The sequence below is a fragment of the Bidens hawaiensis genome, unplaced genomic scaffold (assembly GCF_021521415.1).
Source record: "Bidens hawaiensis isolate Kalapana, Puna unplaced genomic scaffold, B.hawaiensis_p1.1 tig00002935_1, whole genome shotgun sequence".
Lineage (NCBI taxonomy): Eukaryota > Viridiplantae > Streptophyta > Magnoliopsida > Asterales > Asteraceae > Bidens > Bidens hawaiensis.
In genome coordinates, this window is record NW_027491158.1 from 137,087 (window position 1) to 209,175 (window position 72,089).

The 72,089-nt window shown below is 35.9% G+C and overlaps 2 protein-coding genes and 2 pseudogenes across 2 annotated transcripts; 3 read left to right on the forward strand and 1 right to left on the reverse strand.

The window, feature by feature from the left end:
• Positions 1-22,526: 22,526 nt before the first annotated feature.
• Positions 22,527-24,978, forward strand: LOC143621708 (SNF2 domain-containing protein CLASSY 3-like; annotated as a pseudogene).
• Positions 24,979-36,571: 11,593 nt separating this feature from the next.
• On the forward strand, positions 36,572-41,194 carry LOC143621676 (SNF2 domain-containing protein CLASSY 3-like; annotated as a pseudogene).
• Positions 41,195-42,331: 1,137 nt separating this feature from the next.
• On the reverse strand, positions 42,332-51,293 carry LOC143621677 (uncharacterized). Its single transcript, XM_077093025.1, has 12 exons — positions 51,279-51,293; positions 51,122-51,165; positions 50,255-50,341; positions 50,024-50,169; positions 49,266-49,412; positions 49,076-49,149; positions 48,907-48,963; positions 46,971-46,981; positions 45,564-46,910; positions 43,016-44,368; positions 42,759-42,953; positions 42,332-42,669 (listed from the first exon to the last, which is right to left on the reverse strand). The coding sequence occupies exons 1-12, from the start codon at positions 51,291-51,293 to the stop codon at positions 42,348-42,350; spliced, it is 3,798 nt and encodes a 1,265-aa protein (XP_076949140.1). The 3' UTR covers positions 42,332-42,347.
• Positions 51,294-60,992: 9,699 nt separating this feature from the next.
• On the forward strand, positions 60,993-67,276 carry LOC143621750 (eukaryotic translation initiation factor 4G-like). Its single transcript, XM_077093080.1, has 9 exons — positions 60,993-61,321; positions 61,415-61,470; positions 61,554-61,771; positions 62,103-62,159; positions 62,441-63,181; positions 63,261-63,644; positions 63,732-66,436; positions 66,505-66,699; positions 66,791-67,276. Exons 1-9 carry the CDS (start codon positions 61,155-61,157, stop codon positions 67,110-67,112), a joined length of 4,845 nt encoding a protein of 1,614 aa, XP_076949195.1. The 5' UTR covers positions 60,993-61,154; the 3' UTR covers positions 67,113-67,276.
• The last annotated feature ends 4,813 nt before the right edge of the window (positions 67,277-72,089 follow it).

Genomic DNA, 72,089 nt, shown 5'->3' on the forward strand with positions numbered 1-72,089 from the left:
CGACTAAGAGCATCGGCTACAACGTTTGCCTTCCCCGGATGATACTGTATGATAGCGTCGTAATCTTTTAGAAGTTCTAACCAACGTCTCTGTCTCATGTTCAGTTCCTTCTGAGTGAAGATATATTTCAAGCTCTTATGATCAGTGAAAATATCGCAAGTCTCTCCATAAAGATAATGACGCCAGATTTTCAACGCGAAAATAACTGCAGCGAGTTCGAGGTCATGCGTCGGATAGTTAACCTCGTAAGGTTTCAACTGTCGTGAGGCGTATGCAATGACTTTACCATGCTGCATTAAAACGCAGCCGAGACCTTTCTTAGAAGCATCACTATAAATTTGGTATCCACCCGAGCCTGAAGGAAGTGTAAGAATCGGATTAGAAACCAATCGCTTCTTTAGTTCTTCAAAACTTTTCTCTCGATCATCATTCCAGGAGAACTTAACCCCTTTCCTTAACAGTTGCGTGAGGGGTAGGGCGATGGCGGAAAAACCTTCAACAAATCGGCGATAATAACCGGCAAGGCCGAGAAAACTACGGACTTCTGAGACTGAGGTAGGTCTAGGCCAATTAGTGACTGCCTCGATTTTAGCCGGGTCCATTGAAATGCCTTCGGCCGACACAACGTGACCCAAAAATGCTACCTTGCTTAGCCAGAACTCGCATTTTGAGAATTTTGCATACAGCTTCTTTTTACGTAAAATCTCGAGTACGATACGAAGATGATCCTCATGTTCCGCTTTACTTTTAGAATAAATTAGAATATCGTCGATGAAGACTATCACGAACTTATCAAGAAATTCTCGAAAAACTCGGTTCATCAAGTCCATGAAAACGGCGGGGGCATTGGTTAACCCAAACGGCATCACCAAGAATTCATAATGGCCATAACGAGTACGAAAGGCTGACTTAGAAACATCTGAATCTTTGATCTTAAGCTGATGGTAACCAGATCTCAAATCAATCTTAGAAAAACATTTGGCGCCTTGAAGCTGGTCGAATAGATCATCGATACGAGGCAAGGGATAACGATTTCGAATGGTGATTTTATTCAACTCCCGATAGTCAATACAGAGTCTTAATGAACCGTCCTTCTTCTTCACAAATAAGACCGGTGCGCCCCAAGGAGAGACACTCGGTCTAATAAAACCCAGTTCCAATAATTCTTGTAGCTGCTCTTTGAGCTCCTTAAGCTCCAAAGGTGCCATACGATAGGGTGCCTTAGAAATCGGCTCGGCACCAGGGACAAGATCAATAGTAAATTCTACCTCGCGATCTGGTGGAAGTCCAGGCAATTCTTTAGGAAAAACGTCCGGAAAATCACAAACAGTCAGATAATCAGAGATTTTGGGTTCGTTAGAAGATGTAGCTTTAACTGAAGCAAGAAATCCCGCACAACCGTGCGATAGAAACTTATGAGCCTTAAGCGCAGAAATAATTTTTAAAGATTTTCGAGGCTGGGTCCCCTGATAGATAATTTCGGGACACTGAGGATTTCCAAATAAAACACGACGAGTCTGACATTCGATCGTAACATTATGTTGCGATAACCAGTCCATACCCAGAATAACGTCAAAGTCGCTCATATGCATAGGATACAAGTCTGCGGCACGGATAACTGAATTGATTCGGATTGGACACTCGTTATAAACGTGAGAGATAACAGTGGTGTCTCTCAGAGGAGTAGATATCACTAAAGGGTACTCTAAGGCAGTAGGCATAGTCATTAAATGTTTAGCAAATAAGAGTGATACCACAGAATGTGTCGCACCAGTATCAAATAAAACATACGTATCACGATCACCAATTTGTAAATTACCGGAAACCATACCTGGGGCATTAGCTGCATCTTTAGCTGTAAGTGTAAAAACTCGTCCTCCTGCAGCAGATCTAGCATCTTCCCTAGTATTAGCCCTAGGGTCCCGCTGAGGGCAGTCTCTGATCATGTGTCCTGCATCTCCGCATCTAAAACAACGACCTTCAGCTCGACGACAAGCACCTCCGTGACGTTTCCCACACGTGCCACAGAGAGGAGTATTTCGGTTTTGTTGATTTAATGGTTGAGCTCTGGTGGGGTTATGATGTTGTTGCATATTATTCTGTGCGGGCCTATGATTCTGATTTCGATTTCCCCCATTTCGTGGCTGATTGTTGAAATTCCTATCAGTACGCTGTCTACGGTCTCGGGGTACAAGGGACTGTTTGGTTCCAACTGGAGAAGAAGATTGACCCTGATTATTTTCTCTAGGCCGCTTACGACTTTCATCAACAGATTTCTGGCGGTGTTTCTTATCATTATCAAGGTTCTTAACCGCATCAACTATCTCATTTATGTCATTAAAACGGAGGTTCAAGATAAACTTCCTATCTCGGTCACAAATGGCCCACTTGAAATGGTTGGTCTGTTGTTCTTGCGTGCCTACAGTTGTGCCAAGAAAACTAACCAATCGACTGAAACGATTTTTAAACTCAACGATGGGCTCATCATTAGCCTGAATAATTGAAGAATATTCTCTCAAATATTCACTGCGATCAGCATCAGTGAAGTACTGTTGGTAAAACAAAGTACGGAATTCATTCCAAGGAAGTGTAGCAGCATAATTGTCTCCACCACGTGCAGCTTTCAGTGTCTTCCACCATCTGTGAGCGTCATCTTCGAGCTTGTAAGTAGCTAACCGAACCTTAAACACATCTTCAACACCCAGCACTTCAAACAGTTTCTCGATGTGCGCGATCCAGTTTTCAGCTTCTACTGGAGAACTAGCAGTACTAAAGGATTTTGGCTTTTGCTTTTGAAAACGCTCAAGCCAGACATGAATACCAACAGGATGATTGTTGCCTCCAGCGTTGTTTCCACTGGCGTTGTTGCCACCGGCGTTGTTACCACCGACATTGTTGCCACCGGCGTTGTTCTGCTGCAACTGTTGTATGATGTTAGGGACTGCCGCAGCAATAGCCGCATTGACGGCATTAGCGACAAGGGTCGCAAGAGGTGGGTCGTTTCCAGCATCATTCCCGTTTTGGCGGTTAACACGTCTTCTAGGAGGCATCTGAAAGTAAGATAACGTATGAATTGAACGATAAAGATTTACGGAATACGCGAAAGACGAAAAGGAAAATCCTAACCCGACGTCTACCCATTAACTCACATTATTAATTATTTATTGTATAAGTTTTCTACAGGAAAGAGCCTGGGCTTTGATACCATAACTGTAACACCCCAACCCGGAGCAGGCTGACGTGTTACTATTACAGATATCATAGACCAAACAAAAACCATTTAAAAGAAATGAAAAGAATCCCACAGCAACCAAAAGTGTTAAAAACACTGAAAGAAATTCTAAGTCCAGTTTATTAAATGCTTAAAGAAAATTAAATCAAGTCCTTATTCTTGAGCTTCATTTTACTCTCATCACTGATCTCCCCGATTTCCCGAATTACCTGTTAGCAAATAAGACAGACACAAACAAGAAAATACGGCTGAGCCAAAAATTGCCCAGTAACGGAAAGAACAATAGTATAGGTAAAGGCACACATAAGACAAAACACATACTGAAGTAAAACTGAAACTATTGCGGATATAAAACCACGTTTTAGACCGAACTATAATTAGATGCGAAACATAATCCGATACACTATCGGAACGTAATCTGAATACACTCAAATTTAACCAAATGCATATACACATATCAAAACGGACCAGAAATATAGCGAAACAAAATATAATTACTAAAATACACGACGATGATGTTAAAATAAATAGGTCGTGAAATACGGAAGCACCCAGAGCCTAAACAGAGGGGTACACAGCTAGCTAGTCCATGCACCAAAGAGACGGTGTGGGTGGCGTGCACACATTGTTCCATCTCAAACAGAAGTCAGGAGTCAGGAGTCAGGAGTCGGAGCTAAGATCGATCTATACGCCTCTAAGTGGCCAAGGTACTACATGAGTACTTTCAGAGACGCCGTGAACTTTGATTACGCACTGTCACGATAAGTGCCATGTCAGGAGTCAGGAGTCAGGAGTCGGAGCTAAGATCGATCTATACGCCTCTAGGGGCCAGAGTGCTTATACAAGCACAAGCTAGAGACGCCGTGAACTTTGATTACGCACTGTCACGATAAGTGCCATGTCGTTGACGCCCCAACGACAAGTCAGAAATGCTCGGGTAACAGAGTACTGAAGCTAAATTCATATAACTAAATTCGAACAGGAACATGCAACAATGAATACAAAATATATATAACCTATTGCATGTTAAAAACTTAATATTAAACATATCATACGGATAAACTGAACTCAATCTGAAACTGAAAAATAACAAAAATCCGCACTACGAAGTGACGGACATAGAATATAATATAGAACCAGTACTATGAGTGAAGAAAACTAAAATCCGTACTACAAAGTAACGGAATATAAATAATACTAAGAGGAAACAAAGACGGAAACCGTACTACCAAGTAACAGAATATAATTGATACTAAGAGTAACAAAAACAGAAACCGTACTACGAAGTAACAAGAAACAGAATCCGTAATGAAGTAACGGAATATAATTTATACTATGAGTGACAGAAACCAGAAACCGTACCTTAATAGTCGATGAGTAAGCAAATAAAGCCGAGCCGCGTTACGTTGTACTAATACCTACATTTTATTTATTTCAAAAGATTTGCTTAGATGTGTTAACTTGTTTAGTTCACTAGTTGACCTGTGTTCTGGCGATAGAGACTTTTATATTTTTACATCTCTCTTTTCGTTCAGTTAGAATTCTCAAAATACCATTTATTTTGTTTACATGAAATTATTTGTGGTTTAACATATGTTCCTTCAACAAAACAGATTTCCCGGTTTTTAATTAGTTTGAAAGCTACTCATAACTTTATTATTATTATTATTATTATTATTATTATTATTATAAACACATGCATATCACTTACGTATACAAGAAACATGACTATCTTTTGATTCTTTAATTACACATTCTAAATCATGTAAATACAGTAAACGAACCAGATTATCGATGTTATTAGTTTGTGTATTTTCTTTATAACAAAGTTTTGAAATTCGCTTTAGTCGCCGGAACAAACAAACGGTTATAGACACTATTACCGTACAAGTATTTGTAATCAGATTGTTAACAGTTACCTCAAAAGCCAGACCAAAACGAACGTATCAGAAAGCGAGGGCGGAGGAAGTAACCGGACGCGTGACGGTGGTAAATTGGGGAGATCGATGGCAGCGGCGGTGTATTCCCGGAAGTTTGCAGAACGGTGGTGGTGCACGGTACTTGACGGTGGTGACGAAGTGAACTTGTCTCGCGACACGGAAGCAATGAAATTTGCAAGGATAGCAGCGATGAACTATTACAGGTCCGTGACGGTCCGTCGGCAGTGGAGTCACCGGCGACCGCTTGAATCAGAAACAAGGTAGGGTCACGTAGAGAGAGAGAGGCCAGTGGTGGTGGTTTAAAACAGTTGCGGCGGCATTGGTTTTCAAGTAACGGCAGAACCGAATATGATGGCGGTAGGGTTTTGTGAGATTTATGTTGGAGTCTTATCGCGTTTGTGTATATATATATCAAACGAGTTATAAGCGTGATCAAATTCCTAAATAAGTTAGTTGTTTGTTGCTCAAGTTTTCGTTGGAATGTTACAAGTTGTAAACTTGCTCAAACTCAAATTCTTAAATTTCATATTTTATTCAAAACACTCATCCGTTGATGTTATTATTATTATTATTAATTATACCATTTACAGTTTAAAATAATATTTATATTAAAATTATGGTTATTCGTTTGTTATCTAATACAAAAGTTTGGGTTATTATAACACTGATGCTGTGTTATCTTTAGATATGTGTACAACAAGCTCTAGATGAATATTAATTGTAAGAGGGAGCAAAGATAACACTGTAAGCTCTCTTTTTGTCTATATTTTTCGTGTTTTCATATATTAGTTTTTTTAGGTGATTTCATCAATTTACATACCAAATTTATTTTATTTGGGAGGAAAGTTACGGGTTTCATAGTCAATTTGCATTGGTAAACGATTCAAATTTAGCATTTTTGTCTGAACATGTCAAAATTATACTTTAGTAAATAGGTTAAAATTGTTGTTTTTTAAGCATGTTTAACTTATCATTATAAGTAAAAAGGTCACAAACTTGTCATTTCTAATAAACAAGTCAAATACAACATTTACTGTGAATCAATATTAGTAAACGAGTCTATCAATTATTGTTTTTTTTTTTTTTGGGGGGGGGGGGGGGGGCGCAGGTTAAAATTAAGATTTCACATTTTTAGGTCTTAACTAAAGATTTTAATTAACGGGTCAACATACATTTTTTATTAACGGGTCTAAATAATTATTATAAAAAATAGGTCAAAGGAAGTTTTTATTAACGGGTTTTCTGTAAGTGTTTTATAAGTTTAATAGGTTTTTTATAAGTGTTTTCTAAATTTAACGGGTCAAATGAGCAAGCCCGAAGTTCAGTACACGTAATGAATTGTAGAAAACTTAAAGAAACCCGATGATTTGTTGGTACCCTAGCGCTCAGTATTTACCAAAGACTTATGTTATTTGATTAATCTAAAAGTTCCCCCTTAAATTTTAATAATCGCAACGGTTATGTTACATGTGTGTTATTTTGTTTATAGGAAGTTCATCCAACATGGTGGATGAAAACCTAGGTGTGATGAGAGCAAGAATGAAACTGGTGAAGAATGAGAAGTTGGATGCAGTGGGAGTTCTAAACTATCTGAAAAAGAAAAATCAAACCACAAATTCACACCATTTTCTCACCGCCTCAAAAACAATTAAAAAAGTCAATAGCCGGGAGTACACCTGATTAGAACCCGGTTTGGACTGAAACATTTTCTGATGCATTCCTTATTGCTGAAAATCATTCAGTAGGTGATAAAAATCTTGATAGAGATCAAGAAATATTGGTGTGTATGATTCTTAAGATGTATTTTTTATATGTGCAATAAGATCAAGAACTTATGGCGTGAACTTGGGAGTCGACTAAACTTAGCGATTACTATCTTTGTTGTACTTTGTTTTGTTATTTGAAATATAAAATAGTGCATATATACCGTGAACTATTTGCTTGGAATATGGTAAGCTGGGTATGACAAAAGAGCCATTATATAAGTAGAATTTTTTGCTTAGTGGTTGGGAAGTATTTACTTTGAAGTATAACAAAAAAAAACAATATTATGTGGTTTAAATTGTTTAGTAAAATGGTTCGTAGTTTATAAATATGTAATTAATTAATCATTGTATATTCAAAATAATATGTAAAAAAACCTAAATAAACCCGCGTAACACGCGGGCTAAAAATTAGTTGTATATATATGAATAGGATATTGAACTGGTTAGCATGGAAAACAAATATGATGATCCGAATTATAAAACAGAATAGGCTAACATCACTGAATGTCATTGGACCATCCGTACTCATGTCAAATTGTGGCGTTGTGGCTCCAAAACGCCGGGGGTACCCCCCCCCCCCCCCCCCGATTTTTCTTTAGGCGTTTTCGACGGAACGTTTTGTACAAAACTCGAGTTCAGCGCGATTTTTAATAAAATTGTGTGTGAGGAGGGGAGATAGAGGGAAATATGAATATATGTAATTATTGTATGAGAGTTGTGGCATCTTGCCCACTACACCACTTTTAATAAAATTCTTCATTGCTGACGGAGATGCTACATGGCGCAAAATGCCAAGTGTAGGGCATTTTGACTACACATGGTCTTATTATGAGTTTGATAATTTCAATACGATGTTAGATATGCTAATCCAAAAAACTTGAAAACCGCTTTCACATATGCTAATCCAAAAAACTTGAAAACCGCTTTCTCGAGGTAACCACCATATTGCTAATGTGTATTGGTTCTTTGAAGTTCCAAAATACTAGAGTCGGTTGGTATGTATCTGCATGATGTTAATTACAAAAGAGAAAGAAGATATGATGTATGAGCTCAACAACTATATTTTTAACTTGAGAGGAGATGAAATGTTTGCGAACGGCGAATCTAAACGGATACTTTTTTTAAAGGCCAAATGTATTAAAAAAACCACTGAAAAGGAAACTTTTAGCAAGAAGCCCAACATACAAGAAAAGAAAAAATACAAAACAAGAAAAAACAAATTGGTAAAGTTAAACCGACACCATTTTTCAGACTCAAAGTTCACCCTTTTGCTCCGATTCTTTACCCAAAGGAAAGATCGATGTAGTCATCACTAACCACTAGAGTTGGCAAACTTGATGGGTTGGGTTTGTTGCTAAGTCAAAATAGGCTTGACTCGGGATAATTATTTAAAAAAAGTTTGGATGAATATCGCTCAAAGGGGGTTAACTTAATTTTTTTATAATGCCATTTTAATTTATTTATTTATAAATACAGCACAATCAGAAGTTCAGAACTAATAATAAAGAAAAAGTTATAAAATCAATTAATAGTATGCTAATAAACAAATAATAAAAATTAGAATTTTTGCGTTTTCTATCACTAAAATTTAAAACTAATACTTTTGATTAACTTAATAATCATTTGTGTTTTATACTGCGATTATCGTTACAGCATTATGAAATAAATATTCATGCAGAAGAAAAGAAATTTGGCAATCTTTGAAGGTACAAGGATATCGATTAATCAATTAAAAAAGGACATTAAAAGACATGATTTTCTTTAAGTAAAAAATAGGGGGAAATGATTGAGTAAGGGGAAATGATTGAGTTAGATTGAGAGAAACGGTGTTCATTTTCTTTATGAGAAATGTAATATAATAATGTAAACGTTGTGGATATGTATATTATATCTTGTCAAGCTTTATGCTAGCCTTGTTAATAATTCTTATAATAAAATTTAGCCGTTCAAAAAAACAAATGTAATTAAAATTAATAATAATAAAAAGAAAAAAAAACATAAAAGATCACGTTGAGCATTTATGATACAACCAAAGTACCTGAAATATCCAAATATACTTATTTCTAAATCTTTTTAACAAACATGATCTTGAGAGATAATTGTTTATTAGCATGTTTCATTCAATATAACTATAATGAAAATTAACAATAATAATAATAATAATAAAGGATCTTTTATCTACTTTAAACTTTGTCCCATTGGCTGGTGCCAAGCTAAATATTAAAAATGTACCACATTAGTTCAAAGTTTCAGCATATTGGTCGCCAACGAGCTTTTTCGTAACAGTGTTAGATTACGTTAGTTTTTTAGTTTTTTATGACGTGCATGATGATGTTGCTAAATCTTCTACAAGACCTTCCTCTGTCTCATGCCGTATTCATCTTGATATATAAAAAATGTATAAGATAAATTAACATTATATATAAAGTTAAGTGGCCAAGATAATGAGCTTATTACCTTCTAAACCAAGCTACCAATCAATCACGTGCGCAAAGCAAAGTCTTATATTTGATGATAGTAGTGAAGTTCGATGCTTAGATTACAAAGTTGAGAAATCATTAAAGGACTTACAAAATTTTGTAATTGTTTCCACCCTTACACATTCCTCATTTGATGGATAAGTCTTAACTGGAATCAACTGGTGGTAACAAGGCATAAACCTTACGATAAGCCTTTACACTCTCAATAATAAGATATGAAGAATTCCAACTAGTTACGACATCCTGTCGCACATGCTTCCGTATTTTAAAGAAAGATGGTGTATACATTATTCAAATTTATACTTCCTAGCTGCACTTCCTTTAACATACTTTACCGACTCTTGAACCTTTTCAATGGCTTCTTCAATTACCTTCAACTCGCCAATAAAATTTAAAGCGTGTGCACAACAATGCACGTGATTATAATCTCCTTCACAAACTAAAACAATATTCAAATGCCAATGACTGCTTAAATAGTCTATTAAAACATCATTATTTTTATCATTGTCTAATGTGATCGTATCCCATTACACTACAAATTTAATCATGTACTCTGCTAGAAGTTTACCACTATGTGGAGGTGGTATAACTCTAAAGTTTAACACGTTATTTCTGATAACCCAATTTTCATCGATATAATGAATTGCCAACGTTATATATTAGTTTGTCGTTGTGGAACTCCATAGATCAGAAGTTAAGCATATTCTGCTACTTATTTTTTTCTAACTTTTCTTTTAAGATTTGTCTTCTCTCTATCATATATTTTTAAAACATCCATCTTCACAGTGTTTCTTGTTATAGTAGTCGCATCTTCATGTAAAAATTTACATAGATATCTTGTCCCCTCATGTTCAACATAGCTAAAAGGATAGTTATGTTTAATGATATAATATGTTACTCTTTCCCGATACATTGCTTGATCTAATGGGGCACGTCTTTTTGTTAGGATAGTTTCCTCAATGTTGAAACATTTACGTAAACGTCATTTCATGTTGGCTGTTCTTTGTCAACCTTATACACCTTTCCACAAGCATTACATTTCCCCTTCTTAATTCGATCTTGTCCAGCCAATAATTTATCAAAATAATTCCAACTATTAAATGGTCTTTACTCGAACTAAATGAACTAACTTCATCCTCTAACTTAGTGTTTTTACGGGGAAAATCGTACCTATGTTACGTCAAATGGTTTCGACTCTTGTGGCGGCGCAACTGGTGTCAAGTGGCATCAGGGGAGAAAGTTTCTCTGAGGGCGCAGGAAGGACCCGGAAGCAGGGTTTATGCCTTTCCTAAGAAACTCTCTGGTGTTCCAAACCGGGTCGCCCACAAGCCGACTTGTCGTTTTAAAAAAGCGAACACAATTTGTGTTTCCTACAAATAAATTAACACATATGGTCTATTATAAGGATAAAAAGATATGCATCACAATCACAAGGAAAAAGTTAAAACGTAAAGGAAGACAAACATAAAAACTGTAAAATGAATTTGTGGTCATGAAAAAAAACCCTTAAAAAATGCACAAAAAAAAATAAATAAATAAATAATCGTAACTTAAAATATAATTAAAAAATTAAAAAATTAAAAAAACAAAAATGTTTCTTCCATCATTCCCGTTCCAAAAAAAACGACGAAAGACACAATGACAAATATAAAAAACCACAATGATAAATAAAAATAAAAGAGAAAAAATATTGCAAATATAGAACAATGTCAAACAAAATATAACACAATATTAAGAAAATAGACACAATATCAAGAAAAATAGACACAATATCAAATAAAAATTTGTCGCTTTTTATAGGTAGTAGAAAGATAATAATGAAGAAGATGCTAGCAAAGAAAGATTTGTGGGTTAAAATTTTATAAGCTATCTTTAGCCGCATAGAGTTTCTAAAAAGCTAGTAAGAACACGCTATAATATATTGACATTAAAGCTATCTTTCTTGCTTGAAAAAATTACAATTTTTGTCCTTTTAAATATGTACAATTATGGAGTGGGTTCTTTTTAAAAATGAGTTTCACTCTTTATCCTTTATATGCATAATTTGCTCGGTTTTTGTCCTTTAAACTAACGACCATCCATAAACCTAGTTAAGTGTTGGCATGTGCCAAACATGTAAGGGCAAAAAGGTAATTTCAATCTATATTATAATAAAAAGAATAAATAATATATTTTAGGGGGTGTGAGGCCATCAGATCATTATTTTTATACAGAAACTAGAAAGATCTAAAAAAAAGATGAAGCGTTAAACTTAAAGATCTACCTATACTAATAAACAAAAATAATGATGATGATTTGTCCTAACCACATTCAATCTTTTCTAATCTTCATTCTCCTTAATCCAAGTTATCCATGGGTTATGTGTTTAATTGATATGACCCATTAGTTGTAACCCATTTGAAAAAATGTATTTAATGTAATTTAAATCACAATAACTTTTACTAACTCATTAAATCTAATTTTACTAATAGATATATAAAATTATACCATAATTTTTAAAAAAGCATATAAATTATAAACCATTGAATATATATAATAAGTTTAAAATCAAACAGTGAATTATTAAATTAGTTAAATAATGATTTACTAACCATTATCGTATAATAGATATTTAGTTACGTGTGTATATCAAATTTCGTTGAATAAATACAATATTTATAATCTTACAATTTGTAAAACACTATTTAATTTACATTTTTATTGATCATATAAAATATCTTGAATATATTTAGGTACCAATAATTGATTTTATGTCACACTGAAACATTATTTCAATATTAAGAAAATGTATAACTTAAATATGTAACATTTAAAGTGTGTGATAATATTAAAACTAATCTATAGATTCAAAAGAAAACCCCTAAATTACGTATGATTAAATACCTAAATTTCGGTCATTTGACAAATCCCGTGTAATACACGGGTTCAAAAGCTAGTTTAATGATATACAAATTGTTACCAAGCATATAAAATGAATCAATTGTATAAGATCATAGAATTGTTAGCCTATCCTTGGGTTTCGGGTTACTGCATCCTCCACCTCAATCACCAAACCGCTCCATCAAACCATCCTCCACTCCGGCCACCGCCGCGGCGCCGCCAGTCCTCACTGTAACACCCCGACCAAAGGCGGATTATACATCGGGGCGCCACATATTGCTTCATTACTCGCGACACTATTGGTGTCAATATTTATTAATACACATTTTATCGCGCACGCGCAGCGGGGAAAATAAAGAACATAAATCAAACATAAATCAATATATTATAAATTATAACATTCAAACAACATTAACTTGTCTTGATACATTTTAATTCTAGGTCCAAAAGTGAAAACGTCCTACGTGTCCACAAGCTCCAAAACAGCTACTGCAAACCTGAACATGTGTTAAAATAAACGTCAAACACTTGCGTGTTGGTGAGAAATCAAGTTTAATACAATACATAGATAACAATAAATCTGCGCGCAACATGTGTATGTCTGGTTTTCAACAAGGGTGTAATCTGATCGGGACCAACTCTAAGAGACAAGACTGCCAGTGCTCACAATTGAGCTCACAAACAAGACTAACTGTGCAAGTGTAACAAAAGAGAAAATCATAAACGATAGTTCTCCCGTGTTCATCTAATGGTACCATGAAAACTGCGGAATAGACCGACAAGACGGTTAATGATCCACACATACAAATAAACAGCCAAGTCTACGTCCTCAACACATGGGACACTGCGCGACTAAAGTTCATAAACAGTTTAAGACTCTAAGTTTGTATGAACACATGAACATCCCAAAACATTAAAAGCAAAAAGGGATTAGATACGAGATTACTCACTTGATAAACGATGCGGTGTAAGATAAAGCAAGAACCAACTTTAAACAAGCACAAGTTAACCTATAAATAAGATTATTGTTTTAATGATTGGTTTTAAGTCTTGATTATGAGTTAGCATAATTAATAAGTAAATTATTATATATAATATATATATTACCGAAAAAGCAGGGCAGAACAGGGAGGAAGACGGAGGCAGAGAGGAAGACGGCAGAGAGAGCAAGGGGCAAGAGAACAGGAGAGAGTAAGTGTTTTGTGTGTGTAGTGTTAGGAAAAATAATACTATTATTTATAGAGAAACCCTAGGAGACATAAATCCAGAAAAAAAGGGAAAAGATTCCAAGACAAACAGAACAAAACAAAACAAAAGATAACAAAAGATATCAAAAGATATGGCAGCTGCAGGGGGCAAGATAAAGCTGTCAGGGAACAGTAAAAAGGCATGGGCGGTTCAGATAAAGGTACGGTCAAGCATGGCAAAAGCAGATCTCAAAAGATTATGTCAGTCACTTTTTCTATCAACCAATGGGGTTGGTACGCATGCTGCGCCGAAAGTAACTATTCAGACATTAGATAGGTTAGGTCAACAGCTCAGAAGAAAAGGCAACACAAAAGCATACAGGCTGGATAAAACAGGACTAGACTAAAGGGTCAAGCGCGAGAAGGCTGAGTGCGCGAGCGCGAAGGCTGGCACAACAATCCTTAGCGCACTGCGGGAAGAATCACATCCTTAGCGCGCTGCGTGAAGAACCTGGAATTCTAAGCGCATCGCGGGAAGAACATACATTCTTAGCGCATTGCGGGAAGAACATGCATTCTTAGCGCGCTGCGAGAAGAGTTCTCTTCACGCATCGCAGGAACAAGATGTCTTCACGCAGGCTTCCATGTAAGGAGTCTGGCGCGTGGAGCTGCAGACATCCTTAGGCGGGAAGAACCAAAGGATAAGCAAAGAGTTAGAAGAAAAAGAGGGAAACAAGGCGTAAGGGCGGGACGGCGACAAGAGGGAAAAGAAGGCGGAAAGAGAGAAGGAAGAGGGAGGGGACGGCGGAAAGAAAGAGAGAGAGAGAGAGAGAGAGGCGGGAAGGAAAAGTATATTATTATTATTAAAAGTAAAATATAAGTATAAATATTAAATAATAAAAGAAAGAGATCGGGTAAGAGAAACGGGTACCTGGGTCGGGTCGGATCGGGCAGATGTCACACTCACCACCGCCACCCTGACCACTGTTCACTCTACCAGATCTTGATTGCACAAATCTTGAACCATTTTGGAATCTGACGAAAACAACATAAAAGGCTATCTGTTTTCTTTATTATTATTGTTATCTTCTTTTCCCTCGGATTCCCAGCTTGTATTCTATGATCTTATCTGGGTCTGCTTAAGTTCCTCTTCTTCCTTCGGTACTATCCAATTTTATGTATGTGTGTTACCGGCGGCTGCCACTGGTGGCTGTTAATGGCAACTAGTAGTGATGGTGGTGGGTTAGGGTTAAATGGTGAAAGAAGAAGAGGGGTTTTTGATGAATATGAAGATGAAGATCGCTATTGGAGTGGTGTAAGAGGCAGCTGCAGGTTGTGTCAATGGTGGTTGGAGTGGTGGCGGCGATGGATTAGGGTTGAAGATGGTTTGATGAAAGATGAAGATTTATTAAAGATATGAGAGAAGATCTGGGCCACAAGTTCACAACCCCTAAAATATATTATTTATTCTCTTAATTATAATATAGATTGAAAATTATCTTTTTTCCCTCACATGTTTGGCACATGCCAACACTTAACTGAGTTTTTGAATGGTCGTTAATTCAAAGGACTAAAACCGAGTGAAATATGCAAATAAAGGATAAAGAGTGAATCTTATTTTTAAAAAGGATCCAATCCATAATTTTGCATATTATAAAAGGACAAAAATTATAATTTTTTCTTCTTGTGTTATATAAAAAGAATGGCATTTTAATATAAATCATTCAGGAAATAAAATAATGTTTTCCTTGTATTCATTGAAATGTCTTTTAACGAAATTATTTTATTTCTATCTTACTCAACTAGTAAAAGGTTAAATACAAAGAAGATAAAATTGAGAAGTGTGAGAATATTTGTGGTTTAAAAAAAACTTATAAAAATATTCAAGAAAAATAATAAAAAAAAATCATAACTTAAAATATACATTAAAAAGGTAAAAAAAAAACCTAAAATTACCCCCCCCCCCTTTTCCTTTTTGTTCATAAAAAAAATGAAAAAGACGCAATGTCGAGAAAAAAAGACAAAATGACGAAAATAAACAAAAAAACAATGATAACTAAAAAAAGACACATTAGATCGCAAAATATACCATAATATTAAGTAATATAACACAATATTAATGGAAAAAAAAACACATTCAATAACGAAAATAAACAAAAAAACACAACGATAAATAAAAAAGACAATGATTTTTTTTCAACATTTTGTCTTTTTTTAAGAACAAGGAAGACAGTGACAACATTATTGTTTATTTTATTTATATATATATTTTTAATTTTGAGATATGACCTTTTTATTATTTTTTTAAAATGTTTTTTCTTGCAACAAATATTTCTGGTCCTTTTTATTTTTGTCCCGGTAAATTTTAAAACTGTTTCTATAAAATCCCATACGTCCAAAATTATAGTTCAAATATAACTATAGAAACCGTTTGGTTTTTTGGTATTGAACTCACATTTCTCTTTCTAAAGCTCAGAAATGGATGATGGTGAAAGTGAAGCCATTTTTCTTTGACAGAGATGTCTTCACAAAAATTACAAAATAACTATATCAAATAAGTTTAAAAAAAGTAATAAAAAAATTATCAAGAACAATGTATACCAGCTTGTGCTTGAAAACGTTAGGAGTGCAGTTCTTGAAATCACAGTATCCAACCAACTCCGGCAAGATAAGAGAGGCTTTGTGACGGAGACGGCAGCAAGAAGAAAGAAATGAATTATGGTTTGCCGTTTAAGGGTAAGATTGTAGGAAGGATTTGAGTTTAAATGGGGTAAGTTAACCATGGTTAATTGAGATATGAACCACAGTTAGAATATGATGTACAGGAAATCAAAATGCAAAAGGTTATTTTTTTTTTGTTTCTAGTGGCATGTGTATATCTGTACATTCAAGGTTATATAAAGGTCTTCTTTATCCATTATCCAGACACCCAATATTTTATTAAGACACACATCTATACTACTCGTATAGGTTATACAAGTAGTATAGATGTCAGCTTTATGTCAGAACCCGTTGATCATACAATACGAGAAAGTCTATACGAGTAACCCCCCATACGAGTAGTATGGGCCATACGAGATAATTTAAATTTCATATGACATGACAGCTTCCTACTTTCTGCCATGACACGTTTTTTGAGAATGTCTATACGACCATGTCTCATACGAGTTACAAGAACTATACGAGATAAATTTGTAGATATGTGGTATTAATTTGTACGAGATAAATACCCGACCTTGTTTAGCGTTTGTTGTATTGGCATCATATTGTACCTCTATTTATTTTATGTTATCCAAAATTAGTTGTAAGTTGTGTCATTTGATTGTGTTACTTGTAATATTAATTTTCAATATATATTATGCTATCATGTTTAACTATATTATTTTAAATCTTTACACATACAAATCACATACTAATAGAAGTAACAATACCACATAACATAGCATACCACATAAATACAAAATAAGAGTTCATCCTACGAACATCCATAATCAAGTACATCACAACCATAAAAACATAACAGAGAACACAAAAACAAGTCCACATAAACAAACAAGTTGCCCAATGAAAACTCTATGCTGGTGGAGGTGGGTGCCCAGCGGGATGGTGCTGCTGACCCGAAGACTGAGATGGCTAGTGCTGATGACCCGAAGACTAAGATGGATGGTACTGTTGACTCAGGTGTTGAGGAGTAGGAGGGGGGTTAAAACCCTGTGATCTGACCCATTCAACCATCCATTCTTGAAACCAAACCTGACTCGCCTGAATATGTTGGATATCCTGAATAAGTTGGTGTGGCACTGTCGGACCTCTAACAACATGCCACTGGTGATATTGATGATGTTGTTGAGCGGGGTCATTGTGTTGGTCCTGAACGTGATGGTCATGGGGGGGGGGGGGGCTGGTCCTGAACATGCTCATGCTGCTGAGACTGCCAAACAACTCCAGGCACCACAGAGAAACGTAAACCCAAGTGTGGGAACTCCGTAGCAATTTTCATACGTTTCACTGTATTTTATCTAAACTCCTCGCCTTTTTTACATGCATGCCACGAACATAATCCGGATTGAGCAAACCTAAATTGCGCCCGATTGATGTAATAAAAGATCCACACATAATCTCACCATCTTGCCTTTTGCTATGAATAGTAGCAAAGTAAGAAGGCATACACCATGCAAGGTTACAATTAACCGGTGTCAACAAACAATATAAATAAAATAGATCAGGTGAGGTGCACCACTCCCTACTATTCCCACGACCAGTAATAGAACACGCGATGACCTCGTGTAGGTATCGATGAATCCTCTGGAAGTTTCAGATATTTACACAAATGATTTGTACAAACAGCATGTTGTATACATTTGTATTATATGTCGTGTCTATCACCAACACATGCGGGAATGCACGATATATCATATACGACGTTGGATGAACGAAGAATAAGTCCTCCAGGGCATTTGTGGAAGGATTTGTGCGATGGTTGTGTATATAAGTCGTGTATTGCAACAAATTAAAAAGAACCTCCATCGGGCTTCTTCCTCGGCGGTCCTCTTTACGGATCTTTTGCCCTTCATTGTACATGGTTTTGATGCAGGTCACATTTCTTTCATCCTTAGACTTTAAATTACATAGAATGTCACGTGGCGGCGCTCGGTTTCGATACATATCATGTACCATAGCCTTTTGAACAGGAGTAAGTCTGCCTGTGTACGCGTGACCCTCGAAATATTGAACGATTTCATGGTTGTGTGTATCATCAACCACCCGCAACCTCCAACCATTGTATTGTCGCAAATAGTTGCCAATTAAGCTAAAATTGTAACCGATTTTAATTGTACCAGAACGTCTAACTGTCGCAATACAATTGTATGACCCGCCATGATCACACTTTAGCCAAACTTTAACGACTTCTCTATCAACGTTTGTCTTCGACCGTTGGGTTACTACGACAACACCAACTTCACGACCTATCGTTTTCGCCCAGTCCTTAAGTTCGTCGATAGATGAAAACAACTGAAAACAAAATTAACATTCTGTTAAAAACAATATCGTCAAATATTAAATAATAGAAACATACTTTATAAAATTATTTTATACCTCGTTGGTTGAAAATGGTGAGACATTGTTGGAAGTTTCACCAACACAATCGTCTTGATTGTCATCATCAGAAAATGACATATCTAACTCGTTTTTATTATTATTAAATTTTTTGATATGTTAGAATACTACGCAGTGAAACTATATAAGCTCTATATATATTTGATTGGTTAGATATTATGTCGTGTCATATAATTAACGGTGGAATCTTGTTTCGCGTCAAATAATTTACCGAATATTATATCGTGTCAAATAATTACCCTGCCTGTACAAGTCATATAAACGATACTACTCGTATAAAACTGGTCATTCACGGGTCTTCCTATACATGGTACACTGAACTAACGAGTCATATAGACTATACTACTCGTATAAGTCTTAAGTCTAGTCAAACATTATCTAAAAAGTTGTGAAAAGCTGGTATGTACGGTCTGAGAAGGGTGTGTGGTGATCCAAAACGACTCGTATAGGCTATACTAGTCGTAAAGAGGGTGTATGAGGATTATACGAGTAGTATAGGCTATACTACTCGTATGGATACCAACAATGTCTCGTATAAGCCATACGACTCGTATAATAATTTGGTCAAACACCTTTTTCAAAAAGCTGGTTGTTGTCAGTGTACGAATATCTATATGACTCGTATAAGATATACGAGTCGTATAGAGGGTGTATAAATTTGAAGCAGGGTGTCTTATTAGCAGGCCCCTATATAAATGTTGTTGGTGTTAATGTGTTTGAGTGGCATGTGTATATGTGTGTCTAATACAACTATGTGCTATGATTTATTTAGTTAAAGCGATATATATAGACGTTATGCTAGTGTCATGTCGTATAGTGAGCTTTAACTTTTTTGAACAGCAAATTTATTTTTAACAAAGTTCTTCTAACTTTGTACTTATAAGGATTTGAACTCAACACCTCTATTTTAAAAGAGTATATACCATACCATTAAATCATTAGGTTACGGGTAAATAATGAGCTTTAACTAATTAACTTAAAAAACAAGTGCAATTAATGGAGTTAGTTAACAAAAATATTTAAAAAATATATATTATTGGCTAAAATGGAGTGGTCCGTATTTTTCTACCCTTGGGTGTTAACCTGCTAGCGAGAGGGAGAGGATGAGAGTTGAGAGTGGCGCCTTTTATGTGTTATGGAGGAAGATGCATTGTTGTGTTGATGTGAAAAGTGGGTGGCTTTCCTATAAGTCTACCACCTCCATAACACATAGTCTTATAATGACACATGGTCTTATAATGACCATTCACATGAATTTTGATGTCCATAGAAAAATGGTTAAATCAATGTATAAACTATAAAGTAGTAGAAATTTGTTGGTTCGATCTTCACGTTAGAAACTTTTGTATCTAAGGTTATATTTTATGGAATGTGTCATGTGAAATACACTTTAAAATATTATCAAGTGTAGAGAACTTGATATGCAAAAAAAATTTTATCGACAAAGATGCAAATTTTTTTTTATCGACAAACTAATATACTCTTATAAATTACCTATACATGCATTTTGATATGGATATTTTATTATTAGAATAGGGATAATACATGTTACCATCATATCATACAAATAAAAGCTCCACAAGTGTAAAAATGATTTAAAACATAAAACCACTATTCTCATCAAATTGTAATTTTTACCTTTTAAATTTCCAATACATAAAAGAGTATTCAATACTTTTCTCATTTTTAACATAACTTTTGCGTTTCTCTAACTTATAATATTTTTCCCAATCATTTTGTTTTTGAACTTTTATATTAATAAAAGTTATTCAGTTTTTGAGACCGATAGCACAAACACAACACGATGATTGGAGGTCCGGGTTTAGCATAAATGAATTCATATTGATTTAAAGTTGAACTCGTGAACAAGTTTAACTTAATATGTTATGCTCACAGTGACATACATGGGGTTCAGTATTGACCAGCTTATCTTTAGAAATTTTAAAAATGTATCTATTTTATGTGCATTATAACTTTAGCGTATTAGTTACAATATAACGTTATTTAGACGATACTATATGTCCGGTATGATTCGTCAGGTTCCTTTTAAATTTTCAGGTTCCTTTTAAATTTTTAGTATCGATCGGTATGACTTGTTAGGTTCCTTTTAAATATGACCCATTTAAAAAATTAAAATTCATCAATATCATATGTTATATTAAATATGTAAAATTTGCATTGACTTAAACATGTAGATATATCACATTTTGGGAAACTGCAACTTTCCATGGCAAATTTTGTTCCATGCTTATAAATAGAATAAGATCAGAAACAATGTATTTTACTTTACCTGCCACTCAGCCATAACATCTCTATCATTCATTCTTCAAATACCTTTACATTTACATACTTCATTGATCTTCATCAACTCAAAATATTAAGAAAATGCTACATCTCTTCAAAAGAAGTATGTTTCAAACACAAGGTATATATGTACTTCTTGTTCTTGATAGCTTGCTCAAAATCATATGTTCTTGAATCTAGACTACTTATATACCATTTGCATTCTTGGAATCTTGGATGACTGTTGGCTAATAATATGTTTGATGATCTAGCGTCTTCTGGTTATGCAAGTTTGAAATCTAGGAAGAGAAACAGGAAAACAGTAATGGTTCATGAAGTTATTGATGTTGATGATTACAATAGCAACAAAGAAAGAGGGAGTCATGAAGTTATTGATATAGTTGTTGATGATGATGATGAAATGACTACTCAATATGGTAATAATGTCTCCTATCAACTTTTTAAGACCATGTGCTTTAGTTAGAAAGTTAAAAAAAACACTACATCACGTCTCTGTCACATAGACATTAGGGCTTTTCTTAACTTTCCTATATATACCGTCGAATGATTTAAATAGCATCATAATTGTTATTTAATCTTTTTTATTTATAAAAATATATATATGGATGATTCTTATTAGTTGGAAATTCTTTACGCCTTATTCTTGAGTTTTTTAATCAAGGAAAGGAGAGGAAAGGGAAGGGAAGGAAATTTTTTTTAATTAAGTGTGTTCTTGAGTTGTAAGAAAATTAGAGAAAAGGAAAGGATAACTATGTTAAAAAATAGTTATCCTTAGTAATCATCTCATTTTTTGGAGGATAACTTATTGGGAAAATGCATTAATTTAATCCTTCATAACTCCTCCTACTCCTTTCCTTTCCATCCTAAAAAAAACTCAAGAACACCCATTTTTTAACTATCCTTAATTTTCCTTTCTTTTTCCTCCTTTAAAAAAACTCAAGAACAAGACGTTAACGTCTCTTTTTAAAATGTGTGATGATGTGTGACGCCTCACTGATGTGACGTGGGGGCGGTAACCCACAACACATGGCCTAAGATCCAGAAGATCTTGTAGATCAACCGAAGAACAACGTAAATAAAATGTTTTTTATTTAATTTACAACATCTTAAAATTAAATGCAGACTCGTCTCCTTTATCACCAAAAGAGACTGATGGCTCAGATTCAGACGATACAGTTCTCATTGTTGAAGCACAAAAAGGTGATGGATGGTTAATTAATATTTTATGATGTTTATCTTTGACTAGTCAAACTAGTTTGAAAAATACTATAGTAGGAAAGTTTAGTTTAGCATATATATAAAATTTTAGGATTTTATAGAAATGTAGGAATTACACTTTTTGTCGTTTAGCATATATATAAAATTTTAGGATTCTTTTCTTTAGACTAAAAGAATATTATATCATTCCTTATGTTTTAATGTTTTGTCTTTACCACTAACGAATGTCTATCTTAGGCGTTAAGTTCAGTCATGTGCACCTAACGTGAGGACAAACCGGTCCTTTTAGGTGTATTATGTTTTACACCAAAACATATATAAATTTGAACTTCTGGGTGATAGTGTTGCGGATCTACACGTACCACATATTACTAGTTCTAGTTGACCCATTACTCAACTACCTCGACCAGTTCATGTTTCTAAATGTTAAATTCAAGCAGAGGCTGAGGAAGATGTGTCGTTAAGTTCTAGTGAAAGCGAGAAGGATGACTTTGTAGAACAAAATATGGAAACGAAGAAAATTGAAGAGAACTCAATGGATGAGTTGGGTGGTAATTATGCTCATGAAGAAATGGTTGCAAAAGATGATTGTCTTCCTTTATACTTCAGATTTGATGACAGTGAGGATGAGACATCGAGTCAAAAAACCGATGAATCAAATGGGGAGGACTTGTTTCAAGAGATGGAATTTGTACAAACATGTGAGGATATAGATTCCTGTAAAATCCCCAAGGTTGGTTTTTTTGATCATTTGTTGTGTATTTTAAGTCTACTATAACTTTTAACCACATATCTTCGGTTTATGAAGGTCGATAGTAGAGATCAAGACGATCGTAATAAAAATAGCCACCCTTGCGAAAGAGACACGCATGATGAAACTTACTATGAAGAGCAAACAGGCTTAAGATGTTGTTTATGTGGAGCTATAGTTCTTGAAAGCAAATATGTCATACCAAAGCTAGTGAGTAACTAACTAACTGCAACAAAAAAATTACTTATTTAATCTACAAAAGGTAAAATCACATATAAACACTATTATTTTTTTACTGCAGGCAAACTATGCACCCGGGAAGTCGAAAAACAGTTTTCATAGTTTTGATGTATACAAGTATCATAGTCTTGAGAGCACGTATTCAATGGATATATATTCGAACCGTTATGACATTTGCAAGCAGAATAAAGGAACTGTGTGGGAACTTATACCAACGAGCATTCGGATACATATGTATCCCCATCAACAAGAAGGGTTTGAGTTTTTATGGAAAAATTTGGCGGGAAGTATTGAGCTCTCGAGATTACAAGAACTCGGTCCACGTGGTGAAGGTGATGTTAGTGGTGGTGGCTGCATCATGTCACATGCTCCGGGCACTGGTAAAACCTTCTTGACCATTGTATTTGTGGAGTCTTTTCTTAAGAGCTTTCCGAAATGTTGCCCGCTCATAGTTGCTCCATCTAGCATGCTTCTAACATGGGAAGCCGAGTTCAAGAAATGGAAAGTCGGGTTCTCGTTTATTAACCTTAACAAATCTGAGTATTTGAGAAAGAAGATGATGAATAATAGTTCCCGGTCTAGTAAAGATTTGATGCGTGCGATGAAGATAAGTTCTTGGAGTAAAGGTGGAAGTGTTCTTGGAGTCAGCTACCGTTTATATGAAACGTTAGCGTGGAACAAAGACGAGAAAAACAATCTTGAAAAGATAGGGAATGTTTTGCTTGATATACCGGGACTAGTAGTTCTTGATGAAGGGCATACGCCTCGTAATCAAAACAGTAAGATTTGGAAAACACTTTTGAATCTCAAAACCAAAAACCGAGTGATATTATCAGGAACCCCCTTCCAAAACAACTTCAGGGAGTTGTTTAACACTTTGCGGTTAGTACGACCAGAAGTCGCCAATAGTATTATGAAAGAAAAGTCTTTTGCAGATATGATTCAGCCGAGAGGCGAATCTAGTTCTGAAGATATTGAGAGGCTCAAAGAGATCATTTCGCCTTTTGTTCATGTTCACAAAGGACATATTTTAGAAAGCAAGCTTCCGGTTTGAAACAAAGTGTGGTTCTTCTAAAACCTTCACCATTTCAACATGGTTTTATAGAGAATTTGGGAAATTCGGGTAATACGTTTGAGTATGAACATAAAGTCGCTTTGGTGTCGGTTCATCCATCGTTAATACTCCACTGCTAGTTATCTAAAAAAGAAGAAAACTCGATAAACAAACAACAACTTGAAGATGTGAGGCTGCAGCCAGAAGTTGGTGTGAAAACAAGGTTTGTTATGAAGCTGATTCGCCTCAGTCTTTCGTTAAACGAAAAGGTTTTGATCTTTAGTCAGTATATCCAGCCGTCTGAGCTGCTAAAAGACCAAATCGCCCTTGCTTTCGGTTGGGGTGTTGAAAAGGAGGTCATGATCATAAAAGGAATGATACAGCAGACGCGCAGGCAAAATATCATAAACGCTTTCAACGATCCTAATAGCGATCTAAAAGTGCTATTGGCATCTACAAAATGTTGTTCTGAAGGGATTCATCTTTATGGTGCTTCTCGGGTGGTTCTTTTGGATGTCGTTTGGAACCCGTCTGTTGAAAGATAAGCTATTAGCCGGGCTTATCGGCTTGGTCAGAAGAAAGTGGTGTACACATACCACTTAATGACAGCTGGCACGACCGAGGAGGAGAAGTATGATAGACAGGTCGAGAAAGGACGGTTGGCGGAGATGGTGTTTTCTTCGGCTTCCGTGGATGACGGAGTACCTAAGGACAAGGTGATTGTGGATGATGAGATCTTGCAACAAATGATGGATCATAAAGAATTGAAACATTTATTCAAGAAGATCAGGTATCTTAATGTATGAAGTTAGTTTATATTTTTGTTTAAATCAACAGCTTATTGTTTATTGACATTAGTTCATTTGGCTACTTTTGCTCAAGTAATTTGTTAACTGAGGGTGATGCATCATGCATGATACTTCTTTTTGTTCTTGTTTTCACAATTAAGCAACTAATTCCCATGATCAATCAAGAGTTGATAATTCAAAAATCACTAGAAGTTATATAATTGCAACATTTAACTGTTAAAAAATATTAAAACTTATATAAGTACAGGATTATGTCTTAAAAAGGATATTAAAGAAAGTATATAAATATGGCTATGATGGACAAGTTTTGAATCGGTCGGTATCGATTAAATTCGTTATGCTAATTGCGAAAAACTCAAAAAGGAAATCAGTAAACGCTCAACGTATAGTTTATGATGAAAAAAAGTATATATATTAAAACGACGTGTAGCAGTTGGTAAAACCCACGCGGTGTGAAAGCAAGTTGAACGAATTCGATCGGTATCATGACACAACACCATAACTAAACAAAAATGTAAATATGTCAATGCAAAAAATACAAGAAATTAACATGTTTAAAACAAAATTAATAATAATAATAATAATAACCCACTTGTTATAGCGGCAAACCAATATGAATTCGTTCGGTACCAACATCACTTAAAAGTTTTATTGTTTAGATAAAATATGAAAAAACATATTTTTAAAACTTAAGAAAATATGCTGACATGGCACCACTACCACTACCACTACCACATGCCACGTGGTACAATCAAACCTGGTTGTTTTTATTTGGTGGCATCAACGTCTCCGATTAATGACCACATTTTACTAGAATATCGTGTTTTAGTACGAACGATGATGTTTGAGATAAATGACTTACTTCAACAAATTTTACTATTACCAGTCAAGTTTGACTTCAATTAGTCATGGTTTATGACGTTATCTTATACAATACTAAACTCGACTAAGAGTGATATTAATTTTAACATGTCATATTCGGTTATAATAGTCATGAAGCTCATAAGAGCATACTCTGTGGTGGGCTTTTAGGCGTTTTTAGAGAGAGGGGAAGATGAATTGGCGGGGAAAATGAGTAAGGTGGAAGAGGGAGGGGCAGTAAAACTCTTGGGTAAAAACTAGAAGAAAAATGGTTATGTGATGGAAAGAGGAGAATTTTGAGAAAAAATGTAGTTTTTTTTATTGATTGTCCGGAAACTTAAACTTAAACTTAAACTTAAACTTAAACTTGAGCATGATTTGGGCATATGCCATTTGATACACCTAAATACACTCACTTTTTGGATGGTCTAATATAGCAGAATTTTTTTTCAGTAGTGGTGCTTTTAAGAAAAATTGTTTCAAAAGTGATGGGCTTTTTTAAGTATTTTCAAAAATGGTGTAACCGTGTTAGTTTTTCCTTAAGTGTGTTAGGTGAGTTTTTAGAAAACAATAAAGTAAGAATAAAATAATACAACTCATGGTTTGAAACCACGGATTGCACCCAAAATATAAACCTAATACTGCTTTTCGTGAGTGAGGTGGTTTTGATGATCAAGCCGTGGTTTGAAACCACAGTTTGATGTTTTTTATTATTTATTTGTCAAATACAGAATATGTTCACATGCATCTTTTTGTTTTTTAGTCAACCTGTGGTTCAAGACCACGATTTGATATGTTTCTTGACCACTTTAAATAGATTTATATAATATATCTACATGCATGTTTTTGTTTTGTGCTTTAGTAATGATAATAGCCTGCAAGATTCTCAAAATGTTTCATCTCGCAACTTTTACAGAGAGATATGCTGTAAGTTACTATTTAGTATGATAAAGCATGCAAGATTCTCAAATTGGAAATAGGTTTTTCAGCGAGATTTCATCTCACAACTTTTGCAGAGAGATATGATTCAATAACTTTTCAGTGTAATATCAATTCAATAACTTACCATGCACAATGGCTATATTAAAAATACACTTTATATGACCTTATAAATAGATTATAAACACATAGTTCAGAATAAAACTATTAACTAGACATTTTCCTTAATTTTATTCTCACTCAATCAAGATGTCTTCATTCAATCCATTTCTCCTAAGAATTCTCTGGGGTGGTAATATTTCTTATGATAATGGATTTGTTTCTTGTGACGAATCAACCCGAATTTCTTCATTTCCTATTTGTCAAAAAATGTCTTACGAAGAGTTAACTGATATGATTTATAATCTTATTGGTCTTCCTAAAGAATCCTATAATTTGGTGGTGTTGTTATCCTACAAGTTTCAAGGGATATGTGAAGCGTCACATATTGTCGATGACGGGAGTTTTGAAATGTTGTATTTTCTAGCAGAATCAGAAAGAAAATTCAGGGGTGATATTTAAGTTAAGTGGGAACCAGTACTTCTCGTCCAACAAATGGGTTGTATGGACCTCCCACGAAGTGTTTCTGTCTCAGAGACACCCCAAGAAATAACTCCATTTGAATCCAATCTTTTGACTCGTGATGTAGTAGCCGGTTCGTTAATGTTTACCAACCAAGACGATATTCTAGATCCACAAGCTAGTGACATTGATGATCAAGGGGGCTTTGACAACTCTGATTATAAAAGCTTTGAATCTTCGAAAGATGCAAGACAAGATTTGAGCTTGTCTACCGACGAAACTGATGAAGACGACTACGTTGAACCTCCAACAGAGTATAATGTCGGAATTGTTCAAGGCTTTGCTTAAAGAACGATGAACCAGACTGTTGATGATGAAGATTAATAGATTATGAGGTTCCTAGTTTTGAAGAAGGCGACTACATGGATATGTGGAACGCGCAATCAAATTAAATTCGTGTTGGTATGTACTTCGAGTCTAAAAATGACTTGATTTGCGTTGTTCGAAAGTGGAATGTTGAGTGTATGAGAGAACTAACAATAGTTGTAAGCAGACCTACAAAACGGAGGGCTAGATGCAAAACTACAAGTCAATTTTTCGATGTATGTCCATGTAATTTGTATGTTTCCGCATCTAAGAATAAAAACCAAAATTTGTGGAAGATTTCAAGATGGGTTGGTTTAACTGTTACGGTTCTGTCACTGCAACAACAACAGATGCCTTACATCTAAAACTTTAGCATCTAAGATGCTCCTTTGCACAAATTTTTGAAAAGGTATGCAAGCACCGCGCTTGCCTAGCTAAGCCGCCCACATTAATCTAAATCTCGTAAATGACTTAGATAATGGAAAAATACGCTGCTACTTGAAGAATCGGGAAACAAAGTACCACCCAATAAGAGTAGTCTATACACTCTTGCTCTTTTAACACAATGATCTTCCGATGCGTCCTCCGGAAAATCATTTCCTAGTTCAGCTGTAAGACGAGTTAACCTTAATTTTTGTTTTTTAAAATCATTTTCTTCAACATGCAATCCTAATAGTTCATTACACAAATATCGTTGCTCGGGAAATGTTAATCTAGTATCCCTACCAGAAACAACCTCATCTCCAATCGGCAGACCCCATAGAACTTGTGCATCTTCTAAGGTTATTGTGGTCTCCCCAAACTTGAAGTGAAATGTGTGTGTTTTCGGACGCCACCTCTCAACTAGCGCGGTTACAAGATGATTATCAACCATTTTGTAACCGCATTCAATAACACCGCCAAAACCAACAACATGTATGTGGCACATGACGTTCTCTGGTATAGATTTACGTCTAACGCATTCCCAAAATTTTTTATCGCCACGACGAACTGTTAGGGGTTCTTGACTAAAATTGTTATTATGAAACAAATGGTAGGCTCGGTGATTTTCACCTAAAAATAACAAATCAGAACTACTTGGATCAGGAAATACTCATAGATTCATTTTCTAATCTCACAACACAGGTTATGAATCTCCTAACAATTTAATTGAAGAATTGATAGGATGGCTTTGAAGAGAATTCACGACCAACTTTCATATACATATATATATACACACACACACATTGCATGATTGATTTTAAACATGCCTCATGCATGTACAATAATATATAATATTCCAAAAGAATCTTTCAATTGAAATACAAAGTTCACGGATTAATTATTCACTTGTAGTGTCACTTCAATGGAGAAAAAACAAAACTATCAATATCACATGTGAACAATACTAAATGTTAGAAAATAAAAAAGAAAAATCACACCATGGTCTTGAACCACGGGTTGACTAAAAAACAAAAGGAATACATGTGAACATTCTGTACTTGCCAAAAAAAAATAATTAAAAACAACAAACCGTGGTTTCCAACCACGGCTTGACCATCAAAACCATCTCACTCATGAAAAGCGGTATTAGGTTTATATTTTGTGTTTAATCCGTGGTTTGAAATGGGGTTTGTATTATTTTATTCTTACTTTAAACTCACCCCTGACACACATGAGGAAAAAAAAAACACAAACTGCGGTTTAAAACCACTGTTACACCATTTGTGAAAAACCTTAAAAATCCCACCACTTTTGAAACAAAATTCTATACACACTATTTTTGAAAAAAATTCAATAGAGTATGACGAGCCTTAATTCGTTTTATTATGTCTTATAAGTTATTAGGTTAAATTGTGACACAATAAGTAATATTGGTGTAGCATATTGAAAATATTAAACCAAACTTTGAAAGTTTAATAGTCAAATAGTAATAATGTCAAAGTTAAAGTCTAGGGTTTAAACTATAAATACAAAAAAAATTGTTATAGGCAGACTGTCTAAACGATATGACAGCCCGTATGAGGGCTTGATTAAATATCGTCAAAATAATCAAATCTAGAACTTGAATGACATTCTGAATTTTTCAAGGTTCGTCTAAAGTGTGACTTAACCATAAAGATAACGGATTTGACGGATCGTCTAATTTGCATGCTTTTTAAGAAGGTTTGTCTAAAGATAGACATAGCGGTGAAAATTGGATTAGATTGACCGTCTAATCCGCCTATAATCTTGAGATGGTCCATCTAATGGTTGAGTCGGTGTCACAACCCGGCATAGGGCCTAAGCGTATGACCAGTATTTGGTACCTGTTTTGTAAATACATCAGAGTTGCAGTTTATTTTAGAGGAAGACTTTGGTTATAATAAAATATTAATTTATTTGAAAACTTCTAGGATAATAAATACCCGAGTTTTTAATTTATAAATCATGTTTAAATTTTGTTTATAATATTTTAATAATTCAAAACTGAGCAATCTCTACCTTGTGAGCGTCTATCTTTATGAATGACTATATTCCTTACTACCTGTGCTAATCTGTTTCCCTGAAATGTGGGGAAAATATGTCAGCTATATGCTGGTGAACACGTATGACTCTATAAAACATTTGAATGACAGTTACAATACAAACATAGTTTTCTCGACTAGCTCAGCGGAAGTATTTCTATTTCCGGTATATGTACCACTGCCCTACACACATAATTATGTTCTCCAAGCCACGTAGCCTTTAACGGAGAACTAGTCATGACTGTTAGCCCGTGGCCACGTAGCATTTGACTGATTGGGCTGAACAGTTATGTTTGGATCTGAACAGTTATGTTTGGATCCAGACACATGCGTATTCGTTCTGAGTTGATTTTATTTTCTACTTTGTATTATAACGTTTTTAGAGATCACGTAATCTCATGTAAACGTTGACTTACTCTTTAAGACAAACACCCGTTCATCTTATCAAGTATAAATATGTTTTGATTGAAGTGTTAATGTATTCACATGTACTGTCGGTATGCGTTGGAAACCTTGACTGTGAATGATTGATTGATGATTGACCTATAAAATAGATTTATACAAATACCCGGATCGTCTCTTGATCCGGCTATACCTTTAGTCTGGTTTTGATAGCTTTAAACCTTGATTGATCATTTGTTCGAATGAAATATTTAGACCTATAGTTTTTCTGTTTATTTACCAAATCATATGCTGAGTTTCTTCTTCATGAAGAAAATCTGTTTCTTCTTCAAGAATAAACATTCATTGTCTGCTATCTTTATATGTAAAATCTTATGTTTCTTAATTATAAAGAAACAATGTTTTTACTATATTCCAGGTATATGAAAATATTTCTTAATCGTGAAGAAATTATATTTGACTATATTCTTATGAATGAAAAATTATGTATTTCTTAATTGTAAAGAAACATTACTATAATTCTTTGTATGTTTAAAGCTTATGTAAATATAATTATGATCAAGGTTTGGCCTATACCCTTGATAATGGTCTAAGCCATATAATATAATAATAAAATAATGACTTAGGCAGAATTTCTACCTTACACAGGTATTCGAAGTTTGATTACTAAGATTGATTGAACAACACTTCTACTCTCTAACGCGTACTAGAGCATAAATTGTCGGAACCTCATAGCTTGGCACGAACTTCGAGGTTGGCACGAAAAACGAGGTGACATATGGTGGTCGTCGTGTCATGCACGTACTTTGAGGTAGAATGTCGGTTTATTTTCGGGTGGCACGCACTTAGAGGTATCGTCGGTATATGGCACGGAAATCGAGGTAGAGAGAAAAATTCTAGAGAGAGAAGGTTTTGGTGTGAGTTGAATGAGTCGTGAACCTCCTTATTTATAGCTGATTTCTCAGCCCCTCGCGATACGCGATGGGTCATGGTAACCCTCGTCGCTTATCGCGGTGCCGTATATTTTACGCCGCCATGCCACGTGCTGACACGTGTATGCTGATTCATCAAGGTCCATCGCGATACGTGATGACCTTTGTCATGGGCTCATCGCGTAACGCGATGGCTTACTGAATTCAAATTTTCCTTTTTGATCCCTTGTCTTAGGTAACTTGTCACATCTTGATCTTATTTTCATTTTCCAAAAACAATAAAGCGGCTCTCAAGCGGTTCGCGACGATGCGAGTGCAAAGTGCGCCATCAAAGCGCTACATTGCGCCCATCGCCCAATGTGTGATTCATGTTGAAGCATATACTCGAGGGGTGGGTGCAGGGCGGACGATTTGAAATTTTAAAACAGACTCCCCATTCATTAGATAGAGAAGATGACCAAGATTTCGTGATCCGCTGTCGAACTTATTCCAAGAGAGCTCGAATCGATATTGCTATCCGAGCTCTCTTATTGAATTGCTCATTGAATGAGCATTCTCAATATTATGCCTTGAAAAGGACTCGAACCTCCACGCTCTTTAGCACGAGATTTTGAGTCTCGCGTGTCTACCATTTCACCACCATGGCATCTTGAAAGTGAATCGTATTCCATGAATATGATATCTATCTAGTGTGATGTACGTAAATCAATAGTTCAAACCGCACTCAAATGTAGGGCATTTCCCATTTTTATAGGAACTTCTGTACCCGAAACAATGGTATATCCAATTATAGCCCCCCTGGGATGTAAAATATATCTCTTCTCACCATCCCTATAGTGTATGAGACAAATGTATGCATTTTGATTCGGGTCGTATTCTATGGTTACGATTCTACCATATATGTCTTTTTCATTCTGTCGAAAATCTATTTTACGGTATAGATGCTTATGACCTCCCCCTCTATGCCCTGCGGTAATGATTCCTCTAGCATTACGACCTTTACCACAATGATGTTGTCCATAGAAGAGTATTCCTATCTAATGAATGGGGAGTCTGCTTTATAATTTCAAATCGTCCGCCTTGCACCCATCCCTCGAGTATATGCTTCAACAGGAATCACACAAGGGTAGATTATAAACCTCTAGTAAAATGACCGCCCGTAACCTAATAGTCCGTTTTAGGGATTGGCGACTTACCCATTCAGTGACTTTGGCACTGGACGTTCCTCAAACGGGTACTGTCGGGTCGGGTGAATTCGATAATAGACGCTTGTTGGCATTCCTGCCTTCCTTCGCCTTTCATGGCCACATATCTTTCCATCTAAGGAATGGGATCTCCTTCTCCTGTTCCATGAATCCAATTTGCATTTCATCCGGGAAAAGCCATCTTTTTCTCAACAATGCCTTTGTCATTTGATCCAATAGTGTTCTGTTAGATAGGAACAGATTTAATAAATACTCATAACTCTCGGATAGAGTATTAGAACGGAAATATCCATTAGATATTGAACGATTGGTTCTAAGCCATCTCTGGCGATTAATCAACAATTCGAAGTGTTTTTCTCGCGTCTTCTTGATAAACCATCGTTTATATAGAGATGTAGGAGGATTTTTTTGGGAGTAAGAAGCCCCTTTGACATCTCTTCATCTGCAAATAATTCTCGATGTGAAAACATAGAGGCAAAGGGCTGATCTTTGAATAGGAAAATGAGTGGATCTGCAGGGTCCCAAATGAATAAACCACTGGGTGCATGCTAGGCATAATAGAATATTCATATGGAATTTTATCTTTTTATAAAGAGCTTCCAAATCTTTCCCACTTTTCATTTGGGATGAGTCTTAACTTCTTTGTTTATACCCATGTGGAATGCTTCCACTTTCTTCCACTTTTCCATGTGGGATGGAATTTCCTTATTCCATGAGATGACTTTATTTATGGAATATTTTTATTTCCTTAAAAATGATTTTATTTTCTTTATCTAAATTTTCTCATTACTTATTTTAGAAAATAATTTTGATCATTCAACTTTACTGAGTTGTCAAATTTGGACCAAAATTTTGGGGATGTTACAGTCGGTAACCAATGTTGACACACAAGGTTATAAAGTGTCACTCTCTTATAGATGGTTATCTATCTATACGATATCTTGGCATATAAATTTGGAGTATAACGTCCAATTCATGGTAAAACAATCATTGATCACGTACTCTCAATCAAACCCAAAGCCATAAACCTTGTTCATGAGTTCCTGACATACTTCACATAGAATCAGGGTGATCAATACATAGAAGTTATGTTTATGTTATAAGGTATGGTTAACACATAGAAGTTATGTTTATGTTCATATTAATACGCTTAAGCTACGATCATCAAACATTGTTAAAATGGCATTGTTATAATCCTAAATGTGTTTATAAATCATTTAGACTATGTGATGTGGTTAAAGCCTCTCAATGGATTCATCTAATCATATTGCGCCACATGGCGCTTACTGTACCTGACCCTTCACCTCTTGCCGTTAGTGCCTCCCTCATTTGAGCTTGTCGTGGTCTGCCAACCATTAACGCCCCCATCCCTTCACTTTACTCCCATTCACGGCTACGAGTGGGCTTGTGCTCTCCAATCGCGCCCCTACTTGCCGTGGCTCGTGTGACCTATGTGCATCGCCACCCTGACTAGCGCCATGGTTAGCACGCCACACCCAATAGCCTGAGGAGGCTTAGAAGGCTTAAACAAAAGCTGAGAAGTTGATTAATATTGTTTTTATCAAAGATAAGTTGGTGCAGAATTTAAATGGAGTAATGGGCAGTCTTTATTATAATCGGTCGGTCGTCTAAAGGCTGTCTTAGACATGTTTTGCTTTGGTAGTAATCTTCTAATCACCAATACAAAATAGGTAAATGCATGCCACATCATCTATTATACTCATTCTCTTTCATAATTCATTACATGTCAACATACCAAATGAATGCACTTAACCAAGTATTTTCTTACACTCTCTCTCTTGTCTCTGTCATTCAACTCAACATCCATGTCACAAATGCAACCTAATTGGGGTGTTTGGGATTCCTTATTTTACATCCTTATGACTTATTAAGTCATAAGTTATAAGTTGCAAAGTTGTAAATTATGACTTATATACTCAAAAAACCTATTTTTACCAAACACCTTATAACTTATAACAAATAATCTATAAAGAATATAAAATAAGGAATTCCAAACAACCCCCTAAGGGTGTGTTCGGTTCGTGGAATTTTTTTAAAACAACTGAAATTGGAATTGGAATTGGAATTGGAATTTGAATTAGAATTAGAATGAAATAGAATGTTTGGAAATCTCTTCATGTGTTTGGTTGGTAAACTTATAAAATTAATATTTTATATCTTGTTCATCTTCCTTTAATCTATAAACATAGAATAATAAAATAACAAAAAAATATTAAAAAATCTAAAAAATATTAACGAATCTAAAAAGATAAAAAAACTAAAAAATCAAAAATTAACTAAAAACTCGAAAAAATAAATAAATAAAAATATAAATATAAAATAATTAAACACACTAATCAATCATAAATAATTTTTTTTAAATAGTGAATAATAAATTATTGCAAGAAGCATGGACTAAAAGAAATTGAAGAAGATGATTAAACCATGTATAAACAATTGAAGCTACGTACCATGTATTAGTTAAGAAATGAAGCAAAATCAAACCTGTCTAACTATAGACGAACGTAGATGGACGAGAACCACGGTGGTGGAACGCGGCGGCGGAGGATGACGCCGGTGGAGTCAACGGCGGAGGAGGAGGCAAAGTGAAGGAAAAAATGTGAAGAAAAGAGGCTAGGTTAGGGGTTTTGAACAATCCTGTGTTTTTTGTAACAATCCTCTCAAAAGAGATGAGATTTGATTGGTTTTAGTTTCCATTCCAATTCCTTTCTTAATTGAAACGAACACACAATTTCGTGGGAGTTAAAATCTCATTCCATCGAATTCTGACCAGTTCCGTGAAACGAGCAAGGCCTAATAGCATTCTCATTCAACCTATCAAATTTTGTGTGAGAGGTTTTTATAATTTAAAGAGTGGTTTAGGGTGTTGTGAGTGGAAAGTGAGAAGATACCATGATTTTCTGTATATTTGAAAGTTCATGTAGCACCCTATAAATTTTTAAATATTTATTAAAAGTGGTTGTGAGTGGATGAGAGAAAAAAAAATATCGATAAAAGGTATATAAAGTATTATTTAACTGGAAAAAAAAACATATAATGATTTTTAATGTAATTTTAAATTATAAGACAAAGAATTTAATGTTAATAATCTAAATACATTGTATTGATTGGGTATGGTCTAGAAAGTATATTAAAAAAATGAATGATAAGCTTTAAAAGTAGAGTATGAAAACTAAAGGGCTCAAACTAAAAACTCATCATGACAAATTGTTGAGTTGTTGTTTACTCTTGCCCCACTCCGGTCTTCCAAAAATTTTTCTTCTCAAATCCTATTGGCTAAAATAGAAATTTGAAGAGTAAATAAATATACAAGAAAATTTTCTAACTGTTTTTTTTAAAGTCTCCCACTTGACCTCAAACCTAATTTCTGGCGCACCCTCCCTAGCCGATCACATTCTGCTTCTCCACTTTTCTCACATAAGTTGCAATTTTAAAATTCTGCTTTATTTTTTGTAACTTATAATTTGGTTATAACAGTAAACAGATTTTGTAACACAATAGAACTTTTTTACATTCATGTCTTTTAACTAATGAAAAAAGTTTTAAATGGTCACATACTATAAAAAGATGAATATCTCATGCTAAATATAAAATAACATATAGAATAATCTTATTTAATAGAATCACATCAATCTTTTTTTTTGTTTATTTTTTCGGATTGGCAATCACATCAGTATCACAAAATTAATCTCTGTGATTAAATGCCCGTCAGGAAACTATTGTCAGAGACATTAGTGTTTCTTCATCTTCTTCATGAGTTCAAGCTTTTCATCTTCTCTTGTTAACAAAAACTTTTAACAACGTTTGATTCTAGTCAAGATGTACCCTTATAACCTAAATCTACCTGTAGCCAAAAGAACCAGGCTTCAAAAGCAACTAGGTAATATATATATACATTCACTTGTTTGTTCTTGCTTGATGATTGTTTCTATATCTTTTGGTTTAATGTTCATGTTTTAGTTTTCATATATATATATATATTCACATTCTTGGAATCTTGGATGACTGATCTGTTTGATGATAATATGTTTAGGGTTTAGTGGAACCAGTATAGGGTTTTCCGGTAGTCGAAACACATCTAGTAAGCGGAACAAACAAGAGTGTCATGAAGTTATTGATGTTGATGATGACTGGATTGATAACATGGCTTCCGAAACAACGGCTCATCGTGGTAATGACTGCTATATTATCTTTATAATAATAAATTGTTATGGTGTTATTAGTTTGTATACTATGTTTTGCATGATTTAAAGATACTTGTAGATCAACACGAAAACTTGGTGAAGCCAAGAATCAGTCTTTATGAACTTTTGTGGTTTTTAATGAATTTTATAGGAATATATTTTTAGGGTTTATTATTATTCTTTTTTTTATGTTTCTTTTTTTCAGTTTGAGCTTTCAGTTGTCTTTCGCTTCGAATGCGGGGGAGTATTGGAATAATTTATTGTTTAGGGTTTATTAGTATGAACCCGCGGGCCCATTTTTGGTTTCTACAGTTTCTTATGATTTTTATATAATGTAATCGTTTATTGAATGAAAATGATCAATTTAGTTAGTTACCTTCTTACAGATTATTTTAAATTAAGTGCAGAATCAGATGACAAGTTCAATGGTTTATATGGTTCAGCAAGTCCTTTCAAAACTGGGACGCACACTTACTTTGTTTACTCAGATGAATCGGACAAAGAAGGTGATGCTTTTAATTCTTGATCTGTGTATTATGTTTTACACCGAAACATATATAAAATTGCAACTAGTTTTAGTCCTGACTCTACTCAACTTGACCAACCAACCCGTTTATGTTTCTAAGTGTTTATATTATTAACAGAAACTGATGAGGATCTTCAAACATCCTGGAAACTTCACCATGGAAATCTAAACAATACGGAAGTGGGCTCGTTTCAGTCTAGTGAAGATGAGTCATTTAGTTCTAGCGAAAGCGAGAAGAATGACTTTGATTTACTTGTTTCAATATCAAAAAAGACGCCAAACCATCCTACAACCAATCCGCTTTTGGTTTTAGGTAACTTAATCTTGTTTCCTAATATAATTTTTAGTTGAAAACAATGTTTTTAACTTAACATAGTTGGACTAAAGTTATTGAATGTCAATGCATAATCTGTTTATTCATCAGATATCTCAGATTCAGATGAACAAGAAGGTGTTGAATTCGTGAATCTTGAAGAAATTGAAGGTGCTTCTTTGTTCTTTATGATTATTTTTATTAATTCTTGATCTTTATCTTTGTGTCTAATTACTAAATTCATACCAGATTCTGATGTGGATCTTCCAATGTCATGCACATATGACCATGGAAGTCAAATGGATACGAAGGCAAGCTCGTTTCAGTCTACTGAAGATGATGAAGATGAAGATGAACTATTTAGCTCTAGTGAAAGTGAGAGTGATGACTCGGATGATGCTGACTTTTCACTAGTAAACAAGAGGCCACATCAGCCCACCCGAAACAATAAGGAACAAGTTTGGTCTAGATCAGCTGCTCGTAAAGTGAAAAGTCCTTCGGTACACAAATTAAACATGGAAACAACATATGAACTAATAACAGACGAATCAAGTGATTCAAATGATATTGAAAAACAAAGTGCACAAGATAAAGTTAAGGGTCGTTACACAAAAGTTGATACAGCAAATCAGCCGGTCAAAAATAAAAAATCCAAGAAGGGTGATCGAAGACATGATGAAAATAACGAGGAACAAGTTTGGTCTGGATCAGTTGCTCGAGAAAAGAAAAATCCTTTGTTAGACAAAACAAACATGAAAACAACGTATGAATCGATTGATATGAATGTTAATGAAAAACAATGTGCACACGACAAAGTAAAGGGTCGTTTCACGAGAGTTGATCAAACAAATCCGATCAAATATAAAAAATCTAAGGGCGGTCGAAGAGACAATGGAAGCTGCATAGATGCTATATTGGACTCCATTATTATTCATAAAGAAGTTCATAGCAGAAATGAAGATGATCCGCTTCCTTTATTCTTTAGATTTGATGACACTGATGACGAGTCGGTTAATAAAACGGATGAATATAATGGGGAGGAATTATTTCAAGAGATGGAGTTTGCTTTCAAATGTGATGAAATTGGTTACTATGGAATTCCCATGGTTAGTTTATCTGTTTTTTTTTTGTGTGTTTTTTTAATGTCTACCATAAGTTCTAACAATGTATCTTCTGTTTTGAAGATTGAGAATCAAGAGAAAGGCGAATGTTATGACGACACTGACCTTTGCAACAGAGGGAAGCATGGTGATATTTACTTTGAAGAGCAAATAGGTTTGAGGTGTTGTTTATGTGGCGCTGTCCTTGTTGAGAGCAAAGATGTGATACCGAAGCTAGTGAGTAACTCTTATCTGATTAATGTTACAAATTCTTATTATGTAATTATTTGGAATTTAAATAATCAGTACATAACTAGCTGCAACAAAATATATTAACAAAGGGTAAACTAATATTATCTATTTATTCTTCCTTTTAACATAATATAGTATTATCTTCTACAACCTGACTATCTAGATTTTAATCATTTAAAGTCACAATCGTTTTCAAAACGCACATCTAAACATTGTATTTAAGGAAATTACTATGATATATTTCAGGCAAGCTATTCACCGGATAAGTCAAAAAGAAGTCGACGTTTTGATGATCAGTTTTATATTAGTGAAAATCCGTATTCAATGGATTCAGATTCGATCCCTCATGACATATGCAAGCAGACTAAAGGGACCGTCTGGGAACTCATCCCTACCAGCATCCGCGCGCATATGTATCCCCATCAGCAAGAAGGGTTTGAGTTTTTGTGGAACAATTTGGCGGGAACTATTGAGCTCTCAAGATTACAAACACTCGGTCCACGCTGTGATGGTGGTGGTGGGGGCTGCATTATCTCACATGCTCCCGGTACCGGTAAAACCTTCTTGACCATAGTATTTATCGAGTCATTTCTCAAGAAGTTTCCCAATTGTTGCCCGGTTATAGTTGCTCCAGCTAGCATGCTTCTTACATGGGAAGCCGAATTCAAGAAATGGCAAGTTGGGATTTCTTTTATTAACCTTCACAACAATGAACTTTTGAGAAAAGAAGTGAGCGTTGGTAGTTCGAGACGTTATAAAGACTGGATACGTGCTAGCAAGATACGCGCTTGGAGTAATGGTGGAAGTGTTCTTGGAATAAGCTACAATTTGTATGAAAAACTAACTGGGAATTCAAACGTAAAGAAAACAAGTCATGAAAAAATAAGAACGTGTTTGCTGGATATGCCGGAACTCGTAGTTCTTGACGAAGGACATACACCACGGAACGAAAATAGCAAAATTTGGAACACGCTACTTAAGCTAGAGACCAAAAACCGAGTTATTTTATCTGGCACCCCGTTTCAAAACAATTTCAGGGAATTGTTTAACACGCTGCGAATAGTAAGGCCAGCAACCGCCAAAAGTATTGTGAAGAAAAAGTTTTTTGCAGATATGATTCAACGGAGGCACATGAAAAGATTTAGAGGTAGATCGACTTCTGAAGATATTGAGAGGCTCAAAGAGATCATATCGCCTTTTGTTCATGTCCACAAAGGACATATTCTGGAAAGCAAGCTTCCTGGTTTGAAACGAAGTGTCATTCTTTTAAATCCTCCACCATTTCAAAAGAGTTTTATTGAAAATTTGGGAACTTTACCAAGCACTTTGGAGTATGAACATAAAGTTGCGTTGGTGTCGGTTCATCCATCGTTAATCATCCACTGCTAGTTATCTAAGAAGGAAGAAAACTCGATAAACAAACAACTGCTAGAAGATATGAGACTGCAGCCTGAAGTTGGTGTGAAAACGAGGTTTGTTATAGAGCTGATTCGCCTCAGTCTTTCATTAAATGAAAAGGTTTTGATCTTTAGTCAGTATATCCATCCGTCACAGCTGTTAAAAGACCAAATCGCCCATGCTTTTGGTTGGGATGTTGAGAAGGAGGTCATGATCATAAAAGGAAAGATGCATCAGACGCACAGGCAAAATGTCATAAATGCTTTCAACGATCCTAATAGCGATCTAAAAGTGCTATTGGCATCTACAAAATGTTGTTCTGAAGGGATTCATCTTTATGGTGCTTCTCGAGTGGTTCTTTTGGATGTTGTATGGAACCCATCTGTAGAAAAACAGGCTATTAGCAGGGCTTATAGGCTTGGTCAGAAGAAAGTGGTGTACACTTACCACTTGATGGCGGCTGGCACCACTGAGGAAGAAAAGTATGACAGACAGGTGGAGAAATGGCGGTTAGCGGAGATGGTGTTTTCTTCGGCTTCTGTGGCTGGCGGTGAACCGAAGAACAAGGCGAATGTGGATGATAAGATCTTGCTAGAAATGGTGGATAATCAAGAGTTGAAAGATATGTTTAAGAAGATCAGGTACCCTGAAAATCAAAGTGGAATTTGATTTAAAGTATTATTTTTTAGGACACCCTTTTTCAGTTGTAGCTTATATCAAGAACATAATCTTGAAATTTTGTTATTGTTAGAAAGATCTTGACTTTAGATTCAGCTCTTAAGCAGTTGTATGATCTTGAAACAAATGGTGAGTTAGCAACTGAGTGATATGTGTATGGTGATCAGTTACCTTGAAAATCAACCAAATAGTTGACAGAAAGTAATTGTTATTTTGGATTCTTATTTTGAATTCGGTTTATAAGGATCGTCTTTTTGTGGTTTCAAATTAATGTCTTCAAGAACATTATCTGTATGTAGGATTTTGATAATCTTAGTCTCATGTTAAGTCACTTGGTAGCTTGATGAGCCTTTATGATACACACTTTTGCTATAACTTATGATACATTCAAGAACTCGGAATTATTTACCAGAAATCATGCTTGGTTATTGTTCAAGTTCAAATAACTTGGTAAAAACTTATCTTGACCAAATTTTACCTTCAGTTTTTTTGGCCATATACCTCCTGTTGACTTTGAAGTTCTATTGACATTTGTTATCTTTTGAACCTATAATGCCATTGATTTTATATTATTACATTGAGTTCACACCAGCTTTTCACTATACTTTAGAAACCTGTTCCACTTCTAGGCTGCAACTTTATTCGGCTGCCATTCAGAAGTTTCATTTTGATCCGATTATACCATCAAGTCAAAGCATTTAGTCCCAATAGCATATCAAAATATGTCTCCGGGTGTACCTGTGAACCAAGTTCAACCTGAGGGTGAACCCGAGGAATGGCCCGGGTACCCCCATATGATAATAGAGGCAACAGCCTTCACCATTGGACCCCAATCCACTCTACACAGATTAAGTTTTTGAGCAGTTTTAAGATCTTGCAAAGAAAAATATGTACAAAGAACATAGTATGTTATGTTTTTGTTTATATACAACTTGTGCTTTTGACCAAAGTCAAAAGGTCAACGGTAACGATTCAACTTACATCAACCAAAAACAAACAGAAGCATGAAAAGTTAGTTAAAACTTTTTCCAGATGATACATTTAAAACAATGAACAATGATGATATATATATCAACTGCTGCTTCCAAACCCAACATATCCTTCCAAATATGAGCAAGTGAGCAACCCTGCTTTATAATCCAATCTAAATAAACTTATCTAATCTCGATGTTTTGGAAGAACGGAAAACCTCTACACGAAGATTAGAAGCTGCACACATTTCATTTAGAAAGGAATCGCCTTTTTCTGATTTAATAATCTCAAGAATGACTCCAACCACCTCAGCTGCAAGACCTATCTCCACGAGCTGTCCTTGCTTTTCACCCCCTTCATATATCAACCGCCAAACTTCTTTATACGGAATCACGTTTTCCAAAAGTATTTTTGCAAGCATACACCCAAGAAACTCTCCTGCTTTTGGTGCATCGTTCACTGCATCCTCCAATGTAGACAGAACAGATTCCAATCTGGATAATGGTGTAACAAAAATCACAATTAGTTATTGTAAGTCATTCAGCCATTAAAAAAATGATTATTAAAAGTTTGGAATTAGTACCCTCTAACAAGGGAGTCTTGAGATAGGATTCCCTCTTGGGATTTAGTAAGATTAATGAGAAGTTTAGCAAGTAATTCACGATCCGTGTTTTTCCTCTCAAAGGAATCGGTCACCCAAATAGATATCATTGACGGATGGAACCAGGGTGCATTCAGATCTTTGATGCAAAAAGCAACCTCCTTTTCATCTCTCGCACTGAAAACAATTTAAACAAATAATTATTTCTTATATAAATGTAAAAAAGTGGTGGATGCTACCTGTAAAATTCTTTAATGGTCTGAATGGACTTTTCATGTAAACGATCTTCTGACAAATTTATATCGGAAGAATCATTTTGTGGAGTAGACGACAAACGAGCCCGTTCAAGTGGTGAAACTCGGTCAAACCCAACTCGTCTTATATTCCTGCTGTGCCGGTTCCCATAGTTCATGTTGTGTTCTTGTATATTGGACGGGTGAGATGAGAACCTTTTAGACGTGTATCTTGAAGCAATATCATCACGTGATGGACCACCATAGCCGATATTAGGACCCCTCATAGACACCCCCCTGGCTAGACCACCGTGTGGCCCGAGGCTTATAGCCTCATCACCCATGGGTCTCAATGGAACCGACAAAGTCATATTTTTAAAAGAGACAAATCTTGAATCTTGACTGCCATAAAAACGAAAGTCCATGGCCAGTCTGCTGGATTGGGCCAGGCGTTCTCGAGCAGAGTCTCGATGCACCTTCCTTCTGTGCTGCCATTTGTTCTTTCTAAGATCGATTGTGTCTTTTAACATGAACCTGACTCGAGAAGAAAGTGTCATATTATTAGATAATGGTAACATCATATCAAAATAAATATCCATGCGTTCTTTCGCGTTTGGGTGATCAATCATCTCCCCGATTGTACTCAATAATATACACAACGCCTCCATATCTTCCTCGTCAGGATTAGGGTTCTTCTGATTAGAACCTAACAGTTTCTTTATGCATTCATGCATGATTCTTTCTGTCAACATTCTTTTCTTGTATAACTCCCCAAGAAGCCTAATATTACCCAACATTCGTCTTCTTGCCTTGACTCGTGCTTCTTCTCGTTCTTCGTCCGTCTGCATAAACTCACCTTCTCCTTCAGTTCTATCCGCTTCTTCTTCTTCTCTCTCTCGTCTTTCAAATTCCTCTTGGCATTTATTCAACAATAATCTCTTAAACGTGATCTTCTCATAATCATCACCAAAAGCAGGTAATTCCACAGCTATACGGGAACAAAGATGGGCATACACTTCAACAAATGTCGGTTCCATTAAAGCCCTATCAAATATTTGACCAGTCATACCAGACAGAGTGTCAGCATTGCCAATATTGATTTGTTTGACTTGATCAAACAGTTTTTTAAAGTTTTGTGGGGTCAACTTGTTTAGAATACTTCTCAATCGTCTTTGTTTCGCTTGTTCCGCATCAGTTACTTTACCAACTTCATACTTCGTTTCAGCTCTATGCAACATTGGATTTGGAGTGTGAGGAGATGCCATTAAGCCCTTCCGATAACCAGTAGCGCACTGCCACCTGTCTGAATCAGAGTTCATACGCTGCAACTGCGGGCCAGTGGACTGAAGAACAGGGTGACTGCAACAAATGATGGTATCATGTAGAACTAAAACATATCTTCAAGAAGATCAAGTATCTTGATATGTAATCAAATTAGTTAATAATTTTGCCAGAATCTGATAAGGCCCAACCAAATACCACATGAACAGATAAGCAACAAACCCGCCCATTTTGTGGTTTCATCATTGAAGATAAAGCTATCAACAATCCAATTTGTTTATTTTCCTCTAAATATTGTTGAACTTTCTTTAAGTTTTTTAATCAAAAGAGTTATTAGTTTCTTATTCTTATTATTCTTGTGTTCTCGGGAGATTTTCAGTTGTCTCGAATAAACCCATATATCATGTATGATACTTCTTTTTGTTCTTGTGTTCATAATTTAGCAACTAATCTCCATGATCAATCTAAAGTTGAAAATTAAATAAAGAAATTTCTTCATCATGGTGTTGCTTGTATCTTGGCAATAACATATATTACTAGGGGCGGCAAAACAAACCCAAATGGGTTGTTTTGGATCAATATGGATGACTTTAAAAATTGAAATAGGTCAGGATGGATCAAAAGAATTTTTCAAGGAGGTCAAGATGGGTTGGGAAAATGCTATTGACTTTTGGTTGTTAGTTATATTAGGGTTTTGGCCCATGTTTTGTTTAGTAGTTTGCTAAAAGCCCATGGGCTCAGTTTAGGGTTTCCCACTTGTATATATATGGGCCCCCTCTTTGTACAATTCATTCATTCAATAAACACCATCTCTTTTACATTGGTTATGGGTTAGAATGGACCAAAACAAGCTCCATCCTTTACTAATTAAAACAAAACCCACGAAACCGAATAAACCAAGAAATTGAAACGAACAAAAACCGAAAACATCGAAAACGAACATATACTGAAACCGACCAAAATCAAACCACCGAATCTGAACCGAGACAAAACAGGTTTTCTTTTTTTTCTTCTTTTGTTTTTTACTTTTTGTGTTTTTAATTTATATTTTGAGATAATTTTTTTAGGGGTTTAAAACCCTTTGTATTTTAACCTTTAGTTGGGTCAAGATGGGTTAATTTACCCATCTTGACCCTACCCATTCTGACTCATCACCCAATCCAACCCAACCCATTGATATTGCCACCTCTATTTAATATTACTACTCGTCTGTCGCATTGAAAACAATTTAATTATTTCTTAAATATATGTAAAGAAAGGTGGTAGATGCTACCTGTAAAATTCTTTAATGGCCTGAATGGACATATCATGTAAACGATCTTCCAACAAATTTATATCGGAAGAATCATTTTTTGGAGACAAGCGAGCCCGTTCAGGTTGTGAAGCTCGGTCAAACCCACCTCGTCTTATATTCCTTCTGTCCCGGTTCCCATAGTACAAGTTGTGTTCTTGTATATTGGACGGGTGAGATGAGAACCTTTTAGACGTGTATCTTGAAGCAATATCATCACGTGATGAACCACCATAGCCGATATTAGGACCCCTCACAGACACCCCCCTGGCTAGACCACCTTGTGGCCCAAGGGTTATAGCCTCATCACCCATGGGTCTCAATGGAACCGACAAAGTCCTATTTTCAAAAGAGTCAAATCTTGAATCTGGACTGCCATAAAAACCAAAGTCCATGGCCAGTCTGCTGGATTGAGCCAGGCGTTCTTGAGCAGCGTCTCGATGCACCTTCCTTCTTTGCTGCCATTTGTTCTTTCTAAGATCGATTGTGTCTTTTAACATGAACCTGACTCGAGAAGAAAGTGTCATATTATTAGATAATGGTAACATCATATCAAAATAAATATCCATGCGTTCTTTCGCGTTTGGGTGATCAATCATCTCCCCGATTGTACTCAATAATATACACAACGCCTCCATATCTTCCTCGTCAGGATTAGGGTTCTTCTGATTAGAACCTAACAGTTTCTTTATGCATTCATGCATGATTCTTTTTGCCAACATTCTTTTCTTGTATAACTCCCCAAGAAGCCTAATATTACCCAACATTCGTCTTCTTGCCTTGACTCGTGCTTCTTCTCGTTCTTCGTCCGTCTGCATAAACTCACCTTCTCCTTCAGTTCTATCCGCTTCTTCTTCTTCTCTCTCTCGTCTTTCAAATTCCTCTTGGCATTTATTCAACAATAATCTCTTAAACGTGATCTTCACATAATCATCACCAAAAGCAGGTAATTCCACAGCTATACGGGAACAAAGATGGGCATACACTTCAACAAATGTCGGTTCCATTAAAGCCCTATCAAATATTTGACCAGTCATACCAGACAGAGTGTCAGCATTGCCAATATTGATTTGTTTGACTTGATCAAACAGTTTTTCAAAGTTTTGTGGGGTCAACTTGTTTAGAATACTTCTCAATCGTCTTTGTTTCGCTTGTTCCGCATCAGTTACTTTACCAACTTCATACTTCGTTTCAGCTCTATGCAACATTGGATTTGGAGTGTGAGGAGATGCCATTAAGCCCTTCTGATAACCAGTAGCGTGCTGCCACCTGTCTGAATCAGAGTTCATAATCTGCAACTGCCGGCCGGTGGACTGAAGAACAAGGTGACTGCAACAAACGATGGATCATATAATCAAATTAGTTAAATTTTTTGCCTGAATCTGATACGGTCCTTTAACCTATTGCCACTAATGATTGATTTAACTTCAACAATTATGTGTTAATCAAATAAATAATGGATGTTCATGTTGTAATCTAAATTAATTTTACCGTGAAAGAAGACATACAATTATATAAACTTGTGCAATTTTCAAAGTTTGCACAACCCATTTGATAAATAAACGACCAAACCGGTTCTAGCACAAAACCAATTAGTGAGAACCGACTTTACTGGAACCGGCTTACTGTAATAGGTTCCGGTTCTATTTTCCAGTCATTTTCGATTCTGGTTGGTTCTTGCGGTTCCAAACCAAACCAGATTACTATAATAGGTTTCGGTTCTATTTTCCAGTCATTTTCGGTTCCGGTTCGGTTCTTGCAGTTCCGAAGCGTTGCACAACCCTACTTTTTGTTTTTGTGTTGATAATTTAGCAACTAATCTCCATTATTATTAATTAAGTTGATCGATCTATTTAATTGTTGTATTGTTGTTCTTCTTTAGTTGTTTTGTAATTATTAACGATATAACAGTAACAGAAATACAAAGAAGTTAATCCTGAGTAGGATTTACCTTTGAAAACAGCATGCACTAGTGTTTATGGATTATCAGCAGCATACAAACCCTAGCTAGCTACCTTCTTCAATCCACATATTAATTGCTTCAGATAGATCATGGAAGACACAACTTTACTTTACTTTACTTTACTTTACTTTGCTTTGCTTTGCTTTGCTTTAGGGTGGTTATAATTATTGTTATATATATATATATATACTACTCCATATATTAAAGCAAGTTGACGTGAAACTGTAGCCTCGTCTACACTGCTCATTCTTAATCTTTTATAGACAAATGCTAATATTTAAAACAAACTCTATTGCTTAACAATAATTTTATCACTTTTTTCACTTGCTATCTGAATTTTGATGATGGTGTAAATAAAATTGAAGACATGTGGGAGCACTATTTCACCGGAATTCGATAATATCCAATATTTAAAACACTTATGTTTACTTTTTAACTTTTGAAAAGGCATAAACATTCGTTGGTTGCGTGTTAACATCGGATAGTGTCGCCGAGAAGCGCGGATGGTTAACCACTAGTATATATTAAAGGAAAAGGCCGGTGGCACTATAGCAATCTTTAGAAACATGTTCACTTATAGGTTACAGCTTTATTCGGCCGCCTTTAAGAAGTTGCATTTTGGTCCGATTATACCATAAAGTCAAAGCATTTAGTCCCAATAGCATATCAAAATATGTCTCGGGGTGTGAGGGGTGTATGGAGATTTATGGCGGGGCGAAGAATAAAATATATCAACGAGAGAGTGTCATATCAAAGGTTAGGAGTTTATTATGATTTGTCATTTAGACCAACTTTATTGCATACCTAAGGGCTAAGGTTATGTTGCAACTAAAAGACAAAAAAAAGAAAAACATTTAAATCCACAACCTATAGTGCTATCAACCTAGCTCACAACCCAATTCCTTACCACATGGTACATTGCTGTTGGTTTGGAAAAAAAAATTTTTGAACGGCCAACTAAGTAACGCCGGGTACTCCGTACGCGGCCCCCATTGGCTAAAGGTACCCCGAGCAGGCCACTAGTCCGGACGGACGGAGCCCCTAGCGGTCCACCTATTGAGGGATTCACCGGATAAAACCCGACCCCCACGCCCGCCAAACGGCACGACAGCGAGGAGCCGGTAAAACCGGGTGAGATCAGGACTCGAACCCTGGCAAGCCAAGCACAACATCACATAACTATAAAGCCAATCGCAACTCATTTCAAAATTCACCTTGCCTATCTCAACTGTAAAAAAGAGACTCTAAAATCTTAGAGGTAAAGAATACCCTAAACAGCACAAAAGGGTGTCCTTTATCCACATAAAAAGTGTGTTACCTCTTCAAAGAACACGTGTGAAATAAAAAACACCTAAAACATACCTGAGCCCGTACCTGCTTATCCAAATTTGGAGGGGCAGAGCTGGTTCGAGCAGGTACCTGCAAATACATACAGCTTATAAAAAGGTCATGAAACTGTATACACGTATCTACTTATCTAGATTAACAACACTCAAAAAAAGTGTTCTTTGCACATAGCTATGATAAATACCTGCATTCCATTTATAACACCGGGACTAATAGACCCGAACTGAAGAGAAAATGCCCCAGAAGCATCAGCCGGTCCTAAGAACAAAAAAACACCAACAAGTACATTGTAATATGCAAGTACTCTTAGAATAACTTAAGCTTAATCTCACATCAAATTTGTTTATAATTCTGAAAAATAACAAACTCTGTACCCTTAACCGGTGTAGAAGGACCTTTGGTGCCAGAATTAAGAGGAACCGCATTTGTTTGCGGAGCCTTTGGCAAGCCCGGTGTGCTTTTCTGGACCGATGCATTAGTCGGCTTTATAGAGGCACCAGTGGATGAAGCAACAGGTGTTCCTAAAATAATTAAATAAACAATATAAAGTTCACAAGAAATGCACGTACGTAACTAGAGTCTACACAAACCCATTAAAATTCTATTGTCCTCACCTCTTAATCTGAGTGTAAAAAAAATAACCAATGTTCTATATAATAAGTAGAGTTAGAACTCAAACAACCAACTCACCTTTTTAAACACTATTTTTCAAAATAAATGTAACTGTTACAATATCTGAAATTATGTTACTCCACTACAGGCATGGTTGTAAAAATCTCGACTAGGCGCCGATTAATCGACAATTAATCCCGATTAATTCCGACTAATCCCCGATTTATCCCATTAATCACTAGTCACCCATCCCACTGCCCGACTAGCGACTACTACAACACTGGCTACAGGTCTACATTTTCTTTTACTGATTTTATCTTTCGTCGATGTAAATACAAAATGATTTGTAAACTTATCTCCAAACTGAAACAAATTGTCCAGTGAACGAAAGTTCAACATAATTTCATTTTATATTGAGCGAAACATCTTTACAATTGAGCTTAATTTAACTATTTTCACTTAAAACACTATCACAAGGAAGCTTAATTTATATAGTTAATCAATAATCATACATTCATACCTCTTAATGCATGTTGAATATGTGCGGTAGCTCGACCACCCGTAGACGAATTCGAAGAGTCCAAACTCACATTCACATTCGGATTCAAAACATTTACCCTAGCTTGTACTCCTTGTGCATTACTACTGCTACCAACTTTATTATAACTACAAAAAAAACACAAATCAAAACAAGCCCTAATTTAATAATTTACTGTTTTGAACAAGTAAAAACCCTAAAAGTTACATTTACCTTTTACCGGAATGAAATGCAGAGCCGCCTCTTCCGCCACCGCCACTACCGTATCGTCTGTAGTGCGGAGGCGCGTTGTTCTCACCTCTGACGGACAAATATTCAGTACGAAATAATAATATATGTCACCTGAAAGGAGGTAAGTTACGATTATTTGATAAATGATAATGATAATGATATTACTACAGCAGCATTATATTATATAAAGTAAATGTGAAAGTGTATGTAATGAGTTACCGGAGGTTAGGGTTTAGTGATCGGTGTACCGGCGATCGGAGACGTAACGCCGGCAGGATATGCTAAAACCCTTGCTGTGTTGCACGGACACCTTTTGGCATAAAGTTATGTACGTACAAGTGTTAAAATTGTCGTATGTGATCTCTATATTATAAGTTTTATTATATTTGTGATGTTGGATTAGAGATGAGGTCGGGACAACATTTGGTATCGATTCTGAAATTTGAAATAATTGGTATTGATATTGGTATCAAAATGTTTAGTTTGGTATCGGTACAATATCGATCTTTCATGTAAATTTTGGAAAATACTAGTTTCGGTACCGGTACTGATCCCTGATTTGGATCTTATTGTTAATGATTAAAAACACTTGATAACCCAGGGAATGAGTCTCTTCTCTAAAGTTTGATATCCACTTCCTAATTGTTTGCATTGGTGATTTGGTGTTGCAATAACTATAGGGGTGTTTGGAATTGCTTATTTTATCTTCTTATAACTTATAAGTTATAAAGTGTTTCAGAAAGTTAAAGATTATGAGTTTATAAATCATGAGTTACACCCCCATAGACTATTATGATTGATAATGATTGATGGGTAATGATGGATTGACGGGCTTGGTTCTGGACGAACCTGACATCCGGGCATATGATGACGGGTGCCAATTCCATAAGGACCTGGTATTAGAATATATAATGATGAATAACATTTCTAGATATACCATGAATGTGCGTAAGTATGGTAATATACGTACTTGTATGTAATAGTTAGATGCAAGAATTAAATATACCACAAGAACATTCATGTAACCTTTTTCTAATAAGTATTGTTTTGCTGGTTCATTTGGCCATTGTTCGACTACTAGATAATATATTTTTAAGGTTTATTGTTACATTGTTGAAATAGCTAGACTGTATTACTTGAGTACGTTTCCTTCGTAATTGTAATCATCTACTATTATAATAAAAGACCATTTACTTGTGTCACTTGTCACTCCCTTAGTCATTCTCATTTTTTTAGTCTTTTTTCAAAAACATAAATTCAACAACCATTATTTTGGATCTGGTCAACTCATTTACCATACTTCCTAAAAATTCGAATTCTTTGTTTATATGGAAAACTGCAATCACGATTTACTAGCTATTTAAAACTTTTCGTGTCTTTTTTTTTCTTAACTAAGATACCATTAGTTGTTTGTTTTTTCGTTATTCATATTTTTGTTGACTATATTTTGCTTAATGTGCAAAGTTTTAACATTTTCATTAAAATCACTTTATTTAATATTTTTAAAATTAAGAGAATTTTAGGTAAACATTAAAACCATTATTAGTTTTTTTAGCTGAAACTTTGGAAACCTACGATTCTGGTTTTCTTGCTAAAACTCTAATCATAAGAATAATTATTAGTTTTATACCTTAAAATCAAGTATTAAATTATATCTTTTTCCTTATTAATACATATATAAGTGTGAAAACAATCATGGTTTACTATGTGTTTAATATTTCAACAACTTTTCAAATGAAATTATCTAATCACACGGGATATGTACCAAATTATAGATATTCATTATTTAACACTTTTAACTAATATAAATGTGAGTGATTTGGTTTTTCAGTTTTTCCTAAAAGTATCCAATTCAATAAAAAATAACCAACGTATATCTTTTTACTTGAAAGAACCTGTGTTCTTACATGGACGGTAATATGTTGTCTTGTCAAGAGTTACAAGCAGGCATGTGCTAAAAAATTTGATTCTTGATAAAAAAGGTAATCTGACCAATACAAGCACAAATGTAGTGTACAAGGAAATGTTCATATTTGTAAAGTATTTGTGTAATGTTTCTTTTGTAATTCCTGTAATTCCAATGTAAATTGTAATTGTATTAACAATATATGATAATTTCGTCATTGCTTGTATATTTCTTAATTTTTAAATTTTAAAATGAGAAAAATATAATTCGCTTCCCTATGCTTTATATGCGGGAGCACTTTACAGGCCTGAGTCCGATTTTGTGTGTTGCGTGCCACTAAAGCATATGGAGGCAATCATAATTTTCTCTTTTAAACTTTTCATCAATTACCCGTGTAATACACGGGCCTCAAACTAGTTATACTTATATAAATAGTTAATCATTATTATACAATATCTTACGGGGTTTCCAAAGTTATATAGGGTATAAAAGCTTATATGTTTTATATCACTCTCCGTCTCCCTCTTTGCGCCATCAAATCTTGGTTGGTTGCATGTCCCCCTTGTGTGGCGACTTTCTTTCTCTTCTTATCTCTCACATCCTACCTCAGGACGCTTATACACCACCCTACCCCCACACACATATATTAGATGGGTGCCCGTATGATGCAACGGGGTGCACGATAGGGATGAGCATGGTACCGTACCGGTACCGAAAATCTCAAATTCTTGGTACCGGTACCCGTACCGAAATATTCGGTTCGGTACCGATACCGGGATTATACCAGGACGGTACTGGGATTATACCGGTACCGAAGGTAAAAAATCGAGAAATATCGGTACCGTACCGTACCGATCCTGAAACTTAAAACTTTGGTACCGATTCGGTACCAACGGTACCGATTTCGGTACCGGTACCGATTTTGTTACGTTGACTAACTAATAATTCTAGTCATTTTAACATGTAACTTTCATTCTAAAACACAAGTGTTTTTATCAAACGGGTTAGCATTGTATTTGTTTGCTTTACTACTTATTTTGTTTAGTGGATGTATTAATTTCATTTTAGTTTTATTGTAATTTTTTAGTATAACGTGTCTTATTGATTATATTAAAACTTATCTTTTCTATTTCATTTCAAATATATATATAGATACAACACAATTCATAATATATATAAAAAGGTGTGTTTTTATAATATCAATATTATAAAAGTAGGTCTACAAGGTCGAGTACTCTCCGAGTACTCGCTACAAGGTATGGTGTCGAGGGGAGTTTCTTTAACTCTGCCTAGTTACTAAAAATTGTTCAAAGGTGGTCAACATTAGTCAGAATCACATCTAGTCGATTAACATGAGTCTATTTTCACTTAAAAATACAACATAATTCGTATTTCTATAATATTAAAGAACGACTATCATTTTTTAAATTACTGATTAACATTTTTTAGAATAATCTAGTGTTTAAAAATGTATTTCTCTTATTTATATTGATATTCACTTATTTTGTTATAAAATATTAGTAAACTTATGATATTTGAAATATATATATCACCCAAAAACTAATTTTCTTTATATTTATCATGTCCGAGTACTCTTCGAGTACTCCCCGAGTACTCCGAGTACTCCCTCCAAGGGTGTCGACCGCCTAGGGACCGCCTAGCGACTTTTGCAACATTGATATATATAAAACGTTTTGTCATGTGTATAGTATATTTATAATTTAGTTTAGCTTTTTATTTGACCCGACCCAAATAGTCCGAAAACCGAACCCTGAAACTTCCGACCCCTGTGAAAAATATTTATGGATCCGTCACTGCATGTGTTAGGAAGATTTGGCTTTAAAAGGATATACCATATGTTTTAACAATCATAAAAAAATTAAGTAAAATTACTCTTTCGTCATCTATACGTGTATTATAATATATAAAGTATAGATAATGGTATATAAAAACACACATTAAGTTTTTTTTATTACCCCATGTCATTGTTAGTGTCGTCATGATTATAGCTCACATCATCTCGGTCGTGACTCTTTTCACGTACATTCCTTTTGAAAGATATTATAACACGTTAAAAAAGATATGACGTGCGAACCATTAATGATCAAAGTGATCAAACACTACAATGACGATGATGGTCTATTTTCAAGAAACATTGAACAAAACACACCATAAAGCTCTAAGGTGTACTACAAATCTAGTTGATTAATATTGCATTCCTTGTAATTGTATTAGAGGTGTATGAAAGTTGATTGAGAATTATGAAGATAAATGGACCAATGAAAGAGTATTACCTCAAACTTAACGAATGTATGAAGATTTATTAAACCTATCATAATTGCCGTTATGTTATGAATATCGGGTATGGAAAACCCCGAAGCACCATTCCCTCATAATACCGTAATTGTTGGTGGCACTGTAATCACCCGAGACTACCCGATTCCAAGCCCAATAACGCCCCGAACATCCTAGTGCTTGTTTATATTAATCAAAGGTGTAGAACCTAGTAACAAACTTAGGGCCCAAGTTTACTTAAAGTTCATACCAAACTCTAATCAAGAATTGACAAAACTTAGCCACCAAGTTTGATTAATCAAATCCCATTCATTTAATTGTGATTTAAATTTTAAATGAATTTTAGTCAAAACATTATTGATTAATCATACACATTTTTTAATTTTATTACTATATTTCTTTTACGTATAAATTTGTCCACTACACATAAACATGATATTTATACAATTCTTATTACGATTAATAGCTATTTTTCTAAAACGGTGATTTTCTTGTGTGTTTAGGCCATCGTACTATCCAATTTGGAGAGCCGCGTTACTTCACTTTGGCTAAACTATGTTGTCTAGACCGAACTCAAACTAACTTCAGAGTTTGGCTTGGGTGTTCCCCCGGAAAACCATACAACCGGCTGCCACTTAACAGTCGTTGTGCCGTCACAAAACCAAAACTTTCTGGTGTAACACACGATTGAATGAAACATGGGTGGGCTCGAGATCCAAACTAACAAGCTTACAAGGTTTAACTCAAATCCTTCATTTCCAATATCCACTCAAAGTGACATAAGCCTTCCTGTAATTAAAAAAAAGTTACTACAAATAAACATTTAATTATCATCTAGTAACATATAATTGATACTGGGTTAGAACCCGTGTGTTACACGGGATGGTAGATAATAAACAAAAACAACAAAATAATAATAACATTAATAATATGATCAAAATTCTAAATATATGTAAGTAACTATCATTATAAAAAAAAAAAGATCAAATATAATTCATAAATCTATAATTTCATCTCATAAATGAAATTACATATTACATTACATAGAATTATTGTCGAAACATGAAATGGATCTGACCTGATCCATGACGATGTTTCCACGGATTTTCGAGATGAACGAACCACGTCTTGATCTTCTCCTCCAGTTGCTTGAGACCTGCAATGGTTTTTCGGGGGTGTGGAGGTGACTGCTAAGAAATCTAAAAGATCTATTGTTTACAGACACAAAAAGTGGTGGTGGCTCTTATTGAGCATGACCCCCTAACAAGGAGGTGGAGACCTCCTTATATAGAGAGTCTCATGGCCACCATCATGGTACCTAATGGGCCTAGCCCAGTTAGGGTTACCTCCACAAAACCCCCTCAGCCCAATAACATTGTATTAGTCCATATAATAAAATAAGCCAAACATAATAAATTTAGGGTCGTAAAACCGGGTTTAGTACCATACCCCTACAAGCCCCCCAAGTCCAGTGTTGCTCCTATGCGCGCAAGCGTTTAGGTGGAGCGCTGGACTTTATGAGGTGTGTTAGGACATGAGGCGGTTCTTTCCCTTTTCTTTGGCCTTATCTTTATTGTCTTTGAGTTTTGGGAGGTTTTCCTCATGATGGTGACGAGCTGTAAAAATAATGAAGCCTGCGCGCGAGGCGACTTATGGATCTATGAGAATAATGAAGCCTGCGCGCGTGGCGTCTTACGAGCTATAAGAATAATAAAGCTTGCGCGTGAGGCGACTTACGAGCTATAATAATAATGGAGCCTGCGCGCAGTTGCGGCTTACGAGCTATAAGAATAATAAAGCTTGCGCGTGAGGCGACTTACGAGCTGTATGAATAATAAAAAAGCCTGCGCGCATGGCGGCTTATGAGCTATAAGAATAATAAAGCTTGCGCGTGAGGCGACTTACGAGCTATAATAATAATGGAGCCTGCGCGAGTTGCGGCTTACGAGCTATAATAATAATGAAGCTTGCGCGTGAGGCGACTTACGAGCTATAATAATAAAAAAGCCTGCGCGCATGGCGGCTTACGAGCTATAAGAATGATAAAGCTTGCGCGTGAGGCGACTTACGAGCTATAATAATAATGGAGCCTGCGCGAGTTGCGGCTTACGAGCTATAATAATAATGAAGCTTGCGCGTAAGGCGACTTACGAGCTATAATAATAAAAAGCCTGCGCGCATGGCGGCTTACGAGCTATAAGAATAATAAAGCTTGCGCGTGAGGCGACTTATGAGCTGTATGAGTAATAAAAGCTTGCGCGCGTGGCGTCTTACGAGCTATGAGAATAATAACAGCTTGCGCGCGAGGCGTCTTATGAGTTGTATGAATAATAAAGCTTGCGCGCGAGGCGACTTACAAACTATAAGAATAATAACAGCTTGCGCGCGAGACGTCTTATGAGCTGTATGAATAATAAAAGCTTGCGCGCGAGACGTCTTACGAGCTATAAGAATAATAACAGCTTGCGCGTGAGGCGACTTACGAGCTATAAGAATAATGAAACTTGCGCGTGCGCGTAGACTGCGCGTCATGCGACGCGCGCAGATGTTGCATGCACGTGCGCATAGGCTCTGGCTTTGTGTTATGCGCCACGCGCAGATGTTGCATGCGCGTGCGCGTAGACTTTATGTCCCGCGCCAAGCGCAGATGTTGCGTGCGCGTGCGCGTAGACTTCATGTCCCGCGCCACGCGCAGATGTTGCGTGCGCGTAGACTGTGTGATATGTGTGAGCATGTGGCACGAAGCCGTATGGGTTTATGAGGATTCCCAACCTTTAAGTTTGGCGCTTGGCCTGATGGGTTTATGAGGATTCCCAACCTTAAGTATGGCGCGTAGCCATATGGGATATTATGAGGATTCCCAACCTTTAAGTATGGCGTGTAGCCATATGGGATATTATGAGGATTCCCAACCTTTAAGTATGGCGCGTAGCCATATGGGATATTATGAGGATTCCCAACCTTTAAGTTTGGCGCGTAGCCATATGGGATATTATGAGGATTCCCAACCTTAAAGTATGGCGCGTAGCCATATGGGATATTATGAGGATTCCTAACCTTTAAGTTTGGCGCGTAGCCATATGGGATATTATGAGGATTCCCAACCTTAAAGTTTGGCGCGTAGCCATATGGGATATTATGAGGATTCCCAACCTTTAAGTTTGGCGCGTAGCCATATGGGATATTATGAGGATTCCCAACCTTTAAGTTTGGCGCGTAGCCATATGGGATATTATGAGGATTCCCAACCTTAAAGTTTGGTGCGTGGCCTGATGCGCGCATGCACGGCGATGGAGTGGTGACTCGCGAGCGCGCGTGCGTGGCGGAGGTCTCTTGCGCAAAACCCACACGGTGGTTTCCGCGGTGGTTTCCACGGGTGCTCACGCATGTTGGCGGAATGGTGACCCGCTGGCGAGCATGCGTGGTGGCAGTCTTCTGCGCAAAACCCGCATGGTGGAGGTCTTTTGCGCGAAACCCACATGGTGGTTCCCGCGGCGGCACATGCATGGCTGCGGAGTGAGAATCCGCTGGCGCGCGTACATGGCGGATGGAGTCTGGTAATTTTTGGATCTGCAATTTAAGAGTTAGATCTGCAATTTTAAACCTAAAATCCAGGTCTGTAATCTAGATCTAGATCTGTAAATCAGATCTAGATAGATCTGAAGCTCGGAGCAGATTTAAAACCATCACAGATCCGGAGACTTGATCATTCAAATCAGGCCGTTTCTTTTTGCACAGATCTGGAAGCCTCTTTTAGATCTATGGATCTTTTTGAGCTTTAATAGAACAAGCCTTGAAGCCTTTTTCTGTAAACTTCCAGATCTGGGTTTTTCCTGGGGGAGATCTGACAGCCGAGAGGGAGATCGAAGGGTAGTTCGTTGCCGTCCCACGGATGGCGCCGAGAGGGAGGGAAAACTATAAAATTACGACGTCTATTCATAAACATCAAAGTTATAATTTTTTTTCTCTATTTTCTACAACTTACTTTAATACTTTACATGCTCCATTCATAGAATATGCCACTTTCTATTGTCATCATATGCAGGTGGTATTACTTGTCAGCCCAAAAAAAAAAGAATAAAATCTATAACAAAATTTCTCTTTCTTCTGAGATTATGAATGTAGAGAAAGTAATAAAAAGTCAAAAACCTAAATATGGCACTCTAATTTTGTAATTTTCATCTCGAAATGAAGCCACCTCGTAGTGATTTTATAATATCTCCATCTTAAATCATAAACCTGGGGATGATACATGTTTTGGCTTGCCAAAAAATGAAAATAAAGAAACTAAAAGAAAATAATAATAATAATAATAATAATAGTAATAATAATCCAAAAAAATCTGAAAGACATAAGAAATGTTAGCACTATAATATAACATTATCACTTGTATACAATATTATTTGCGAAGTGCAAAAAAAAAAAGAAAATTCAGATTCTCGATTGCATTGGAGAAAATAAAAGGGGAATATCAAGTTATCACTCTCAGGTCTCAAGTACTAAATTATGGAGTTATGAGTTAAAAACTGATCCGATATTTGGGTAGATTAATATATTTATAAAATTAATAGCAAGATTCCATTTTTAAATGGTCAGCCAACACAAAAGTTAAGCCTAAACAAATTGATGTATTTTATTAAAATGATTTGTTTTGAACCAAACTCATTTTAACCGGAACCCATTTTTCTAAGAAACTATATTGACCCGAACCAAATAGGTGTTTTTTTAAAACGACTCATTTTGACATGAACCAAAATTAATGAAATAAAAAAATTAGAAAAAACTAATTTTTTAATAGTTTCTTAAGAAACAAATATTAATGTGTGATTCAAATCATTTGATCTTGAAAAGAAATAAAATTAATGAAATAAAAAATTAGAAAATGTCATGTGCCACTTTAAAGACATTTGGTTAAATATAAAAGAAAAATTGATGAAAATCCACTCTTTTATTATATATATATATATAGATTTTGAAAAAAAATAAAATTAATGAAATAAAAAATTAGAAAATGTCATGTAACACTTTGAAGACATTTGGTTAAATATAAAAGAGAAATTGGTGGAAATATGCTATTTTATTATATAGGTAGACATTTTGAAAAGAAATAAAACTAATGAAATAAAAAATTAGAAAATGCTATAGTAGAAACTCGATATTTTAATACTCGATTATTTAATAAACTCTCTAAGATAATATTTTTTGCCGGTCCCGACTCGGGGATATGGTGCTAAATTAATAATTCGCTAAAATTATAAGATAATACATTTTTGATAATTTCTTTAGACCCCATATAAAATATAAATTAATAATTTCTTATATATAGCATATTACATGAATGAGTTATGAAGGTTTCTTGAAAAATGACTCAATTTTCTTTTGTTTTTTTGTTGAAATCAATTTCCCCTTGAATCCCGTCTCTCAGAATGCTCTTCGAATCTCGTCTGTCATTGTTGTTTTTCACACCTTTAAGATGGGAAGCCATGTTGTGTGTATGATTTGTTTGTGTTAACCTATTTTGATCTTGTATTTATATAGAAAATATTTTTAATGTCCATAAAGTGATACATTGAACACCAGAAACATAATAAGGTCGGATATTGAATGTTTCTTTCAAATTGGGCCGTTCATTTGATATACATGCATTGTATACAATAGTTAAATGGAAACTTGAAAGATGTTTGTAAACTAAGTATTCTACTATAAATTAATAAAATATTAATTAATATATAAATTAATAATTATTAATTTATCGATTAATAATTAATAACTCTTTTAATTAATAAATTTTGGTGATCCAAAGTGTATTATTTTATAGAGTTTCTACTGTATGTGACAATTTGAAGACATTTGGTTAAATATAAAAAAGAAATTGGTGGAAATTCACTTTTTTTATTACATAGGTAAGGATTTTGAAAAGAAATAAAATTAATGAAATAAAAAATTAGAAAATGCCATGTGGCACTTTGAAGGCATTTTGTTAAATATGAATGAGAAATTTGTGGAAATCCACTCTTTTATTATATAGTTAGATTTTTTCCAAAAGACAACAATTAATTTAATGATTTTTAAAATAATTGTACAACAAATACTGATTTATATTACGTTGATTTGAGTTTTTCCTTAAATTTAACCGTCCTCAGCTCTCAATGCCTAAGCAAAAAGAACTTAGAGTTAAACCAAAACACATGATAACCACTAATTAACAAATTTACTATATTTTATAAAAAAAAATCTAAGACATATTAGCATTTAATCACTTTCCAACTTAAATTAAAGCCTCTTCGGTTTTACAACATAGTATTGTACTACCAAGTACCAATAAGCAAAGTGTATCTGAAAATACCAAATAACAGTCACCTTTAAAAATCTAAAAAACATATCAAATAAAATACTATTTAAATAGTTAATTAATGACACAATCCTATTTCAAAGCGTCCTTCAACACACTACCGACCCATTCAATCTCTTTCACACAACAACAATAACAATAACAATATTAATATAATAATAATATTCTCAGGTTTATAACTCCTTTATCAATTCCCATGGTTCATCATTATTATAATAATAATTGTTGTTCTTGCAACAACCATCACTAAACCCTAATTACAACACACTTGATCCGACTAATAATAATTATGAATAACATATTCGTTCCGTCATCTTTCAATTGAATTTATGTCCTCCGTCAATCAATCACACTACAGACGATCCGGTGGTGGTCGATCCGGTAACTCTAGAAACTTTTCCGGTGGCGGCAGAGGCGGCGGCGGCTCCGGCGGTGGTGGCGGTGGCGGTGGCAGTACCACCGGTCATCCATCCTCTGCGTATTATTCCGGTAAAAGGTGAATTAAAGTTAGGGTTTTTACTCAATTTTAACAAATTAGGGTTTGTTTGTTTTGATTTGTTTTTAATTGGGATTTTTCATATTTTTTTAGTTATAAGAAAGTGGTTAACAATGCACAAGGAGCACATATTCAACCACCATTGAGAGGTATGTTTGTGATTTTATAAGCAATAATGTTTTACAGTAATTATATCTATAATTTATAAACATTGTTTATTTGATTGTTGTAGGGACACCTGATGGTTCATCCACTGCTGGTGTTGTGAAGCCGACTGATGTGCCGGTTCAGAAAAGCACGCCGGGCCTGCCGAAGGCTCCGCAGAGTAATGCGGGTTCGCTTGGTTTGGGTACCACTGGGCCTTCTACACCTGTTAAGGGTCTGGCTGATGCTTCGAATGCGTTTCCTCTTCAGTTTGGGTCGATTAGTCCCGGTGTTATCGGAATGCAGGTATTTTTTTAATCTTTATGTGTAAAGAATGATGCTTTGAGTTGTGTTAATGTAGATATTATAGGTGGAAGGATGTGCAGGGCGGGTGGCAGGTCAAAATGGGTCGGGCTGACCTGTAAAACACTTTTTATACATTCTAAACTTTTTTTTTTGTCATAAATAATTCATTTGTTGATTATGATTACAAAAGCCACCCATAAGCACTTCTTATCCATTTAAATTTTTTCTTTTCATAAATAACTCATTTGTTGATTAAGATTACAAAAGTAGTGGCCATTTATATGATGATTAAACATATAATTCCATGCTTATAAGCATCGTGTTTCTGTAGGTACCAGCTAGAACCAGCTCTGCTCCACCAAATTTGGACGAGCAGAAACGGGCTCAGGTATGTTTTTGTTATTTATCTCACACGTGTTTTGTTAAAGACATACCAAATCTGGATAGAAGACACGTACCTTGGTGGTGTTGGCTATAGTATTTATTACGTCAAAGATTAAGAAAATGCATTTCTTTGCAATTGATATAGTTAGGGTTAGTGTTGAATTGAAATGTGTTTTAGTAATTTAGTTACTAACTTAACATGTTTGGCACTAGCTTTGAGAACGACTGTTATAATTGTAAAACCGAAAATAAAGTGTCCCTTGAAAAGTTTTTATTATTTTGCAGGCTCGTCTTGATTCCTTAAAGGCTGCATCGATCCAAAATCAAGCTGTCCCAAAACCAAACTTACCAAGGAAAGATCCTGGGCCTGTTGATCAGCCTAGTGAGACCCGTCCAGTCTCAAAAGAGAAAAAAGATGTGCATTCTTCACCTCCTGGGCCCGTTGCAGCCCATACTCAGAAACCTACCGGCCCACCTATACCTTCTATCCATCCGGGGGTTTCTATGCAAATGCCATTTCACCAACCACAAATTCATCTTCCGTATGGCGGCTCAAATCCGCCACTGCAACACCAAAACATACCTAACCCATCATTGCAAGTGCCTCTCCACATGCCGCCACAAGTGCCACCACAAGTATTTGTCCCAGGTATTCAACATCATCAGGGATTCAATTATCAAAGTCAAGGTTTGCCTTTCTTGTCTCAAATGGGTCCTCAGCTAGGACCACAATACCAACAACAACATCCACCCATGAGTAATTTAAATTTTGGCGGTGCAAGAAGATCAGTAAAGATCACTCACCCAGACACTCATGAGGAGCTTCGTCTCGACAAGAATGGTGGGTCTTCAGGTCAAAGGTCAAACCCACCTCAGTCTCAGGCATTCCCTCCTGCTGCTCATCCCATGAACTTTTATCCTAATTCTTACAACGCGGGCCCCCCTTTCCCCATGCCACCTGGTTCTAACTCGTTGGCTAATTCGCAGACGGCTCCTGCTTCTCAGCCGCCAAGGTTTTATAGTCCGGTCAGCTTCTTTTCTCTATTTTAAATATTAGGTTTAGTAATGCTAAATGCGTGTTTGATGTGTTAATTGCTGTCAGCAGGCTTCTAAACCGGTGACGATAAAACAGCCTGTGATCACTTCACATGCAGAAAAGGCTGGTGGCTCCATGAACAAAGTTGAGATTTCAAATAAAAGTCAAACAGAAGGTCGACCTAATAAAGATTTAGAGACGCTTGCTGTAAAGTCTGGTAGTTTGACCAATACTTCACATGCAGAAAAGGCTGGTGGCTCCATGAACAAAGTTGAGATTTCAAATAAAAGTCAAACAGAAGGTCAACCTAATAAAGATTTAGAGACGCTTGCTGTCAAGTCTGATAGTTTGACCAATACGTCTTCTGCTGCTATTGAGGCTGGAGTTGCAAAAGCAGCAACAGTTAAGAAGTCTGGCTCTTTTAAAGAGGAGCAGAAGCAGCCTCCCGAAAAGGTTTTTATTTTATTTTATGATCTTGTTTATTGGTACCTTTATTTGACAATCTTCATTCATAGATAATGCAATGTTTGTTATTCATAGATTGATGTGACGGAAACCAGCAGCAAAGTTGAAGGGCCTCCAGATGTTGTTGACTTGTCTGCTTCCAAATGTGATAATGATGAAGAAAGTCTAAACTCTGCCCAAGTTATATGCAACACCCCTAAAGTTGACGTGGTAGTGCCAATAGCTGAAATTAAGGGGTCAAAAGAACAAGTCAAAGAGTCTGTTGAAAAAAGTCAGGTTGCCACTGTCCCAGATGTAAATGTTGCACCTCTAGTAGAACATGTAAATGATGTTGATGATAAGGCATTGGGATCAGATTCTGCTGCTGCAAATGTTGATGCTCTTAGTGCTGAAATCTCTTCTTTAAATTTGGGATCTTCTCATGGTGATAATAAAGAAGATACAACCAGTAAGGTTGATGTTGACCAGGTCAATAGTAGAGAATCTGTTTCGGTGTCTGTTCCAGAGGCTTCACCTTTGACTTTAGATGCAGAAACTACAGACTTAGTTTCTCCTTCATCTTCGAGTAATATTGCCAAAGGAGTTACAGCAGCTAAAGGAAAGAAGAAATTAAAAGAAATTATGAAAAATGCTGATGCTCGGGGAAATACTTCTGATCTTTATAACGCTTATAAAAGTCATGAAGAAAAGACGGAAACTTCTTCCGCTGCTGAAGTTGTTGAAAACCCAAACACATTTGTCAGTCCCGCGTCTAAAATAACCACCGTTTTATCTTCAGATGAGAGAAGTGGCGGGCCCACCAAATTTGAGCTAGAGGATTGGGAGGATGCTGCAGACATTTCTGCTCCCAAAATGGACACAGGATTGAAATTGAAACATCACAGTGAGGTTGACAATGATGGAATGACTAAAAAGTATTCCAGAGACTTCCTACTGAAATTTGCTGATCACTTTACTGATCTTCCGGAAGGTTTTGAGATTGTACAAGATATAAGCGAAGTGTTGGTAGGTGTGAATATGCCTCGTGAACCGTACCCTAGCCCGGGTAGAGGTGGTGGGGACAGGTCAGTGGCGGGGTCACGGCTAGACCGTCGGCCAAGTAACGTTGGCCTTGATGACAGATGGAATAAAGTGTCAGGAGGACCCATGGGTCCAGTATGGGACCCACGATCTGAAATGGGCTACCCAGCAAGAGGGAACCATGGTGTGTTGAGGACCCCACGTGGTCAGCCACCTGGTCAGTATGTTCAGTATGCTGGTGGAATTCTGTCTGGACTAATGCAGTCCCCTGTCCCACAGATGCAACGTAATAACTCTGATTCAGACAGATGGCAACGCGCTACTGGTTATCAAAAGGGCTTAATGCCATCTCCTCACGCCCCAATGATTCACAAAGCGGAAAAGAAGTATGAAATTGGTAAAGTAACAGATGAGGAACAGGCGAAACAAAGACGATTGAAAAGTATTTTAAACAAGTTGACCCCACAGAACTTTGACAAATTGTTTGATCAAGTCAAACAAGTCAATATTGACAACGCAGATACTCTGTCCGGTGTGATTGGTCAAATATTTGATAAGGCTTTAATGGAACCGACATTCGTTGAAATGTATGCCAATTTTTGTTCCTGTTTAGCTGCGGAATTACCTGGTTTTGGTGATGATCACGAGAAGATTACGTTCAAGAGATTATTATTGAATAAATGTCAAGAGGAATTTGAAAGAGGAGAGAGAGAAGAAGAAGAAGCAAATAGAACTGAAGAAGAAGGCGAGGTTAAGCAGACCGAAGAAGAACGAGAAGAAAAACGAGTCAAGGCAAGAAGACGTATGTTGGGTAATATTAGGCTTATTGGGGAGTTATACAAGAAAAGAATGTTGACAGAAAGAATCATGCATGAATGCATAAAGAAACTGTTAGGTTTTAATCAGAAGAACCCTATTCCTGACGAGGAAGATATTGAGGCGTTGTGTAAATTATTGAGTACAATTGGGGAAATGATTGATCACCCAAAAGCCAAAGAACACATGGATATTTATTTTAATATGATGTTTCAGTTATCAAATAACATGGCACTTTCTTCTCGAGTTAGGTTCATGTTAAAGGACACAATCGACCTTAGAAAGAATAAATGGCAGCAGAGAAGGAAGGTGGAAGGTCCAAAAAAGATTGAAGAGGTGCATTGGGATGCTATACAGGAACGCCAGGCCCAATCTAGTAGAGTGGCCCGTGGACCTAATTCTAACCCCTCATTCAGGAGGGGTGGTCAGCCCATGGACTTTGGACCAAAAGGGTCAGCAGGTGTTTTATCTTCTAACCCTCAAATGGGTGGTGGTTATCGTGCATTACCCCAACAACAGGTTCGTGGTTATGGCGGTCATGATTCAAGATTTGACTCTTTTGAGAGTAGAACTTTGTCGGTTCCATTGAGACCCATGGGTGATGAGGCTATAACCCTCGGACCACAAGGTGGTCTAGCCAGGGGAATGTCTGTTAGGGGTCAAGCTGGTCCTAGTAACAGTTATGGTGTTCCATCACGTGATGATTTAGCTTCAAGATTCATGCCTGAAAGATTCTCACCTCACCCACCCAGTATACAAGAACACACCAGCCTGAACTACGGGAGCCATGACAGCAGGATTACTGGACGTGCTGTGTTTGACCGAGCTCCACCACCTGAACGGGCCCGTGTGTCTACTCCCCCTAAAAGTGATTCTTCAGATAAGATTCTGTCTGAAGATCACTTACATGATAAGTCCATTCAGACCATTAAAGAATTTTACAGGTACCGTCTATTACTAATATCTTTACATGTGTTTATGAAAAAGATATATTAATTTAAATTGTTTTCAGTGCGAGAGATGAAAAGGAGGTTGCTTTGTGCATGAAAGATCTGAATGCACCCGGGTTTTATCCGTCAATGATATCCATTTGGGTGACCGATTCATTTGAGAGGAAAGACACAGATCGGGATTTACTTACCAAACTTCTCATCAATCTTAATAAATCTCACGAAGGAATCCTATCTCAAGACTCCCTTATTAGAGGGTAACTTATTTTTAATTTTTTTAATAAAAACTTTTAAATGGTTTGATGACTTAATATAACTACTGATAACTTTTGCTACATTATTATCCAGGTTAGAATCTGTTCTATCAACATTGGAGGACACAGTCAACGACGCACCAAAAGCAGCGGAGTTTCTCGGGCGTATGCTTGCAGGAATACTTTTAGAAAACGTGATTCCGTATAAAGAAGTTTGGCGGATAATATATGAAGGCGGTGAAGAGCGAGGACGGCTCGTGAAGATAGGTCTTGCAGCCGAGGTTGTTGGAGTCATTCTCGAAACAATTAAATCAGAAAAAGGCGATCCCTTTTTAAACGAAATGCGCGCAGCTTCTAATCTTCGCGTAGAGGATTTCCGTTCATCCAAAGCATCGAGATTAGATAAGTTTATTTAGATCATAAAGTAAAGATGCTCATTTTCATCTTTAGAAGGATAGATTGGGTTTGAATAGCAGCAGTTGGTATATATAATATGTCATCATCATTGTTATAAATTTATCAACTGGAAAAAAGATATAACTGTAATCCTTAAGAGGTTTTAATGAGCATCTTCTTTTTACTTACTGATCTTATACAGCTATTAAACACTCTTTGTAAAATTTTAGTCAACTAATTCCCCTTGGTTAATTAAATGTTAAAATACAATGGGCTTTCTTATTTAATAATTTATATGCCTTAATATTCGAAATTCATGTGCGCCAACACGTTTTTGGTCATGGTATGATCAATTCCTAAGAAATTTACTAGCTTTAATAAAGTTTTATATTTTTAATACAAGAATATTTGACAAATGAAAAAGATGATGATTTTGGTAGCGTATTAATCTTTTTTATATTCTAAGTCATGTTATAATGTTTATTTTAGTTGACTTTTATTTTTGTTATATAATATTACAATGACGGTTGTTTATGTGGTACCCATTTTGGCTCCTTGGTTGTCCAGTTAATAACATTCAATAAAATTAGCCGTTAAGATAAAATAATAATTGGTTTTTGCCATTTGGCCCATTTATACACATACCCATGTGTTGGTTTAAAATTTGAATTTGAACTTTTGAAGTATTCCCTATATATTAAAAGTAATATTATTCAAACAAAAAGTAAGCTAGGAAGCTTCATGTTAATTACATAGAGTCGTTGTACTTTTAATTATTAAGTACTAAAGGACGCTACAACTACCCTTTCTAATTTTTTAGGAATATTGGTTGCCCCCCTAACTATTTCCTATTAGGCTGAGGGGTGCGGAGCGCGAGAAAGGGCGCAAGAGGCGAGACGCTCGCGCCCCGGGGCGCGAGGACCACACCACCGAGGCGCGAGAGGGGCGCGAAAGGGGCGCGAGCGCGGAAAAAGAGGCAGGCGCGGGTGGGGTAGCGGCTGGGGGGAGCGTGAAAGTGGTCTGGGAATGCGTTAAAAGAGCCGTTGGGCTCGTTTTTTATTAAAAAAAAAAAGATTTTTTTACTCTATATAATACCATACATTGCAACCAATATCAAACCAAAATCAAACCCGATTTTTTCATTGTGTTCAACCTATATCAAACCCAAACCAACACCAATATCACATACCAATATCACATACCAATATCTCATACCACACCCAAAACCCAAAATCACCCCATCTTCCAAACCTTTTTTTAAAAACATGGCTGGAAATTGGTACCCAAACCTAGAATCAGATTACAGTTACGACGATTTATGGTCGGCACCGGACCAACCGATGTTTTATTCGGGGTCGCAACAACCATCCGGCTTTCAACCATCCAACATACAACCGTCTCCTAACTTTGTAGTTCCGGAGACACAAGAACCAGAACCAGAAGGTGAAGCTGCGGGACAAAGAAGACGCGTCCACCGGAAAAAACAAGTTGCAACGGACGGGTCGGGTTCGGCTTCGACTGGAAGGGCGAAACGGAAAATCACTCCGTGGTCATCGGATGAGAAGGAAGCCCTGTGTCGGGCTTGGATAGCCATTTCTGAGGATCGGCGTTGCGGTAATTGTTTTAACGTTTTTAAAAATGATTTTAAAAAAAAGTTAAATAAAAAAGTTAAATGACTTACAAATTTATTTATGCATTTTGCAGCCGACTACCAAAAGAGCAAGGTCTTTTGGACAAAGGTTAGGGAGACGTTCTATTCGCTCGTTGGGAGTACAGAGCGGAACCCCGATATGATTTCGGGTCGGTGGACCGAAATCAGAAAATTTGTCGGCTTGTTTACTAATCTGTTCAACAGGAACGCCGGTCGTATGAGACCAAGTGGCAGTGACGATTTGGCGGTCTATAATTTCACTGTCGAAGAGTGGAAGCAGGAGTGCCTGCGGAGGTATGGGACGGTGAAGACGTGGGACGGTGTAAAGGTGTGGGAGAGGTTGAGAAGGTGTTCCAAGTGGGTTGAGCTGGTGGCGCCGGACCTTGATGCGGAAGTAGGGCCGAAACGGACTAAAACTAGTTCGTCTGGAGCGTACAGCACTTCCGCCGGGTCGGATTGCCGGGTTGGATTCGACCTAAACGTTGCGGGGGAGGAAACGTCTTCACCGCCGAGGAGGCGGCCATTGGGAAGGGACGCCAGGGGGAAAAAACCGACTGAGGGGGAAGCCGTAAACATCAACGATCTTGTTGAATCCCTCAATAAATTCAACAAAACCATGGAGGTGGTCTCTATTGACAAAAAGGAAAAAAAAAGAATGAGAGATTTGGACTTCCTTGCAAGAGACTTCAGCCACCTAAATCCGGTCGACCAAATGCTGATGGAAAAACAAAAGGAACGTATCCGGAAGAGGTTGATCGAAGAAGACGAAGCCGAATAATAAGAATAATGTTTTTCTTTAGTACTTTAATTTTTTTTTATATATTAATGTGTTTTTTTAATTAATGTGTGTTTTTTTAAATAATTTCTTGTTTTTTTAATAATACGTTTTTTAATACATTTATAAAAAAATAAAAAAATAAACCGCTCGCGCCCCCTCTCGCGCCCCTCCACACCATGGCCCGGGGCGCTATCACCACTACCAACACCCATCTTATCAAGTTTCTCTCTCTGCCACACGTCACAATATTATTGGCTGGCGCCCCCACTCACGCCCCCTCTCGCGCCCCCCACACCCCTCAGCCTTAGTAATAGCTGGTGGTGATCCTAACTAAAAATGTATTTGATTTTAACGGAGTGCAACTAATGGATGCTAACTTTGTTAGTGATTTGCTGACGTCGACCTTCTTCTTCGGCCGCATCACGCCGAAAACATGCAACTCGCCTCCATTCTCCTTAATATCGTTACACCGTCTCCCTTCCTCTTCAAAACACATCGGATTTTAGAAAATGAAGCATATTTCATCTTCTTCCATGGTCAATCTCTAGATGCCAAACCCGATCTTATTTTCAAAAATTCGAAATCATTGTTACACGATTTATAAAATAAACACGGGGCTTTTGTTAAGGGGATCAAAGCGAGTCGAATGATAATGGTGCACGATGAACGAGGGTGGACTTCGCCGGAGACAATGACGGCGACACATTGGTTAGGTTTTGAATGAGAGAGAGAGAGAGAGAGACGGGGTAACGATATTAGGGAGAATGAAAACGAGTTGCAGGTTTCCGGCATGTTTCTGTCGTGATGTGGCTGGAGAAGAAGGTTTACGTCAGCAAATCACTAACGAAGTTAACATCCGATAGTCACGGTACATTAAAAACAAATACCTCTTTTGTTGAGACCGTCACTAGCCAAGTTTAAAGTTAGAACTGTTATTTGTCAATAAGACACATTTATAATTTAAAGTCATTATTCCTTTTCTTTTAGCAACAACTACCTTCAATATTGTTCTTTGAGCAAGTTATCGGTGAATTTGATTCTTTTTTTATTGTTTATTTTACTTACTAGGTTAAGAACCCGTGTAATTACTAGGTTAGGAACCCGTGTATTACATGGGTTGGACAACGAAAACGGTGTAATTGATAAATCTTTAAATACGTTATATGATTAAAACTACGTATTACATATAATATTGAAAAATGAAAAGTTCATAAAATCTCTAAATTACTAATAAGTTGCAAGTTTTATATATACAAATAAATTGTTACAGTTTTACCGAAACATTAACAAATCATACGTTATATAGCAACAAAGAATATATATATATATTTTTTTATTTGACCTAATTGCTAGTTTCCTTAACCATTGATGAAGCCATCTGATTTCCAATTATTGCTTCTACTATTGCCTGCAATTCACAACAAAAAATAACCAAACTAACCATGATTTAATACCCAACACTTGTCTCATTCATTCAGTTCGATTTGTACATTAATAATCAGTCAATAGATCGAAAGAGAGAGAAAAAAAAGGAACGGAAGATTGACTAAATTCATTCAGCTCGATTTATGAATAATAAGACTTTTGCATTCATATGTGACACCCATATTTCTAATCAAAATACTGGACAAGGAGTATTTCGGTTCCAATCGGTCCATACGAAATTAGTCACTTTGACCTTCTATCCAACCCGCTTATTTTTTAATCTTGTAAATAAAGTTTTTTTTTTTCAAAATAACCTAGAATAATCTAATCAATTGGTTTCTACCCAACTCGCTAATGTTTCTGATCATGTTTTTTTCATGGTAACATCTAAATTTGTCATTGACAAATGGTATCTATTGCATGCAACTTGGAACAAAATATAAACCAAGAGTCATATACTTCAAGTTTGTGAGGAAAGTAAATAAGTCATTTGGGCAATCGTAATCAATAAAATGGGTGGTGCAATGAACATGAGTTTATAATATGAATCAAATTTCCTTAGTTATAATTCACAATAAGGCTATATAAGGAATGGATGGGATAATGATAAGGCTAGATAAGAAATGTTTTTAATTTTAATTAAATTTTAGTTTTAAATTAATAAATTTAATTAAAAATTATAGGTTAATACATGAGAGTGTCACTTGGCAAACTATTAGGCCAACTAAAGAGCTTGTGGTTCAACAAACATTTTTGTTTATTATAATAGTAGATATTCTATTCTTATCTTCGAAAGAGACCCTTAACATAACCAGCCCCACGTTGTCGTCTTTAATTGGTACCCGTGATTGTCTTTTTAAGAAACTTGAACCATTGAGGTCAAGTATCTATAATATGAAGCATGACAATGTATATGATTTAAAGTAAATTACAGATTCCATCGGACTTAGAGTAGGTAACAAAACACCTTTCGTTTCGATTACAATGATGCGAATTCGGTCGGTATCGGTTAAAATTTCATAACGATAACGGCAGTAAAATCAAAAAAATAAACACACGTAATACTATTGACACTCACATAACTTATGATAAAAAACAACTTTTAAAACAACATGAAGTCGGTTGGTAAAACCCACACGGTGC

Bases quoted from the DNA above. Each gene is read 5' to 3' on its own strand.
- LOC143621677 (XM_077093025.1), bottom strand. The intron at 50,170-50,254 runs GTAAATGTAACT...TTTTTTTTGTAG, and splicing joins GCATTTCATTCCGGTAAAAG to TTATAATAAAGTTGGTAGCA. The intron at 48,964-49,075 runs GTATTTATCATA...ATGTATTTGCAG, and splicing joins GTGTTATAAATGGAATGCAG to GTACCTGCTCGAACCAGCTC.
- LOC143621750 (XM_077093080.1), top strand. From the start codon at position 61,155: ATGTCCTCCGTCAATCAATCACACTACAGACGATCCGGTGGTGGTCGA. The intron at 61,471-61,553 runs GTATGTTTGTGA...TGATTGTTGTAG, and splicing joins TATTCAACCACCATTGAGAG to GGACACCTGATGGTTCATCC. The intron at 66,700-66,790 runs GTAACTTATTTT...ATTATTATCCAG, and splicing joins CAAGACTCCCTTATTAGAGG to GTTAGAATCTGTTCTATCAA.